At 42.4% G+C, this 72,089-nt stretch overlaps 1 protein-coding gene across 2 annotated transcripts; it reads right to left on the reverse strand.

Annotated features, from left to right (window-relative positions):
• Nucleotides 1-3,940: 3,940 nt before the first annotated feature.
• Nucleotides 3,941-59,105, reverse strand: LOC307123637 (integrin alpha-M-like). Of its 2 annotated transcripts, none has more exons than XM_079812253.1 (30): nt 58,944-59,105; nt 47,061-47,175; nt 43,209-43,303; nt 43,024-43,091; nt 29,169-29,283; nt 28,106-28,236; nt 27,442-27,584; nt 26,857-27,007; nt 26,258-26,396; nt 26,077-26,150; nt 23,629-23,752; nt 23,414-23,556; nt 22,910-23,056; nt 22,484-22,666; nt 22,187-22,281; nt 21,784-21,932; nt 21,538-21,704; nt 21,341-21,463; nt 15,223-15,290; nt 14,957-15,098; nt 14,333-14,431; nt 10,591-10,673; nt 10,356-10,436; nt 10,043-10,121; nt 9,852-9,956; nt 9,752-9,775; nt 4,945-5,052; nt 4,757-4,864; nt 4,571-4,681; nt 3,941-4,468 (listed from the first exon to the last, which is right to left on the reverse strand). In XM_079812253.1, exons 1-30 carry the CDS (start codon nt 59,017-59,019, stop codon nt 4,361-4,363), a joined length of 3,354 nt encoding a protein of 1,117 aa, XP_079668379.1. In that variant the 5' UTR covers nt 59,020-59,105; the 3' UTR covers nt 3,941-4,360. The 2 variants fall into 2 exon arrangements, with proteins under 2 accessions (XP_079668379.1, XP_079668378.1); XM_079812252.1 differs by having other exon boundaries at nt 22,187-22,317.
• Nucleotides 59,106-72,089: the final 12,984 nt, after the last annotated feature.

The following is a 72,089-nucleotide window of genomic DNA, read 5'->3' on the forward strand; positions in this document are numbered from 1 at the left end:
TTGTCAATGTGAATGTTAAAATCCCCAGCAATAGCAAAACAGTCAAACTCAGATGAGATTGCTGATAACAGCTCTGTAAAGTCATCAATAAAGGCCGGAGAATATTTCGGAGGCCTATAAATAATGATAAGCAGGATGCGTGGTGCACCTTTTAGCACAATGCCCAGATATTCTAGAGACAAATAGTCACCAAATGATACTTGCTTACATTGATAGACATCTTTAAATAGAGCTGCGACCCCCCCACCCCTTCTGACTGGTCTGCAGACACTCATAAAAGTAAAGTTAGGAGGGGCTGTTTCATTGAGGACTGTTGCACTGTAGCTGTCTTCTAGCCACGTTTCATTTAGCAGCAAAAAATCTAGGTTGTTTGTGGATATTAAGTCGTTGACTAGAAATGATTTGTTTTTAAGTGAACGGATGTTTAAGAGTGCTAACTTAACAGTATTAATTTTAATTTTTTCCCCCATAGTAATCTTAGTTTGACAATTAACAGGCAGCAGATTAGATGGGTTTGCCATTCGGCCTGAGAAAGCCTTGGACTTTCTATCACGTAACAGAACAGAAATAGAGAAAGATAAAGGCACACTGGATTCACGCATGTTTTGTAAACATTTGATAAGGTTGCTGTTGACTTTGCGAGGACCCAGAACACGTCACTGAGAGCTGGTATCAGTTGTTTTTGGTGCAGATGGAGGAGGGTGTGTGCCCTGGCGTTGTGACCGAAGAAATCTCACAGGAGGAGGGGAAGAGCGAGCTGGACCTACAGTCTTTGGTGGTTGTGGGGCTTGACGCCTTTTGGTTGATATCTGGGGGCTCGCAGTGATCGAGTGTGATTGTCTGTTTCCAGTATAAACAAAATCCATTTTCTCTGTGAAGCTCAGAGGCGGGGATGCTGTAGAGCGGAATAACATGTCTGGTGAGGGGGGCTGTTTCTCTGGTGTTACCGGAAACTGCAATATGTTATCGTCTGGTTCAAGGCGTGATATAGACATTTCTTCCAGCCTATTGCTTATACCACATATAAGTTGTAAAAGTTCACCAGTCTCACCCCTGATGGTCCCCATTTTTACCAGTGCCTCCACAGACTCCACAGTATGGGCTGAGATGTTACTGTTTAGTGGCTCGATCTGTGTCACTTGGAGCAGTTCTAATCCGTCACAGTGTGTCTGTGGTGAGCTCTGAGGGCGGGGTTCTGCTGGGAGTATGTCCATGAGAAGTGGTTGTTGTGGCTGCGTGGTGTTATCATTGTCCTTGTGGGGTGTATCAACCGCATGTCCATTCAGATGCTGAAATGAAGTCCTGTGATCGTCCATACTCTGTACTGGTGTGTGTGTGCCATCCAGGTTGAGTGGGTTAGCACACACAGCTGAAGGATGATGAAGGGAAAAATAAATATTGTCCTTTAGCACTCTTGCACCGAGTTTGTTTGGGTGGAGGCCATTTGATGTAAACAGTTGTCTCTGACTCCAGAAGAGATTAAAGTTGTCGATAAAGTTCACTCCCTTCATGTTGCAGGTTTTTTGCAGCCATGTATTAAGCCCAAGTAGCCGTGAGAACCTATTTGTTCCTCTTGCTGGAAGTGGTCCACTGATGAACGGCTGAACTTTCAGTTTCAAAAAGTTCATTAAAATCCCTCTTTAGAAGTTCTGACTCCTCTCTCTGAATATCGTTCTTTCCCATATGAATGATGAGTCGATTTGCAGTCTTGTGTTTCATCAGAATGTTCTTAAGTTCCCTGTTGACATCAGAAACTGTTGCTTGTGGAAGGCAGCATGTAGTTGTATCCCTGCTGCTAATGTTTCTGATTGTGGAGTCGCCCACTAACAGAGTCCTGGGCTCGGCTGCGCTCTGAGCTGAGGGCCGCTGTCTGCTCGACCTTGAGCGCCTGTTAGCATCAGTGTTAGCTGCGGGCTGATTCAATCTGTGTTCGGTCATATTCATCACATTTGGGGATTCCTCACCCACATTCATTAGCACTTCAAATCTGTTTTCAAGATGTATATTTGGTGGTAGAAAACTAGTGTTTGCAATCCTTGTGTCTGGGGTAGAGCATGCTACTGCGGCAATATGTGATGCTCGTGACAATCTGATGTCTCGAGTGCCTTTTGGTCTTGCTCCCTGTTTGTTCCATTGATTAGTGTTTTGATCAGTTACTTGTTTCTCTACATGTTGAGTAGCACTACATTTATGGGACTCACCGGCAGTGTGCAGAGGGCGATCATGATGAAGCTCTGCTGTGTGATTCGTCTGGTTGGATGGTTCCGCAAATAACTTTGTTTCAAGAACTGCAATCCTTTGTAAAAGTCTGTGGCAGTTTGTGCAGCAAGTAGATTCTAGAAGAGGCATTTTCTTATCCTTTTGAATGTAGGCAGCTGTGTTTTCCCTTCTCCGGAATGTAAGCTGAAGGCAGTGGGTGGCTGGTCGGTTGAAATATTCCGCTTTTTGTTTAGGAATTCAGTCACCAGAGTTTCTAATTTTATCATTGGAGTCAAGCTTTGTCGTTTGAGCAATGTGCTGATTTGCTGAAGTTGTAAAATATAGAAGCGATAGAGCAAAGCGCGGAGCAGTAAGCAAGAGCGTCCGAACAGTAGCGAAGCAGGAAGTAGTGAGGATGTTACAGCTTTAGACACTGATCTGGATGCGAATAGCTTAGTGAACTCTGTACATTCTTCGGTTCTGGCTGCAGGGCCCTCGCAGCAGGGAAACTGGGTGACAGTGAGACGGCATAGTCGCGGATATAAAAATCACTTTTCCGTTCCGGTTAGAACATCAAACAGGTTCTCCCCTCTCAGTGAAGCACCCACTGAGGATCCTGTTGAAAGTCACCTAGTCATTGGCAATTCTATTACACGGAATGTGAAAATAGAGACACCAGCCACCATAGTCACTTGTTTACCGGGAGCCAGAGCGCCTGACATAAAAGCAAATTTAAAAGTGCTGGCTAAAGCTAATCGTAAATTCTCTAAAATTATTATTCACATCGGAGATCACCAAAATTAACATTAAAGAGGTGTGTGAACTCGCTAGTACGATGTCAAATGCAGTTTATTGTTCTGGTCCGCTCCCCTTTAAAAGGAGTGATGAGATAGTTAGCAGACTATCATCACTCAATGGCTGGTTGTCTAAGTGGTGTCCGCAAAATAACATAGGGTTCATAGACAATTGGAAAAGCTTTTGGGTCAGACCTGACCTGTTGAAGAAGGATGGCATCCATCCCTCCTGGGGTGGTTCCGCTCTTCTCTCTAGTAATTTGGCCAATAGTCTTAGAGCTAAACCTTGACACAGAGTCCTGACCTCAACCCGATAGAACAACTTGGGATGAATTAGAGCGGAGACTGAGAGCCAGGCCTTCTCGTCCAACATCAGTGCCTGACCTCACAAATGTTCATGTTTTTGACCTCCCTAAAATCTGATTTATAGCTAGCAATTATTCAAAGAAGCACATGCCGTTATAATTTCTATAGTTAGTGGTGGGAAACTAAGAATACATGAGAGAGATGACTGAAGATAACCAAACTAAGAGTCCATGAAAATGAAACTAACTGAACATAATCATGAACCCACCCCGGGAAGGCATGGCCTTGCGCCGTAAAAATGGCTGAGAAAGTGGTTTCGGAGGTGGACGAGGGACTGGTGAGGGAGGAAGCCCCAGTTGAAGGTGTGGTGGTGATGGGTGATGGTGGCAAGAACCAGGGAGGTGAGGATGGGAAGAGTGGCCAGGGGGTATACCAGAGCACAGCCAGGATGAAGGCCCACAGTGGACTCGATGCAGGAACCATGGAACCATGATGGAGTCTTGTCTGACGACGACCAGCGAAGAAAAAGCTGTTGACAATAGAGCCCTAGGCACAGACGGAGAGCACATGGGACCTGGCGAAGCCACAATGGAGCCACAGCGATTATTGTAACATTCAAGATTAATAAACAAACTGTGATCAACATTATTGTCTTGGATTTTAATGGATATAACAAAATAATCAACAAACAAACTACAAATTTCCCCAAGTGAACCAAAGAAGTGACTAAGGAACCTGTTGAAGCTGGTAAAAGTCACTAAAATCACATTTAATAAACTCATTTATTTGTACTCTGATTGATTATTAATTTCTCTTTTTTTATATTAACATTCAAAATAACTAGACGCGGACCAGCTATTACAACACAAGCTGAAGATCATTAAAATAAACATACTGAACACACAATGAGCCTCAAGAAACCATTATCATACAACTGGAGCATTAAAGATCATTAACAAAGAAAGAATATTCAGATCCTTCCAAACAAACATCATTATTTTCAAGGTAAAGTGTGGTTTGTCCGTAAGTGTTTGGAGGTTCAGCTATAGGATTCATCTCTCTCACTCCGTTCTCACTGATTCCTCAGGAGAGTCTTCATGCGTGTTTTTCAACCGCAGTTCATCCTCTTGGAAAATATCTTTGGGACGCATCCGTTTAAAAAAATCCCACTACACACACACACACACACAAAACACACACATGCAGATTGGCTTGAGAATTTGAGATGTGAATGATGACATCAGGTGTGAGGCGATTTGATTGATTATTACCTTCAGCAGCTGGACCAATAAGATAATGAGCAGGATGACCCCGCCCCCTGCGACAGTTCCGACGATCAGCATTTTACTGGGTGGAACGACAAACTCCCCCCTCACTGCAATCTGAGAGGAACAGAGAGAAACTTTTCAAATGCTGATCATCTTTAAATGATGGATGAAGGAGTGAGATGTGGGTACCTGTGATTTCAGGCCGGTTGACGTCTGGTTGTAGCGGCTCCTGTTGTAGTGGAGCTCGGCACTGATGTCGAAGACAAAATCCTCTCTTAACTCGTAGAAGGAGTGTTTCTACAGCAGCAGAAACAGAGTCTGGTTTTAGAGTTATTCCATCTTAAACTCGTGTTTGTTTGTCTGTATACGTCACTCACGCTCTCGTATTCCTTCTGGAGAGCTACGAGTGCCGTCAGGATGAAGTGAACTTCTGAAGATTTCTGCAGATCAAACTGAGCACACTCAAACTTCCCGCAGTGACCGCCCTGAAACATCGACACAACACTGATCACCAATAAACCAGAGAATCAGATGAACTAAACAGAGATGAAATCCAACAGACTGAAGATGTTTACTGTGACTGCTCGTGGTCGGATCTTAAAGGGATCGCTCTCAAAAATGATCATTCTGACATTGTTTATTCAGCCTCATGTTGTTCGAAACCTGTATGGCTTTCTTTCTTCAGTGGAAAACAAAAGAAGATATTTTAAGAAATGTTGTTTGAACACCAATGTTTTTTCATAACATCTTTTTTTGTGTTCAACAGAAGAAAGAAGTCATAGAGATGAATATAGAATTTGACAATATGGCGGCCGATGCAGCAGCACGGCGCGCTGTGGGAGAGTTTATACAAGTTACACAAGAGTTTTCTCGAATTAAACCGGAGATTTACCGTACTGAAGACGAAAAAGTCATAGTCGAGGATGAGCTGCTGAACTTTATTGTGATCAAAATGCGAACACTAAGCCATGATGATATTATGTCGATAGTAACGAGCAGTTTCAGCTCCAAGCGGATTGAGTCTTCAAAGGCAGTTTTGTCAGAGCTCCTACCACACTACAAACGTTGGATCTCCCACAGGAGACAAAAGAAGGACACTAACAATATCAAAATGTGCCTGCAAGCGCTTAATGAGTGCGGTGAAGAGATCCCAGGATTTGTATCGCACTTTCTGGATGAATTACCGCCTGTCTCATTTAACACATTGATGTGTCTGCGCTCCTTGGGAAAATGCAGCAAATTAATGCTGACATTGACTACCTAAAAAAAACAATGGGGACTCAGGTAGCTGCTTGTGAAACATTGCGGGAGGTTTCTGTTAACTTTGACAGCCGGCTGAGTGCTGTGGAAGGGTACGGTGGCCCGGATGCTACTCTTTTGGGTGACTGCCCTCCTACTGTGGAGATACAACCGGGTCTTGCGTTCGGCACTACAGGTCTTCCTTCGACTGTGTTGGAGAAGCAGCTGGGCCCTGATCCTGCCTCCTGTACTCCTTCCGGGGTTAATGGATGGTTGACAGCAACGTATGGCGGGACCGACGACAGTCAAACAGCCCAGTCTGTATATCCAGCCCTGGGACGAATGCAGACCTCTCCATGGAGTATGGTGGTAAAGGATGGGCGCCGACGGAAGCAGGTACGACTGAAGCAGGTATCTGAAAACACTGCCCATCGAAGCCTTTCACCTCGTGCTGTAAAAGCTCCAGCGAGGCATGTGAGAAAGAAAACTGGCATAATTGGGACTGGTGTGGGTAGTAATATACTAGCTGTCAAAACAAAGATGGTAAAGATATTTGCTACAAAGTTTGATCTCAGTGTAGATGCCAATACTCTCAGTGAGTACTTAAAAACGAAGCTGGGTCGGGAAGTGACATGTAGAAAAATAGAGGCGACACAGAGTAGATTCAGCTCCTTCTGTGTCTCCGCTGAATGTAATGATGTGGCGGAGTTGTATGATCCACAGCTCTGGCCTGCTGGGTCTTTTGTCCGATGCTATTATGAGCCTCTTCGCCCTAGAGGAGAAGACAGAGGTTCATCTGGTCTTGAGGTTGGCCCCCGCTCTCGAGATGAGGGGCTGTTGCATGATAACGATGCTGGGGTGCTTGCTGCAGTAGTGGGCGATGATGGGATGAAGGCTGGCTGTCCCGCTGGGAGAGACTAAACTCTAAGCGGGTTGCGAGTAGGACATACTGCTACTGATAGATCAAAACGTCTGGTTGTGGACACAATGCTGGATGAGTGTGACATTCTGTGCCTGCAAGAAACCTGGCTGGCGAAACAAGATCTGGATAAGTTGAACACTATACATATGAATTTCCATGAGGCTGGAGAGTCCACTACCGACCTCAGTACAAGACTGGTTCGAGGTAGGATAGCTGGTGGTGTAGTTATATTGTGGAATATCAAATATAACTCAATGGTGAATGTGGTGCGCCTAAATGTTGACTGGGCCATAGGGCTAGAGTGTAATTTTAATGAAAGGAAATTTACTGTTTTAAATGTTTACACACCATTTGAATCGTATGAGCATGAGGATGAATTTTTGAACAGGTTAGCTTTTATTCAGTCATTTATTGAGGATAATAGCTCATCTTGTGTTTATGTTATGGGTGATTATAATGCTGACGTGTCAGATAGCAAATCTTTATTTGCAGCACACCTGCAGCAGTTTTGTAATGAGTCTAAATTAATTCTATCGAGTATAGCTCTGTTGCCTGACACAAGTTTTACTTATGTTAGTGAAGCGTGGAATACAACATCTTGGTTAGACCATATTGTGACCACAGCTGATGCTCATGCCTCATTGGTAAATGTGGAGATTTGCTATGAACTTGCCACCTCTGATCACATACCAATTGTAGCTCTGTTAGATGTTGAGAATGTCCTCCTGCTGTCCAGAAATAATAATGCTGCTTCTGTATGTAAACTGGACTGGTCAAAACTGAGTAACGAGGTGGTGGCTGAATATTCATTGCGAACAGAAAATCTTTTAAATAGTATTGCTTTGCCTCATGAGGCTTTAATATACACAGATATGAATTGTAAGGATGTGCAGCATGTTGAAAAAAATCTGTGCCATGTATGATTGTATTGTGAAATGTCTTAATGTTTCTAGTGAGCCCCTTTGTAAACGCAAATGTAAGGTACTTAACATTAGACCTGGGTGGAAAGAGTTTGTGGCTGAGAAGTATGCTGAAGCCAGAGAGGCATTTAGACTTTGGTCAGAGGCAAGTAAGCCTAGACATGAGGTGTTGCTAGATATGAAAAAATGGGCAAATGCTAAATTTAAGTATGCACTCCGTTTTATTAAGAAAAATGAAAATACAATGAGAGCAGACTCGCTAGCCAGAACGCTACAGAACAATAACCTTACTGACTTTTGGCAAGAGGTCAAAGTAATGAATACCAATAAGACATCATTACCGGCTGATATTGAAGGTATTAGTAGCCCAGAAAAAATAGCTGAGCTTTGGCGTGAGCACTATCGTGACCTGTTTAATTGTGTTAAAAGTAACCCAGTTAGACTCGATCATGAACATATTAATTTTTCAGTAGATATGATAGTTACTGCAATAGATATTCATGGTGCCATCAATATGTTGGAGAACAACAAAGCCTGCGGCATGGACTGCATTACTGCAGAACATCTAAAATATGCCAGCCATAAGCTCTGTCCTTTGCTCTCTGTGTGTTTTAATGGTTGTCTGGTTCATGGTGTGCTGCCTAATGCTATAATGTCTGTAATGTTACTGCCTGTGCTAAAAGACAAAGCTGGTAAGCTCAACAGTATTGACAATGATCGACCTATTGCATTAGCCAGTATCTTGTCTAAAGTACTGGAGAGAATTCTGTTAACAAAGCTTGAAATGTATGTCCTTACTATTGACGATCAATTTGGGTTCAAAAGAAAGCATGGAAATTACCTGTGTATCTATGCTCTTAAAGAGATTGTTTTTAGGTACACAAGCCTGAATACATCTATATTCTTGTGTTTCATTGGTGCGTCAAAGGCATTTGATAGAATAAACCATTAACGATTGTTTGTGAAATTACTAGATAGAGGTGCCCCTAAATTTTTAGTGAGAATTTTTGTGTTTTGGTATGCCCATCAAACGTTTCTGGTTAAATGGGACAATGTTGTATCTGCTCTATTTCATGTTAGCAATGGAGTGCGACAAGGAGGAATTATGTCTCCTATTTTATTCAATGTTTATATGGATGAATTATCAAACCAGTTAAATAGGTTAAAAACTGGTTGTCTTGTGGGCAATTCTATTGTTAATCATCTTATGTATGCAGACGACCTGGTCCTGCTCTGTCCATATAGTGCTGGGCTGCAGCAGATGCTGAAGGTGTGCTCTCAGTATGGCATTGACTATGATATAAACTATCGCTAAAAACGCTAAGAAAAGTCACATAATGATAGTTAGAAGTGATGAGGATAGGAAATCAACTTTTCCGATCTTTTATTTGTCAGATAGCCCTATTGACATGTGTAAGGAAGTTAAATATTTAGGTCATGTCATATCTAATGATTGGACGGAATGCAAAGATCTGTATCGTCAGCGATGTAAAATTTATTCTCAAGCTAATATGCTTATTAGGAGGTTTTCTATGTGCTCTGACTCTGGGAAGTGCTCTCTGTTTAGAACTTATATCACACCGCTGTATACTGCTCAATTGTGGTCTAACTATAAGAAAAAGAGTATGCAGAGGCTCAAGGTAGCATACAATAATGCAATGCGGTTGCTGCTTTGTGTCCCTAGGTGGCATAGTGCCAGTCATTTGTTTGTGTCTATTAGAGTGCCAACTTGGGAGGCACTCTTAAGACAACTGATGTTTAGTTTTATGTGTCGCCTGGACAAGTCAGTGAACCATATGATTGAAGCCCTAGTCAGTCCTTTGAAAAGCTGTTATAGATACACTTCTAGGTTAAGACGACATTGGTGCAATAGCCTGTATATCCTATTGCCTGTATAGCCTGTATATCCTAGGTATATTTTGTATCTCCTTTGTATCTCCTATTTTTGTACTGTATGATGTGTTATATGGACCTGTGTCTGCAATAAAGTTTATTATTATAGAGGTTTGAATGACATGAGAGTCAGTAAATGATGACAGAACGATCATGTTTTGGTGAGGGATCCCTTTAACCGCAGGTGTAAAAGGGCCTATGATCTCTTACCTCTGGTTTGCACTGCACTGAGTTCTGTAGAGAAGAACAGAAGATGTTAATGTTAACACATGCTGGGGTGATGGTATGAGCTGATGAACGAGTGACGCACCTCCTGCATGCTGAAGTTCAGATGGGTTAAAATCACATGTGTAGTTTGACAGGGCAGGCTGAGCTTGAGCGACACCGGCAGACCTTTAACACCCAGATTCTTCACCTGTGAACACAAACACACAGCAATCTGATCACGTCGAGCCCAAAAACTGCACAATGAAGCTCCAGATGTGTGTTTGACTCTCTGACCTTGTAGATGATGTTGAGAGGTTTTGGACCTCTGTCGTCCAGAGAGAAGTTTACATACGTCACAGAGTCTTCAGCCACTCTGACAAACACAATATCTCAATAACTTCTCTGTCAATCATATGATTCTCTGTCATTTTAATATAATGTTAACTGCTGATGATACAACTGGTAATAACACAGTTTGAGAAGAAGAATGAGTGAGAGGAAGACAGAACCTTCAGAAAGACACTTAGATGTTGAGTTTTCAGTAATTCAGAGATTAAGAACAGATAAAACCGAAAGAGAAGAAAATAAGTTTAATAAATGCGCTCACAGACTGATCGCCAGATCAACGGCGAACTGAACCGGGATGCTTTTCCTCACCACCGTATCGCTGATGTCTCCATTGTTATCACTGTGAACAAACATACAGAATTTACTCTTGAATGAACATGAAGTCAATATTCTTAACCTTTATGTCCTGGATCGTGAGCCCAATCTCTGCTGAACATTACTGATATGAAACAGCCCTGAAAGCAAACAAATCTGTCAAATTCAGCCTCATTCACCTGTTAGCTGTGATCATCATCTCCATCCTGTCGGCCCAGTCATAATCCCATTTTGCCACACGAAAAGTTGCCAGAAACTGAGTCTAAAAGACAGTAGAAATCACAGATGATGGTAGCATTGCGAAGAGAATGACCAAATAAATTAACCTCATCATCCCTCACATGTACTTGGCCTCTAGCTGGTAAAGAGAGAGTGGTCATTTTGGGGGTGAACTGTCCCTTTAAGAGAAGCGCGCAGACTGAAGAGTGGGCGTGTTCCTGTGAAACTGAAACAGTAGTTCCCTTTCGCTATGGGGAGCGTCACCAGTGTGACCGACGTCTGAAGCATGTGTCTAAACATGGCAATCTCGTTGGCCTACGACAGTGCATGACGTCGCTACTGGTGCGACTATGAGTATAACAGGGGGCTTGGAGTACACGTCATCAGCTTATTTCTCTTCAGGAGATGCTTGTTTGTATGCACATGTAAGACAGAAACGCCACAGGGGGTTGACTCCTCGAGTAAGCTGGACATGCTCATTTTGATGCATTTGAGAGACTACTGAAAGAGAAATTCTCACCTAAGGGATAGTAGCAGCAATTGCACAAGCATGTTCGGCTCTCGGGGGAGTTGAAGGCATAGAGACGCATTCATGCCAGCAGACTCCGTTCTCGCTTGCTTCTCGAGAGATAAGAATCTAACGTTTGAATGGAGCGTGTTAAGATCAGATCTGTAAAAGTTGATTTGAAGCTGTAAAAAGAGAAAGAAACTGCAAAGCTGAGTGGTGCAACAGTCTTCTCATCTTTGGATGCTGCCTCAAGCTTTTGGCAAATACCTTTACATTCAGAAAGCAGCAAATTGACCATGTTCATAACACATTTCGGAAGATCCTCCTTTAAATGTCTTCTTTTTGGCATCACCAATGCACCGGAAATATTCCAGCAAAAGATGGTATGAAGACACCGTGGAACAGCATGACCAACAGCTTACCAAGGTGTTGGAGAGAACTGAGTCTGCTGGGTTGATGTAGAACCTTGAAAAGTGTCTGCTGAGACAACAACAACGTCACTTCCTTGGTCACTTGATTGACAAATCAGGCGTGAGGCACAATCCTGGACAGGTCAAAGCAGTCTGTGATCTCTCACCTCCCACCTTGCCCAAGGGAGGGCAAACCACTACACAACTTTTTCAGATCAACAACCGTATTACTTGGGCCTATCCTCAGGAGGCAAAATTTCAGCACATAAAAGATATCCTTTCCACTTCTCCAGTTTTGGAGTCCTACCATGTGGCTCTACCTACCGCTGTTTCAGATGGCACTATAACTGTTACTGCAGCTGCATGATAGAGACTTGAAACTGGGATATTGCTCACGTTGTTTATCTGAGACTGAGAAGTTTGAAAAGTACCTGATTGGCCTTGAGAACTTTGAATTAGTGACAGATCACAAACCATTGGTGCCTCCAATGAAGGACTTATACTACTTATGAGGCTCTTGAGATTCAAACTGACTACAGAATATGCTCCAGTATATGCTCCGTATCATGAATCCCACTAGCATGCAAGGAAAATTACATCAACACACACTCAGATGTGGAGTGTTACATTGCAGCTGTTGCTGAATGCAAGCCTACCAAAACTCAAAGCCATTATGGCTGCTACAATGGCTGACAGCAAATTACAAATTGCACTGAAGTACACTATATTGCCAAAAGTTATAGTGTACTTCAGTGCAATCTGTTTTTACATGCACATCCCATTCTTAATCCGTAGGGTTTAATGTGGAGTTGGCCCACCCTTTGCAGCTATAACAGCTTCAACTCTTCTGGGAAGGCTTTCCACAAGGTTTAGGAGTGTGTTTATGGGAATTTTTTTCCATTCTTCTAGAAGCGCATTTGTGAGGTCAGGCCGTTCAAGTTCCGTTCTCCTGGTAACTGCCAAACCCAGACTCGTCCATGGGATTGTCAGACAGAGAAGCGTGATTGGTCACTCCAGAGAACACGTCTCCACTGCTCTAGAGTCCAGTGGCGGCGCGCTTTACCCCACTGCATCCCACGCTTTGCATTACACTTGGTGATGTAAGGCCTGGATGAGCTGCTCGGCCATGGAAACCCATTCCATGAAGCTCTACACACTGTTCTTGAGCTCATCTGAAGGCCACAGAAGTTTGGAGGTCTGGAGCTCTTGACTCTGCAGAAAGTTGGCGACTTCTGTGACCCTCAGCATGCGCTGACCCCGCTCTTTAACCCTCAGCATGCGCTGACCCTGCTCTGTGATTTCACTTCGTGGCTGAGTTGCTGTTGTTCCCAATCGCTTCCACTTTGTTATAATCCCACTAACAGTTGAGCGTGGAATATTTAGTAGTGAGGAAATGCCCCGAATGGACTTATTGCACAGGTGTCCACCGATCACGGTACCACTCTTGAGTTCTCTGAGCTCCTGAGAGCGGCCCATTCTCTCACTAATGTGTGTAAAAGCGTCTGCAGGCCTACTGCTTGATTTATATACCTGTGGCCATGAAGGGATTGAACACCTGAACTCAGTGATTTGGAGGGGCAGCACAATACTTTTATAGGCAATATAGTGTATATCCGATCAGGATGACCGAGTTATATAGACAAAGTTCCAGTGGTGGTTAGACAATTTTTAACTTCCATCAAAGAGATATCTAAGCACAACGCAATACTGACAAGAGGAAGCCATATGTTCATTCTAGGTGTCATGATAGCAAATATTCTAAACAGAACACATGATAGACATCGAGGTCTGACAAAGTGTAAGGAACGGGCCAACACATCTGTGAGGTGGCCAGGCATCTCTTCTGAAATCAAACAAAAGGTTCAGTCCTATCAGATATGCTTTGAGATGAGATATGCCCATCTCGCTATTGACATGTGTGAGCATAACAAGCACAGTTACCTTGTTGTGTCAGACTATTTCTTGAGAACCTTCACATGCCAATGACCACCACCTAAGAAGTAGTGTTAAAAATGGCTTTGCAAAAGAATTTGACTTTCTGCACATCACATCTAGTCCACATCATTTTGAAATGGAAAAAATCTTATTCTGGCTCTAATGAGCTACAGGGCAACACCTTTCATCACGACAGGTGATGCTCCCAACGCTTGGAACAAATCTCTGTAAGGAGAAACGATTCCTTGGAAAAGCAAAAGGAAGCTTTCTACTTTAATCACCACAAAACTAGACCCTTACAAACATTGAGGTCTGGTGATGCCGTGCTCACAAATTTGGCCCATTAAAAGACCTGGGGAACAGCTTCTGTGGTCACAGGTGAGAGTACAACAGTTAATCTATCGTCATTTAGACACATCAAGGGGCACAACTGTGGCATGACTGCCGTCACTTGCAGTTTATCCCAGTAACAGCTGGAATAAGCCAGTCTCCAGTTTAAAAAAAACAACCACATGAAAGGCAGTCTGACCCAACAGTAAATACTGGGATGACTTTGTCTGAATTTGTCTTGCCTTAAGGTATAGTTAATGGAGGAAAAGGATCAATGTAATGGTTAAATTACTTTAGGAAAAGATAATTATATTGTGATTATTCAGCATGATAGTTCATCATGCTGGATTATGGTTCACACTGGTTCACAGTTCCCAGTGACAAAAAAATGGCTGTGGTGCTCTGTTCAGACAAATGTGTTCTTTAGAAATCATTACAGAAGTGTTAATCCATATAACCCCAGTGGATAAATCATGTCTTCTAAAGCCAAACATCTGTGTGTGTGTGTGTGTGTCTTACTGTGGTGCCGCTGCGGTACACTGGTAGATTGATACTGCAGGTGGTTCTGTTCGTAGCACCGCTGTCACGATCACCACAGCTGCTTTGAGTCCGGCTGGGCTGTTTATTACACACACACACACACACACACACACATGCGCACACACACACGAACACACACACTCATTTATAAAATCCTTAAAACAACACTATGAGAATTTTAGACTTTCAGAGGTTTTTGCAGAAAATTATTTAACAAATATCTTTAAAACAGTGTGGAATTGGATTCCTTTTAGAATTTGAACTGGCCACATCTTACAGGAAGTTGAACAGGAATGACAGGAAAAGGAATTTACTGAAATAAATTCATAATGAGCAATGCATTCTGGGAAATGAAAATAAACAACAAAAAAATCTTCTATATTTGACAATTGAAAAACTTCTTTAAATCGATTTCAATCCAACATTCAAAGTCTGTCTTTGTAGTTAAAAATACATACCTTTTTTGAATCTCAGTTTTTTTAGACTACCTTACATTCAAATTTGTAATATAGCAATTTTGCTCCATAAGTAATCTGATCTGTTTTAAGGATGTTAATATATTTTACTTTAAGACTCCTTAGTTTGACGTGTGGACAGCGGTACCTTAACGGTATCAAATCTTGAGAGTGAGAGGCCTTCTGGGTAGTGCAGCACTATGTTGGTGTTGAACAAGTCGTCACCTGGGTTGGCCAGCGATACGAGGACAGTGAAATGAGCTTGATTCACCACCAATAATGTGTCGTTTCTGCAGAACAAACCGAACACACAATCTTCATTCTCATGTTTAATTCAAATCAAGAAGAGTGTAAATATTCAGAAGCATTTACAATCATATTTCACACTAATATAATTTATCGGTTGTTTCTCACGTAAAGCGGAAGTTCAGCTTCAGATCGGCCACACAGCTGTTTGAATTACAGTTCCTTTGAAACGGCACCTAGTCACATACAAAACAGAAACTTTTATAAAGCCTTTGAATGCAGCAGAAACTTTTTTACAGTAAAGCTGAAGGACCTTATATCTTTAAAGGCCCTAATATACTCACAGCGAAGTTGTTTTTAGTTTTGTATTTAGGAGTAAAAAGAAGTTTGAAATACCTTTGCAACAATATACTGTTAGCTATTACATCCACCAGCTAGAGTGCCCTTGATTTCCACCAGAGAGCACTCTTACGTCTTTGTTATCTCAGCATAGACTGTATTTATGCCTGATTACTTTCAGCTGTGTCTAGTTACCTTGTTAACTCTGCGTTTAGAAGACCTGTGTTTTCTGTCTTTCCTTGTAAAGTCTTGTAAGTGTTACACTGCATTTCTGAGTGCTCTCTCTCTGGTTTTCTCCTTGTCATGGTTTCTTCCATAAGCACTTAATCTCATCATTAAAAAATCTATCCCTGATTAGCAGGCTCATGGGCTGGAGCGGACTCTGGACAAGGATCATGTGTTGGAGCAGACTCTGGACAAGGCTCGTGTTGGAGCAGACTCTGGACAAGGCTCATGGGCTGGAGCGGACTCTGGACAAGGCTCATGGGTTGGAACAGACTCAGGACAAGGTTCATGGGCTAGAGTAGACTCTGGACAAGGCTCATGGTTTGGAGCAGACTCTGGACAAGGCTCATGGGTAGGGTTGGGCATCGTTTTGATTTGAACGATTCTGATTCCGATTCCGATTCTTAGTTTCGATTACGGTTCTTTTCGATTCTCGATTCCGATTCTTTGAGGGGTGGAGTCACAACATGTCACAGGCTCATTTCACAGAGGAAAATTGTATTTTGATTCAATAATGAGTTTTAGTTTTGGGACTTTCTCCGCTGGCATTTTCACTTGCTTTGCTGCAAAGGTGAATGGAGTTCCACACCGAGTCCCGGTTTAACAATAGCATTAACAGCAGTCATTAGGACTGCTACTAGCGTGGGCAATTTGCGTATAGCTACATTTATCTACGAGGGGGAAAAAATAATTTCAGTAACGTTGTTGTTCACCACAATTCTCAATTTGGTCAAGGGGTTTACACTACAATCACTTACCTGATTATGATGAGGTGGGATAATGTTAGTTCACCCTGAAATGAAAATAAAGCCATCTTTTACTCACCCAGCTGTTGTTCAAATGCGCGTGTTCCAGTGTGTGCGCACTCCAAGCCGCAGTAGCCTCGTGCAATATTGTCATGACAACCGGTAGGCCTACACAATATTCACTTAAGGAGGTTATATTATTAGTATTATTACTTATCATATACGTTATAGAAAAGACGAGAATCGCGTTTTTTTCTATTGAGCTTGATTTCTCAAAATGGTGCGCGCGTGTGTGTGTGTGTGTGTGTGTGTGTGTGTGCTTATCGTGGGTGCAATGACAACAGTGCGAGTTATTATAGTAGGCATGAGCGCCGGCGGCTGCTGACAGCTCATAGTGTAACTTACACAGAGGAGCGCGCTCAGAATAACGGCCGAGCTCAGTGTTTTGACTGAATAATACGGTTTCTTTCTCGCAAAACCTATAGTGTGCCCACTGAACACTTTCCATATGGCGCGCGTCTCCCTGTATCGTTGCGTGATACATTTGTTTACTTTTTGTAATGTTTTAGCTGATCGCCATTCACTGCCATAATAGGAAGGAGCGCGTGCAGGAACAGTATTTTAAATGTCAAAGGACATAGGGCACTGGGACAACATCAGGGTAAGTAAAAGAAGGCTTTATTTTCATTTCAGGGTGAACTATCCCGTTAATAACGTTGGTTAGCGCAGGGTTGCCCGAGGGACAGACCTGCGCAGCATTTCAAACACGCTACACTCGTTAATTTATAGCTACACCACATATTTGTAGTGCATCCTCCCGTGCAAGAAATAAGTTTGTCATGTGTTGCACTGTGCCGACCCAGGTTTTTTTTTTTTTTGTGAAATAAAGCCACACTTTTGAGCGCCACTTACCGTGCTCCATGGCTGCAACAGAACAAACGGGCGCGGCAAGCACTTCCGAAAACTTGCGCGTTTGGAACCGATGATCGGAATCGAAAACAAAATTTCTAAACGATTCCAATGGCATCGTTATTTTTTAAACGGTTCCAAGTTGGAACCGGTTCTCGATGCCCAACCCTACTCATGGGTTGGAGCGGACTCTGGACAAGGCTCATGGTTTGGAGCAGACTCTGGACAAGGCTCATGGGTTGGAGCAGACTCTGGCCAAGGCTCATGGGCTGGAGCGGACTCTGGACAAGGCTCATGGGTTGGAGGGGACTCTGGACAAGGTTCATGGGCCAGAGCGAACACTGGACAAGGCTCATGGGCTGGAGCTGACTCTGGACAAGGCTCATGGGTTGGAGCAGACTCTGGACAAGGCTCAGGGGTTGGAGTGGACTCTGGACAAGACTCATGGGTTAGAGCAGACTCTGGACAAGGCTCATGGATTGGAGTGGACTATGGACAAAGCTCATGGGCTGGAGCGGACTCTGGACAAGGCTCATGGGCTGGAGCTGAGTCTGGACAAGGCTCATGGGTTGGAGCAGACTCTGGACAAGGCTCATGGGCTGGAGTGGTCTCTGGATAAGGCTCATGGGTTGAACCGAACACTGGACAAGGCTCATGGGCTGGAGCTGACTCTAGAAAAGGCTCATGGGTTGGAGCAGACTCTGGACAAGGCTCATGGGTTGGAGCAGACTCTGGACAAGACTCATGGGCTGAAGCGGACTCTGGACAAGGCACATGGGTTGGAGCGGACTCTGGACAAGGCTCATGGGCTGGAGCGGACTCTGGACAAGGCTCATGGGTTGGAGCAGACTCTGGACAAGGCTCAGGGGTTGGAGTGGACTCTGGACAAGACTCATGGGTTAGAGCAGACTCTGGACAAGGCTCATGGATTGGAGTGGACTATGGACAAAGCTCATGGGCTGGAGCGGACTCTGGACAAGGCTCATGGGCTGGAGCTGAGTCTGGACAAGGCTCATGGGTTGGAGCGGACTCTGGACAAGGCTCATGGGCTGGAGTGGTCTCTGGATAAGGCTCATGGGTTGAACCGAACACTGGACAAGGCTCATGGGCTGGAGCTGACTCTGGACAAGGCTCATGGGCTGGAGCGGACTCTGGACAAGGCTCATGGGTTGGAGCAGACTCTGGACAAGGCTCATGGCTGGAGCGGACACTGGACAAGGCTCATGGGCTGGAGCAGACTCTGGACAAGGCTCATGGATTGGAGTGGACTATGGACAAAGCTCATGGGCTGGAGCGGACTCTGGACAAGGCTCATGGGCTGGAGCTGAGTCTGGACAAGGCTCATGGGTTGGAGCGGACTCTGGACAAGGCTCATGGATTGGAGTGGACTATGGACAAAGCTCATGGGCTGGAGCGGACTCTGGACAAGGCTCATGGGCTGGAGCTGAGTCTGGACAAGGCTCATGGGCTGGAGCGGACTCTGGACAAGGCTAATGGGCTGGAGTGGTCTCTGGATAAGGCTCATGGGTTGAACCGAACACTGGACAAGGCTCATGGGCTGGAGCTGACTCTGGACAAGGCTCATGGGCTGGAGCGGACTCTGGACAAGGCTCATGGGTTGGAGCAGACTCTGGACAAGGCTCATGGCTGGAGCGGACACTGGACAAGGCTCATGGGCTGGAGCTGACACTGGACAAGGCTCATGGGTTGTAGCAGACTCGGGACAAGGTTCATGGGCTAGAGTAGACTCTGGACAAGGCTCATGGTTTGGAGCAGACTCTGGACAAGGCTCATGGGTTAGAGCAGACTCTGGACAAGGCTCATGGATTGGAGTGGACTCTGGACAAGGCTCATGGGTTAGAGCAGACTCTGGACAAGGCTCATGGATTGGAGTGGACTATGGACAAAGCTCATGGGCTGGACCGGACTGTGGACAAGGCTCATGGGCTGGAGTGGACTCTGGACAAAGCTCATGGGCTGGAGCTGAATCTGGACAAGGCTCATGGGTTGGAGCGGACTATGAACAAAGCTCATGGGTTGGAGTGGAATATGGACAAAGCTCATGGGCTGGAGTGGACTCTGGACAAGGCTCATGGGTTGGAGTGGACACTGGACAAGACTCATGGGCTGGAGCTGAACCTGGACAAGGCTCATGGGCTGGAGCGGACTCTGGACAAGACTCATGGGCTGGAGCGGACTCTGGACAAGACTCATGGGCTGGAGGTGAATCTGGACAAGGCTCATGGGTTGGAGTGGACACTGGACAAGACTCATGGGCTGGAGCTGAATCTGGACAAGGCTCATGGGCTGGAGCGGACTCTGGACAAGACTCATGGGCTGGAGCTGAATCTGGACAAGGCTCATGGGCTGGAGCAGACTCTGGACAAGACTCATGGGCTGGAGCTGAATCTGGACAAGGCGCATGGGTTGGAGTGGACACTGGACAAGACTCATGGGCTGGAGCGGACTCTGGACAAGGCTCATGGATTGGAGCGGACTCTGCAGGTTTCCAGTGCCAGATGATGCAAAGCAGCCCCAGAGCATCACAGAGCCGCCACCATGCTCCACCAGAGTGTTCTTTTCAGCATATGCTACATTCTTTTTCCTCCAGACATACCGCTGATCCATAGGGACGAAAAGTTTCGTTTCATCGCTCCACAGAACAGAATCACAAAACTTATTTATATGATTTTGAGCAAATTGGAGCCAACTTTACTTGTGCTTTTGGGTCAGTAGTGGTGTATGTCTTGGAGTTCTGGAAGCTGAAACCTCAGTGACTGTTGCCACCAAGTCTTGCTGCAGGTCTTTTGCCAGTCACTTGAGGGTATTTCTGAATCTGCCTGCATTAATAGCTTCCTTTTTCTGCCCCATCCAGGTAGTGTAACCACTGTTCCTTTAACTTTTAACTTATGAACAATGCTGCCAAAGGTGTCTCTAGGAACATTTAGTGCCTTCGCCGTCTTTTTGTATCCTGTTCATTGTTGGGCGATGATATCTTCTCATAACATTTTGGACTTTTGTTTTGGACATTCTTTTGACATCTATATTTCTAACATGCAGTCAAACGTGACATTCAACAAACCTAGCCAGTTCAGGTATTTAATGTGTTCTAGCTCAAGCAAACCTGGTCCAACAAAAGAAGCCCTTGATTAGTTTCATCATGTGTGCTTGTGACAACACCTGTTTTGCAGATTTGTGCTGTTGTCAGGGATTCTATTCAGGGGTGTTAAATATTTTTATTTGATTGAATTTTGAGACTGCAGAAGTCATTAAAAGTTTCCTTTTCAGTTGAATTTGGGGAAGCCACTTGAGACATATGTTGTGTTGAGATTTTTTAATTACTTTTGTTTGATTTGTTCATTGCAAACAGCTAAAAGTATGTAAATGTTGCTAATAAACCTGATTTGCAATGTGGGTTGAATAATTTTGATTACAACTGTATATGTCATAAGATCTCATAAGGAGTAGTGGTGCAACCCTGGTGTCCTGGCCAAATTCCCTTATCCATCGCTTTCCAAGTCTGTTGTAGCGCTTTACACAATGCAGATTGTTTCAAAGCAGTTTTACAGTGATTAACAGGAAATTTTGCATTTTGGCTGTTGGCCTGCAGAGGTCAGTTCCATTGTAAAGATCAACAATTATTAAATTATTTCATTTTATTTATAAAGCAGTTCTGCAAAAATGATCATTGCCCAGCTCAGTTCAGTTCTCATAGAACAGTGTCAGTACAGTCAGATCAATAATATTGTTGCAAATTAAGTGTCCATTGAATTGGAATTGGAAAATTGAATAGCTTATGCTTTCATAAGACATTTACATTTGGCTTTTAAAAGGTGTCTTTATGCATGATTTCTCGTTGCATTTCAAATGTTATGACCAGCAGGTGTCGCCAGCATATGGTGATTGAAATGCTCTGAAACATTGAATCATTTTGCTAAACTATTGGTTAAAAATTCATGTTAACCAATAGCTTACCAAAATGATTCAATGTTTCAGAGCATTTTAATTTCTCTCATCAGTAGACCTAACAATCTGTTAAATTATAAATAGAGATGTCTGAAGCTCACCTCGACAAACTCCTCCGTCCTGCTGTAGATGTCAAGAATAGCCATGGAGTTTCCAGAAAACATCTCAGTTTGTGAGAAATTCATTCGTATCTTCAGAGGAGACTCAGTGTCTACAATGCAACGCTACAACAAACACAACATTTGCTGTTAAACCAAAGCTGCCACGATTGGCTGAAGCTGTGATAGACGAAACGTACCGGCATGAAGATGGGGAAGCTGAAAGAGTTGATCCCAGAATCCAGCAGGACGAACTGCTGGAGAGTCCTGGATGACGAATCCTTCTGATCGAAGAATCCTCGATTCATTCCTCTCATCACGTCCACATTCAGGTTCAGAGACACATTCAGGTTCTTCTGGAGAGATCCTGAGAGACATGAGAGGGTAAGACAGGGAGGCCATGCTCTTCATGTGACAGAGACTCTTTGAGATATCATTGACGTTACCACTGCTACTGGTCTGCTCGGTCACCGTGAAACACAAAGTGAGATTAAACGCATTAAACGCTTTGTCGCCCGGGCATTCAAAGTCGGTATGACTGATTTCATTGGGACTGAAGCTGAGCTGCGCAGATACAGACATCACAGGCCGAGCCCTGTGAAGAAAGAGAACAGAGTAAATAGCCAATGATACAGCGAGGCTAACTGGGCCTGGAAAAACTTGACCAACTCAAACTCATAGTTTGTTTGCTAAAATCATTGCATTTAATCTCCAAACTAAAGGTTCAATTAAAGACGGCCACTGAAGTGACTGTACTCAAACAGAGCCAGAGTTCATAAATGAGCCCTAGTGTTGAGACTGTAACAGAATCTTCACATTATTTTGTAAATGTGTTGTGAAATGTCCTACTTGAGCAGCACAATCCCTCCTTTTGCTCCGATCACGATATCAGTCAGATTATCACCGCTCATGTCCATCTGACCGGACAGAGACACGCCAAACTGCTGCAGACCGGGCAGAACCGACCGTGCTAAGATCCGCTAAACACAAACACACAGAGATCTACAGTGCCAAAGCGGTTCATCACTGTACACGTTGATCCTGCAGTGTCTGTTCATCTGTCAACATTCGGCCCGTCTGGGATTGGGGGTTAAACTGGGCACAAACACAGTGTTTGGGATTAAGGGAACTAAAGCAAACTCTCACCTGAGGAGGGTGTTTGAGGCTTATGCCATGTGTCCTGTCACCCAGGTAGATGTAGACGACTCCCTCCCCTCCGTTCTCAAGCGGCGCCCCGACCGCCACATCTGACAGGCTGTCTCCATTCAGGTCCTTTAGTGAAGCCAAAGATGCCCCAAATCTGCCGGTGTTTGACTCATTCAGCGTCTTCTGAAAATATTACAGAGAGAGAGAGAGAGAACAGAATCTAAATTTATCGGCACATGACCAGCAACAATACAATGTATTTCCATGACTTTCATGTGACAGAACGGCATCAGGAACCTATTACAGTGGCAATCCCAATGAGTAACTTAATGGTGATGACTAGCAATCTTCCAGTCACAGGCCCTGAACATTAAACACATGTGTTTCTGTACTTATTAATGGAGAAGGTTGTGAATCTGTCCATACCTCCTCTGATAAAGCGTAGATGTACAGCCTCCCTTCTGTCCTCGGCCAAGACTGGTAAAATAACGGAGCTCCGACCAGAAGGAAATCTGAGTCTCCATCCGAGTCCACATCCAACAGACTCAGAGACGCTCCAAAATACGATCCAATCTGATGACAAAATTAATCAAAACGAATGTAACTGCCTTCTAGCATATGCTCTATATAGTCTGTTCACTGAAAAAAAGAATAATGAAAACATGTTCTGCTTTACAATCGCAAAGGTCTATGGAGAAATTATCTTACTCTTTTTCTCAGTTGGATATGGCATTTCAAGGCCCATATTATAAGTGTAATGCTTGTTTGTTTGGGGTTTTTTGTGTAAAGCTAAACCTCATGAGAGTGTGTGTTTGGATGGTGTTTGCAGATTTATTCCATGTCTTATTGGGTGGACCGTAGGATTTGGGAAACCCTGCTCCCGCCAGTGGAGAGTGTTAACATCATGTCAGAGGGTTTTTCTTCACTAACTTGTTCTCCTGCTATATTCCTCGTCACCGTCCATGTGCTTTCATTCTTGGTGAAGAGGGTCACCAGTCCTGTGTGTTCGGCCCGCGGCGCCCCAGAGAACAGAAGAGAGACGCCGTCTCTCATTCCCAGAACAGCAGAGTAACCTGAACATCATCAGCATCATTAAAACATGCAGACACTTCACATCAGGCACAGAAGGAACAGCTTCAACATACCCATGTACGAGTCTTCACTGACAGCTGGATCCTTAATCTCAGTCTCTTTGAATCCAGATCCCGTCACTTCATACAGAGATCCACGCCAGTCATTAGATCCAACCGAGCCCACAATCACAGAGTCCTGTAACAAACACAGAGGTCAAGTCAAGTCAAGTCAACTTTATTTATATAGCGCTTTTAACAATGTAACAAAGTAGGTCTCAGCTTCAGTCTCAGCACATTGACATGTTACATACAATATTTTTAAATACAGCTCTTATGATCTGATTATATCTGTCCTGTTTTCATGCAGCACCGGCTGATACAGAGAGAATCAGTCACTGGATCTTACGATGTCTGTGAGGTTAGTAGCAATGAATCTTTGACAGATGTTCAGAGTTTTAATTGTGACATTTAGCAGCAAATAGACCAAACTGGTCTCTCCGAACTGGCTTTACTTCATTGACATATTTTCTAAATACAGCTCTTATGATCTGATTGGATACTTTACGCAATTTCCAGGAGTTTGTGTGTGCAGGTTTATATTTGCGACATTTGAGAGGTTAGTGGCATTGAGTCTTGAGTTGTCCAGATCTTGATGTCCAGAGTTTTTGTCTTTTATGTTTAGCAGCAAATAAACCAGATCAGTGCTGCTAAATCAAAAATTGCTCTGGATCAAATTGTGTGGTGATTGCATAAAGTAATCAAAAGTTACAGCATTTAAAACAAAAGTAGCCTTTTTGTTCAGTCCTTGACCCCCTGAAATTTTTTTGAAAACTGTTGTTTTCTGAGTGACATACACAAATTTAAAGACTCATAACTCCAAAACTATAGCAAGGAGAGTAAAATGGTAGGTATCATTTGTTAGAACACTTTTTATAGTTTTAAAAAATATAATAATATATTTTATAATATGATATAATAACATAATAATATAATAATTGTATTATATGTGGACAATATATTGCTGAGAAACTGCTGATAAAAGGCAATTTTTTAAAATATTTTTAAAATTATTTTACAAATATTTCTTATTTAACATTCAATAACTCAGGAAGGAAATAGGGCAGCAGAAAAAGTGATGTTCCCCTATATGTAGTCTGCATCTGGATAAAATTTTGTGGCGATATCATAAAGTAATCAAAAGTTACAGCATTTAGAACAAAGGTAGCCTTTTTGTTCAATCCTTGACATTTACAAAACTGTTGTTTTCTGAGTGAAATACACAAATTTAAAGATTCATAACTCAAACTATAGTAAGGAGAGTCAAAAAGTATGTATCATTTGTTAAAACACTTTTAATATTTTTAGAAAATATAAATTATTATTACATTTGGACAATCTAATGCTGAGAAACTGCTGATAAAAGACATTATATTATTACAATATTATTTATATTATAAGCTTAGAATCTCAGCTTTCCAAAGCATCTATCCTTTTTGATAAACTCATAACGAGCGCTGAGTTATTCCTCTAAACCGGAGTGTACCGCCCGTGGGCGCCCCCTAGCTGCCGTGAACATAAATAGCCATAATCTTCAAAACTGCACTGATCAACACAGCATCTGTGAGGAATATCTCGTGATTGATGCAATGGATTGCAATGTTGATTTTGATCATTTCAATCAGGAGCATCAACTGTAAGTACTGATGTGCCATTTTCAACGATCTGAGCATTTTTCATGAAGTTACAGGCATAAACGCGACTTTAAAGCTACTGTTTATTAGCATATGTGCGTATGTGTCAGGCTATAATGTGTTATCATTCCATGAGTAATAACTTCTGAATCGAGTGACGGATTATGGCGACCTTAGTCTCTTTTTAATCGTGAGATACTCATAAGGGCTACATTCATTGTAAAGTTTAGACTTTAAGCTTTCAAATTACACCTATTTTTTGTTAATCAATGCAGTAATTTTGAAAAATATGACAATTAATTTTTTCACAGCTAGGTGGCGCCCGCGGGCGATACATTCTGTTTTAGATGAATAACTCAGCACTCGTTTAGAGTATCTCAAAATGGATAGATGCAGAAGCGGAGATTCTAAGCTTTAAATTTATACCTATTTTATATTACATTCAGTGGTTGCTTAGTAACCCCCCTGCAATTTTTTTTCGCAGGGGATTAAAGATATTTAGTAAATGACCTGTAAATATATAAAAATTTATTATTATTACATTGAACAAAATTATAAACGCAACACTTTTCTTTGTAACCAACTTGAGTGGGAAAATGTTCACATACCAGACAGAGGCGCCCCAAATTTAGTGATTCAGATGGTGGACCTGCGCTTAGACATGATCAACGCTGATACATTCACTAACTAAACATTCCCACAATGCACCACAAAAACCCGGGTGCATTGTTGCCTATTGACAAGTTGACAAATCGGCAGCATTTTATGCAACCACACTATTCCTTATGAGAGATAATAATGTATCACTTGTGTATGTCATATTTCTGACCTTGTGGTAGAGGACACTGAATCCACTTTGTGATAACTCTTTCTGTCGGTCTTTGCTGTTTGTGTCCTTTGACCCTGAAACCACAGAGGGAAACTCTTCAAATCATCAGTGGATTCATCATTAGTTACTTTGATTTAAAACGTTATACTGTATGTCCATTTTCTTTACACTCGCATTTCACCTTCAATGTTGTAGATCTTTTTCTGCAGGTTGTCAAGAAGTGTATTGAGTCCACCGTAGTCTTGAATGTAGAAGGTGTTGTTCTCTTTGGGTTCTGAAGCCATCCTAGTGAGTGTGTCTAAGCTAACAAGTTTTCCCACCTGACAAACAAAAACACCCTTAAATCTGACTGTGCAAAAGCACTTTTAATAACCATGCGTATTGAAACACAGCTCAATATGTAAGACATCATTTACTGAACTCGGATGTTTGTTCTTGAAAAATGGGAACAAACTGAAAACGCACTACTAATCTGTGATGAATTAGTATTGAAGTACTTTAAAGCCAAAGTGTGTAATTTCTGCACTACTAGCAACAACAAATTGCACAAATAATGACTTTCCTAGTCTTGGTCAGTCAATCATATATTCCTGCCACAAACTCATGAGACTGGTTGAGTCAGAAGTTGACATGTCAGGCCGCTCAAACAAACCCATGATGTGAAGTTTCACTCTTCAGGAATTAAACTACCAGTGACTTACAGTGACTCTGAACATGACACACCACAAACTATCTGAACATACAATGTAAATGACAAGCTTGAGCTGTAAGGAAACTCACCGCAATGATGTAGCGGAGGATGTTTTGCTCATCACATTTGTTGAGGATTTTTTCTTTATCAATATCACTGGGGGTTCCATCTGTGATAATCACCAGGGCTTTCTGAGCGCTGAGATCGGCTCCAGACGACGTGTTATTCAGGAGATTCTCTCTGGTGATGTAATAAATCATAAATAATGATGAATATGACCAGCTTTCAGTCTCCACATCAGTGTGCTCCTGTAGTTTCTACACCAATCTGTTTTTAATGTATACTTTAAAGAACATCAAACTTCAGCAACGATGGGCCTCATTTATGAATCTTTTTCGTAAATATAGGAGTAAATTCTGAGTGATTTGCACGAAAAACAGACCTTCCAGAAAACTCTCCTCCAGATTTACACAGAACACAGTAAACATCAGATTTGATAGTTAAACTTGAGTATTTCAATGAATTCCTTGAGGCCGAATGTGTTTAACAGACCAGAACAAAAGAGCAAAACTACAGAAATAACCATATTTGATGTTCACTTGTTGATTTCTAGACTTTTTCTCTTTCAGTGTAAATTCAGTGAGCGTTCATAAACATATGAAGGTTTCACTCACAAGGTATGGCTGATTGCTCTGTGTGTGTTTGTGAGACTTTTCATTTGCGGCTCTTTCATGAGTTTGTGTTCAGCGGAGCCGTTCTGATAGTCGTTGAAGTCAAACACAGTTCTGGGGTCTGTTGAAAACTGGACAGCAGCAAACTGACACACACAAACACAAACAACAAACACACACGCCGATATCATCATTAGAAAACTATAGACCATTACATGTCAATAAAGTTGCCAGCCACTGCCAGCATTTTTGATCATTTCACAATATTTTCATGGCCCCTAGAGTATTTATTTGTATAAATATCTGAACATGCAATATGTCAAAAGAAAGAACAGAGCCTCTGCTTTTAAACAAACAAACAACATATTTTATTCTAGCTTCATGCATTCTTTTTCATCAACACTTGAATGTGGGTAACTTTCATAAAAAAGCAACATTTTGAGCAAAAATCATGTGTTTTTTTTTTTTCTTCAAAGACTACAACACACATAAGCAATTCTTGTATCACTTGTTTCTGCTTCTTCTTCGCCTGTGTTTTGATCAGGAGATTCTGTACTCTTTCATAAGATGTGTCATAGCGCCCCCTACCGTATAACAGTGAAAACACAGAAAGCCAGAAAAGTCCATCAATGGCAGGGAAAGAGTTAATAGTGATGGATTGATTTACCTTTATGGATGAGTTTGAAAGTTTTTTCATAACATCTAGGATGAATATTTTGTTCTTGTCAAACTCTTCTGTTTTCATACTGCTGGATCCATCAAAGAGAAACACCAGATTGACTTCTCTCTTCATGCATTCTGCAGAAATATAACAAGCATTTGTCAATAAATCAAAGTATTTAACATAAATCTTTAATCATGTCTTTAGTCTTTCACCGTGTTGTCAGTAAACGATAAACGATAACTATTTCTGCTTCTCTTGATTAGTTAAAAATAAACATTGCTTTTTTTATCTAACAAATTATAAAGCACTTACCAAAACCTTCCATTACCGTATTAATGGTAAGTATTGTTCAATTTACTCATATCAATACAAATCGTTGCCAATAAAAAAAAATTAAATTAATTTTCCATTGATGAAAGCAAGGCAAGTTAATTTGTATTGCACATTTAATACACAGTGGCAATTCAAAGTGCTTTACACAGAAATGGAATTAAAATATTCGTAAGTGAATTAAAAAAAAAATATATATATATATATATAGTATAACCCATATCTGGAGTGGAAGAAAATGGAGAGGCAGGTTTACTTTATTTGATTTATCGCTCTCCCGTCTCTCAACCTCTTCCATCCAGACAGTCTTAACAAAATAATACAAATAATAAAAAATAAAAAGTATATCTAAAAAAGTTTTAATAAGAATAAAATAAAGATAAAAACGATGAAGCTATCATAGTGTGTTAAATGAAGTCCATGTACCACCTATTAGGCCAAGTGTAGGCTGTTAGTAAAGAAGACGGGATACGTGAAATGCCCTTTATTACATGAACCCTTTTGATAATTATGTTTTTTTCAAACGATAATTATTGTGATTAATAATCGCGATTATCATTTCTGAGCAAAATAATCATGATTATCAGGTTAACCATTATCGTGCAGCCCTAACTCCAAATGACATGTTACTAACTAACAAACCAACACATGGATTAAACTTGTAAAGGCTGAAATAGTTAAACTGCATTAAGTGCTAAAAATGTTGGTATCAGCTGGATTCTGGTACTCGTCAGACCTTGGTAAGCGGCGGTAAAGTTTGAGACGGCCTGTAAACCGCTGTTGAACTGGTAGCAGACGCCGTTCAGATACGAGTTTCCATCACACTCATGAGGAAGATACGGACTGCAGCTCTGAGAAAGACACACAATCACATCTGAAACATCAGGAGGATCAAATCACAAAACATCTGATCTAGATGTTTCTATAAACTATTTTAAAAATCCAGTTCCCAATTTTGATTTACTAAAGGCCACATCTTAATATGAACATTAACAAATAAAGGAATGACTTGCCCAAAAAGTATCATTCTGTCATCATTTTGTCACGGTTCATCAATTCATTGTCTCCTTTTCTCTGTGTATGTTCTGTCATTCTATTCATTTTCTGTCTGTCTAATTTATAAAAAAAAAAAAAAAAAAACTGTCCTGTGTGTTCTGAGCTAGATTAACTGAGACTTGCTACAGCACTTGCATACTGTTGCCCTTGACTGTTCTAGTTGCTTCTTTTGCTCTCATTTGTAAGTCGCTTGGATAAAAGCGTCTGCTAAATGACTAAATGTAATGTAAATGTAATGTATGTGATGTTGTGTTGGAGGCGTGGTCACTGATTACGGTGCTCATCACCTCCACCTGCTGCACTTAATCACCAGGCTTTATATGCAGGTCTCTCACCCACACTCATTGTCAGATCGTTTCAGGCTTCCCTCGTGTGTGTTCGGCGGCTTGAGTTTCCTGCTCCCTCTGTGTGTGATCTCCGTTCCGGTTCTGCTGTGCCGTGTTGCCCGCTGCGTCCCTGCTTCGCTGCCTGTCTGGGATTGTCTGCCTGCTCTGATCTGCTTAGGACTGCTTGCCTACATCTGCCGCTCTGTTGGGATCTGCCTGACCTGTCTCCATTGCTTATTTTATGACTTTGTTATCAACGTTCTGTCTCAGTCATACTGAAATAAATGAGTATTTTCTGAATCGCTATTGGATCCTCCTATCTCTCATTCGCAGCCGTAACACATTACTCTCCCTTTGTCAGGGGTGGCTGTGTGATAATCTGTGTGATAATGCAACGAACGAGATGAGTGACGTAGAATGAATGAATAGAGATTTCACTGATAAACATACACCACGCAACTAACCTAATGTTAACACGAGACCATAAACTGAAGAAACCGAGGGCTTATATACAGTACATTGAGGATGATAATCATAGAACAGCCATGACCAGAAATTAAACAAGACAGAGAAACTAAATATGACATGACTCCCCCAACCCAAGACAGACCGCAGAGACGAGGCAGAGGAACTGGATGGATTTGACAGTAGGAGAGAGGAAGGCTGGACAGGACCATCCACAATGAAGGATGCTGGACGTCAAAGATGACTTTAAACTGGGCTTATCTAGCAATGACTTTGAAGACCTGGTACTGGATTTATCCAGCAATAACTGAGTCGACTTGGGGCCAGCAGTGACTGTAGCGTAGCAAACACCTCCTCATTCAGCTCATTATATAATCAATCCTCTATCACCCAGCTCATAGTACTAACCTCAGCCACGGAAGTGTAGATGGAGCACCAATTCATGCTGTCGAACTCTACTTATAGAGGGTATGCACGTGACGTCACCTTCAGCTGGAGTGACTGCGGTTACGCCACATTGAGTGGCAAAACGACTCAGACAGCATTGGTTTACAGCGTGAATGCTGCGAAAAACACACAAAACAAGGTCGGGGGAGGCTTGGCCACGGACCCCATGGACATCCCTGTGCCCCCCTCCGAATCGAGGGACATGAATTTGATAATAGCGTGTCATTTTTGCACTCAAACCACTGCCCAGTGCACTGGCACTTATTTACTGCTTCGGCTTATTACTTTTAGAGGGAAAAGCTGCCCAACACTGCTGATCTAGGATCTGTAATCCACTGTAAGAAATTGTAATAAAAGCATCTTATTAGCGAAAAAGATTTGGCAAAAGAGCCAGTGCGTTTCTGTATTTGCACCATAGACGATTTGCACTCGTCAAATGATTACATTTCCAACGTGTTTCCCCTTCAGTGAGTAATGTAGCCAATAACAGACATGTTTATTGATTTCTAAAAACGCAATGGCCAATCACAGGTGTTGAAGTTAGAATCCACTCACCGCTCGAGTTGTTTTCCAGTTCTGCACACGCGCTAATCCTCTCTAATAAAGTGTAGACATGTAACTAAGATTAATTGTGCCGTCAGCTTCACTGATTAATATAACGGAACTTTGTAATATCGCGTTCATTGAATGAGTGACAGCTTTTAGTGATAATAAAGGGAGCACTATTTGCGCGCTGTGTAGGCGATATAAAAAAATATGAATAGCCCTATAATAATAGTTTTCCATTCTTGACAAGCAGCCACATACACACTTTAATACATCGACCCATATCCGCATTTACATGCGGGATTCATTCTCAAAATTGTGATGACTGACAGTGATATTTATGTATCGAAATCAGGCGCATATAAATGTCAGGAAAACATGACCGGCTGAGGGGGCGTGTTCCGGTGGGAAAGGGACGTCGATGCATACCCTCTATACACCCTCAACGACCGGCTAACACACCTGGACAGAGTCTGTATTGGGCTCGGGATGAAAACAGCCTCTGGCGATCCTTCTGTCTCTGATTTCATGGAGGGCTCGGGCTCTGAGTCAGCGGTGGGCTCTGGCTCTTGCTCCGTTGCAGGCATGGCTTACGGCTGGCTGGGCTCTGGGTCCGGACTGGGGCTGGCGATGTCCTTATCGGCGAGGCAGATGGTAAAAGACGAGTCTCACTGCACCAGAACCCACTCCACATACTCTGTGAATATCCCTCGAGGACCATCCACGGGCAGGCATGCCTTTGACTGCTCATTATTCCCAGTGCAATAGAAAACACATAGCGAGCGGTCGGGACAGTGAGTGAGGAAAGCCAGATCGAGAAAGTCCCTCGTGTGATCCTCGAAGGGGCGATTTCCCTGCTCTAGCAGAAGCGGAGGACTGCAGGGATTTACAATATAAATGTAGCCGTTTAAATCTTTTCTGAGGTCTCGTGTACTAGATAAATGTTATGAATGTATCTTACTAGCCACAAACAAATGCCATTCGATTTGAATCTGTGGAATTCGGGTTTGAATGATTGTGCAGAGATTTGTACATGTTTGCGAATAAAAATGTTCTGTTCTGGATTCATAAATCATAAATTGCTCATTCAAAAAGTAATCTGTGCATTTGTGAATCAGGTGACACGCGTGCATTTATTGACGTCTTGTTCGAGTGGATCGCGTTTGGTTCATTTGGATTTTGAGACTTCATTTTCGCAGTTTACAGCATTTCAAGACCCACACACACACAAACTACCAACGAACAAGCCCAGTGCTATTCATTAATGTGTAAACGATTTAAAAAATTTGCAAATGTGCGTTTCTACACTGAAACAAATGCTTTTCATCTGGTGTCTGTAGAATTAAAATTTTCCTTAACATGAAGCATTTTGTACCAATAAAGTCATTTTTGTGAGTATAACTGTTCTATTTTGTAGTAAAGTGTCATAATTTCCACGTGCAAAAAGTAATCCGTGCATTTGTGGATCAGGTGACGCGCATGCATTCATTGACTCGTTTGTGAGTCGATCCTATTTGATTCATTTGGATTTTGAGACTTTCATTTCGCCGGTTTGGCCTTGCACGATCCACACACAGAGAGATGTGTAAGAAAACCTGCTGCCACTAGATGGCAGTATCTGCCAAAACAGACACCGGCACCGTGAGCGTTATTCTGCCTTATAAGACGCTTTGTGTCCTCGTTCTAAAGACGAGGAAAACGCTTAACAGTAGGCTAGCAAAGGTATTAATAACGCATACTTTGTATAAGCAAGCAGATTAAATCAGGTTATGAACACAACATTGTTCATCACAACATTTTTCTCCCATAGAAAACCATTATAAAATGCTTAATTTGCAATATAGCTGTGACAGAGGAGGCGTGGTTTAGCGAGGTCTGCACGGAGAGAGAGCCGGAGTGGCGATGAGTAGGTCAAGTTCAAATACTGAACACCTGTGTTTGATTACAGTGATTGGCATGGAGAGACAGTATAAAACCAGAGGGAAATCATTAATGGAGGAGAGAGAGACTGACTGGGAACTTGTGCGGACACTGGGAGCTGGAAAGCTGAGAGGAAACAAGTTATAGTTCTGAGTTATTTAGAGCGCTGTGAGCGCAACGTTTACTTTGTGTTGGACAAAGAGAGTTCTGAATAAAAGCACTAGTTCCAGTTACGCTTACCCTTAATTGTCTTCATCCTCCTTGCTATTTGAACTTTGTTACAATAGCATGTTCAATAAAGTGTATAGCCTACTCAGTTTTAATACCGTCTTAATGCATGAAGCCACATTAAGCGTTTTCTTTTATAATAGGCTTTATGGACAATCACTGCCGCTACTAAAGATTGCTTTTTAAATAATCTCCCTCATCAGTATCATCTGCTCAGCATCCCAGATAGTATAGAAGAACTCGATGTTGCAACAGAAACTATTGACTCTCTCTTTTGCAGTACTTTAGACACAGTTGCTCCTCTGCGCTTAAAGAAGATTAAAGAAAATAGTCCAACGCCGTGGTACAACGAGCACACCCGGGCCCTTAAAACAGCAGCCAGAAAAATGGAGCGCAGCTGGAAGAAAACAAAATTAGAGGTATTTCGTAATTCGTGGAAAGAGCACATGATCACATACAGAAAGGCTGTAAAAACTGCTAGATCTGCTTATTTCTCAACTCTCTTGGAAGAAAACAAACACAACCCAAGGTATTTATTCGATACAGTGGCTAAATTAACCAAAAATAAAGCTTCAACTTCTGATGATTGTAAACAGCACAGCAGTAATGACTTTATGAACTTCTTCACATGTAAGATTGATAATATTAGGAAAAAATTTTTAACCATGCAGCCGTCTAATACAGCATCACATCAGACAGAGCATTGTAGTGTCACTGAGGAAAAATTACACTCATTCACTGCTATAGGAGAAGAAGAATTGGCTAAACTCGTTAAATCATCAAAATCGACAACATGTATGCTCGACCCTATACCAACTAGGCTATTAAAAGAGATGCTACCAGAGGTCATAGATCCTCTTCTTAATATCATTAATTCATCTTTGTCATTAGGATATGTACCGAAAACTTTTAAGTTGGCAATTATTAAACCACTTATTAAAAAACCGCAACTTGATCCTACAGATTTAGTCAATTATAGACCAATCTCAAATCTACCCTTTCTGTCAAAAATACTTGAAAAGGCAGTGTCTTCACAATTATGTTCCTTTTTAGAAAGAAATGGTATCTGTGAGGATTTCCAGTCAGGATTTAGACCGTATCATAGCACTGAGACTGCTCTCGTCAGAGTTACAAATGATTTGCTCTTATCATCCGATCGTGGCTGTATCTCTCTATTAGTGTTACTCGATCTTAGCGCTGCATTTGATACTATCGACCACAACATTCTTTTGAATAGACTCGAAAATTATGTAGGTATTAGTGGAATTGCATTATCATGGTTTAAATCATACCTATGCGACCGTTATCAGTTTGTAGTAGTAAATGAAGAGATGTCACACCGATCGCAAGTTCAGTATGGAGTACCGCAAGGCTCAGTGCTAGGACCGCTACTCTTCACCCTGTACATGCTACCACTGGGAGATATCATTAGGAAGCATGGCGTTAGTTTTCATTGTTATGCTGACGATACTCAGCTCTATATTTCTTCACGCCCTAAAGAAACTTACCAATTCACAAGATTAACGGAATGCATAGCTGATATAAAACATTGGATGACTGGTAATTTCCTGCAACTCAATTCAGAAAAAACTGAATTTTTAATTATTGGACAAAAAAGCTCCACAAGTAGTAACCTAGAATACTGCCTAACACTTGATGGCTGTTCTGTCAAGTCCTCGTCGTCAGTGAGGAACCTGGGTGTGCTCTTTAATACCAATCTTTCGTTTGAAAGCCACGTTTCTAGCATCTGTAAAACTGCTTTCTACCATCTTAAAAATATATCTAAATTACGGCACATGCTCTCAATGCAAAATGCTGAACAGTTAGTTCATGCGTTCATGACCTCAAGGTTAGATTATTGTAATGCTCTACTGGGTGGTTGCCCTGCTCGCTTAATAAATAAACTCCAGCTGGTCCAAAACGCAGCAGCTCGAGTTCTTACTAGAACCAGGAAGTATGACCATATTAGCCCAGTTCTGTCAACACTGCACTGGCTGCCTATTAAACATCGCATAAATTTTAAAATCTTACTTATTACTTACAAAGCACTAAATGGTTTAGCTCCCCAATACTTGAGCGAGCTCTTAACATATTATACTCCATCACGTCTACTGCGGTCTCAAAATTCTGGCCAGTTGATCATACCGAGAATATCCAAATCAACTGCAGGCGGTCGATCGTTTTCCTATTTAGCACCTAAACTCTGGAACAGTCTTCCTAACATTGTTCGGGAAGCAGACACACTCTGTCAGTTTAAATCTAGACTAAAAACACATCTCTTTACTGTGGCATACACATAAAACACTTTTTCAATGAAATGATTGTTAGGCTGCATTAACTAGGTCAGCCGGAACCGGGAACACTTCCCATAACACCTGATGTACTCGTTACATCATCAGAAGAATGGCATCTACGCTAATGTTAGTCTCTCTGTTTTATCCCGAGGTTTACTGCAGTCAGCTGGATCCGGGCCGTATCCAGATCAGATGGTGGACCTGCGCCCAGAGAAGACCAACACAGGACCCCGAAGTGTCTGGGAGACCGTGATTAGACTCCCCCTGAAACTGCCTCATCGACACGGCATCTCAATAAACCCGTCTCCTGCGTGTTGCCTCCGATCATTCGAATATTGCACTTTAATAATTATTTAATCAACATCATCCTCAATAAACCCGTCTCCAGCATGTTGCCCCCGGTCCCTCGAATATTCTGATCTATTATGACCTCCGAGCTGTAAAACTGCCAGAATAATAATAATAATAATAATAATACGCTGTTTGTTAATTGGCCAGAGGAGAACTGGCACCCCGACTGAGCCTGGTTTCTCCCAAGGTTTATTTTTCTCCATTAGGTCACCTAATGGGGTTTTGGTTTCCTTGCCACTGTTGCCTCTGGCTTGGCGTGCTCAGTTGGGGACACTAAATTTTCAACTAAACATCGAAATACATCTAAATAATAAACTAAATTAACCATTTAAACTAAATTACTGATCAAATTATTAATCTAAAGCCCACACTGTCACTGTATGATACTTGAAATTTTTCCAGAATGGCTATACAGCTGAATAAAATTATGCTGCATTATTTTCCTGTTTAACACTGTAAAGCTGCTTTGAAACAATCTACATTGTTAAAAGCGCTATATAAATAAAGTTGACTTGACTTGACTTGACTTGACATGGGAGAAAACGCTTACTATGATAAGAGCCTATATGAATGCGACGCGCAAAGTAGGCTATCACGTGCAGGGCATTTCGTCCCCTGTTAAAAAGAAAACGCTTTTCTTTTTTTACTTAATGCAAGACAGTGACATTAAATATGAACTCAAAACGCGCAAAGTTTCACATTGTTTCCTCGGGAATATTCTAAAACGCATTATGAAGGCGTGCAAGACCAAACTCTTATTAATAAAGCATAGGCAAGCATGTGCAAAAAGGCAGCTCTGTAATTACGTTAAGCATTTTTCTGCACGCTTAACGTGCATGGCTTAATTACCAGTGGTATTAAAAGAACAAATTCTGTACTTCACTAATAAAGAATAGGCTAGCTATATAGCCTATATGTAGGCTACATAAAAACAGACGAGTCCAGAATAAAATTTTAGGCCTGCTTAAGCCTTTTCCTAGAAGCCCGTTGTAAAGAAAGCACTTAACCTGGCTTAATGTAGTAAGACATTAAAATACCAAACTCCGTATAGGCCTGCATACATTATTAATTTAGCAGATAAAAAGAAGCCTAGAATATGAGCGCAACTGGGGAGGTTCACGTTAAGCGTTTCTTCTTAACGGGCTCTAAGGGAGGAAATCCCCAGAACGCGTTGTGTTATATTCTAGGCTCTTGCCTGTAGCCTATGCTTTGCGGTTTCCTACTGTAGAGCCTATTTAAAAAAAAAACGCTTAACGTGGCTTAATGCAGTAAGATGGTGATGATAAAACTATACACCTAATTGAACATCCACTCGCTATATTGCATGTTAAGCATTGTATAATGGTTTTCTATTGGAGAATAATGTTGTGATGAACAAATGTTGTTGATAACCTGATTTAATCTGCTTGCCTATACAAAGTAGACTATGATTTTAATGTTAGCCTACTGTTAAGCGTTTTCTTTACAACGAGGAAACATTCGCGCTTTGAGTTCATATTTTTCTGCTTGTCTGTAGCCTACAAAATATGTTTTATAAATAAAGTGTGTAGTGAATTTGGTGTTTTAATATCACTTCCTTACGCCACTTTAAGCATAATATGGGTGAGAACTTTTTTACAGTCTATGGTGAGAACACTTGATTCCGGTGCCGGTGTCTGTTTTGGCAGATACTGCCATCTAGTGGCAGCAGGTTTTCTTACACATCTCTCTGTGTGTGGATCGTGCAAGGCCAAACCAGCGAAAAGAAAGTCTCAAAATCCAAATGAATCAAATAGGATCGACTCACAAACGAGTCAATGAATGCATGCGCGTAACCTGATCCACAAATGCATGGATTACTTTTTGCACGTGGAAATTATGACACTTTACTACAAAATAGAACAGTTATACTCACAAAAATGACTTTATTGGTACAAAATGCTTCATGTTAATGAAAATCTTAATTCTACAGACACCAGTTGAAAAGCATTTGTTTCAGTGTAGAAACGCACATTTGCTAATTTTTTAAATCGTTTACACATTAATGAATAGCACTGGGCTTGTTCGTTGGTAGTTTGTGTGTGTGTGGGTCTTGAAATGCTGTAAACTGCGAAAATGAAGTCTCAAAATCCAAATGAACCAAACGCGATCCACTCGAACAAGACGTCAATAAATGCACGCGTGTCACCTGATTCACAAATGCACAGATTACTTTTTGAATGAGCAATTTATGATTTATGAATGCAGAACAGAACATTTTTATTCGCAAACATGTACAAATCGCTGCACAATCATTCAAACCCGAATTCCACAGATTCAAATCGAATGGCATTTGTTTGTGGCTAGTAAGATACATTCATAACATTTATCTAGTATATGGATAATTGTGTGTACATTCATTAATCGTTTTGAGTCTAAGATCATCCGATACAACTAGGCCAATCCGATTGGCGTGCGTGATGATGTAACTGTGACGGCATACCCGGAAGTATAAAAGGGGATCCGGAACGTAATGTCGGCAGTAATTGCTCTGAAGCATGCGCTCCAGGCGTGCCGAGGTGTGGCGACGAGACGCAGTGCTCGTTCCCTTCTCAGGGAACATGTGTTATATACATAACCCGAGCAGTTCCCTTTCGAGGGAACTCTCACTGCGTCGGAACGACACTTTGGGGAACGAGTACCCACTAGGCCACACCGAGGGTAGCGCCTGCCCTAGTGTGAAGCCGGAGACCGGGCACAACTAGGACTGGAGCACCCTAGCACCAGGCATCGTAGGGAGATCCAGGCTATAGAACCTGATAAAGGTGTGTGGGGTAGCCCACCCGGCCGCCTCGCAGATATCCTGCAAGGGGACCCCAGAAAGAAGGGCCACCGAAGAGGCCATGCCTCTGGTGGAATGAGCCCTCACGGCCATAGGTGAAGGCAAACTGCGCACCTGGTAGGCCATGGTAATTGCCTGGACAATCCAATTACTGATTGTCTGAGTAGACGCAGGCAATCCCTTCTTGGGTGAGCCAAAACACACCAAAAGTTGTTGCGATCTCCTCCACTGTGCAGACCTCGCCAAATAAACGAGAGCCCTAACCGCGCAGAGTAGGTGAAGTCTCCCCTCTTCCGCCGTCACGTGAGGCAGAGGATGGAATGCCTGCAGAACCAATGACCTGACCACCCTTGATGGCACCTTAGGCACGTAGCCCGGCCTAGAGTGTAAGACGGCCTTTACCCCACCCGGGGCAAACTCCAGGCAGATTGGCGTTACCGCCAAGGCCTGGAGATCTCCCACTCTCCTGAGAGAGGTAATGGCGAGGAGAAAAGCCACCTTAAGGGTCAGGTTCTTTGGTTCAGCTGACTCCAATGGCTCAAAGGGGGCCTCAGCCAAGCCTTCGAGAACCACTGCCAGGTCCCAGGTTGGAACTCTGGAACGAGCCACAGGCCTCATCCTCCGAGCCCCACGGAGGAACTGTACAACCAGTTGGTGCCTACCCAGAGGCCCATCACCCATAGGAGTGTGGAAAGCCGCAATGGCAGCCACGTACACCTTGAGTGTGGACGGGATTAGACCCGCAGAGAAGCGATCTTGGAGGAACTCCAGCACTGAAGCCACTGGGCAGTTAACTGGGTCCACCTCACGCTCCCTGCACCAAGTGGAAAATACATTCCACTTGAGGCTGTACAGTCTCCTCGTAGACGGAGCCCTGGAACTGAGTAAGGTCTCTATCACCTCTGCCGATAGGCCAGCCTCTAGGTACCTGGTCACTTCAGGGGCCAGGCCCACAGGTTCCAAATCTCCGGGGGGGGGGTAAAATATCGTACCCGCCGCCTGAGATAGGAGATCCCTCCTCAGAGGAATCTCCCACGGCTGACCTGCTAGCAGAGCTATGATATCCGAGAACCAAACTCGAGTCGGCCAACGTGGTGCTACCAGAAGTAGACTGACCACCTGTCGCCTGACCCTCTCCAGGACTCCCGGGAGCAGAGCAATCGGGGGAAATGCGTACAGAATGACGGCCCTCCCAATGGCCCCTCGCAAAGCGGCCGTCCATGACCGCGCCCCAACCAGTGAGGGAGGCGTCTGTTGAAACGGATTTCCGGCAACAAGACGCTCCCAACACTGGTCCCTGGGACAGAAACCAAGGTTTCTTCCATATGACTAGGGAACGAAGGCATCTGCGCGTTACCCTGATCATACGGAAAGGATTCCCTCTGGGGGAAAACCCCTTGGTTTTCAGCCACCACTGGAGGGGTCTCATGTGCAGCAGGCCAAAAGGTATCACACGTTGGACGCTGCTGCCATGTGCCCCAGCACTTTTTGAAAGTGCTTTACAGTGATGCTGTGGCCTAGCCTTATTCCTGAGACCATCGCCAGTATGGTCTCGACTCGCGCGGGAGACAATTGTGCCCGCATCGTCGTCGAGTCCCATACAATCCCTAGGAACGTTGTCCTCTGGGATGGCGTCAACACGCTCTTTTTCGTGTTGAGTATCAGCCCCAAGCACCTTATGTGGGCCAGAACGACATCTCGATGCCGAATCGCCATCTCGTATGACTGGGCGAATATGAGCCAGTCGTCGATATAATTCAGCACACGGATGCCCTGAAGTCTCAGTGGAGCCAGAGCTGCATCCATGCACTTCGTGAACGTGCGTGGGGAGAGGGCTAGGCCGAAGGGAAGCACTCGATATTGGTACGCTTCGCCCCCGAAAGCGAACCTCAGATACTTCCTTTGACATGGGAGGATGGAGATACGGAAGTATGCGTCCTTCAGATCTATCGTGACAAACCAGTCCTCGGACTGGATCTGACTCACGATCATGGGAATAGTGAGCATTTTGAATCTGAAGCTCCTCAGAGACAGATTCAAATCCCTCAGATCTATAATCGGACGCAACCCTCCATCCTTTTTGGGAACTATAAAGTACCGGCTGTAGAACCCGGACCCCCTCTCCAGCGGAGGAACGCGCTCTATGGCTTCCTTCGCTAGCAAGGATTTTACTTCTAGTTCCATTACCCGAACCCGCTCGGGTACCACTGTGGTCCAGTTCAACCCCCTGAACCCTGGAGGAGGATGACCGAACTGCAGTCTGTAACCCTTTTCTACAGTACGCAGGACCCATGTAGAAATATTCGGAAGGCATTTCCATGCGCCGACATAATCTACTAAGGGAACCAGCCTCTCGAGGCTGGCGTCGGGTGTTACACGAGTCCCGTTCCCAACCCCCTGAAGCGGCTGACCATCAGGAAGTGGTTGGGAACGGTTCTCCGTGTGCGGACGCGCGAACTGCCCAGCCGCAGGTCTTTCCAGAGGCGGCTGGTGCAGCATGCGTTCGCGGGAAATCGATGTGGCCCAAGGTGTCATAGACGGCGGGATTACCACATCGATTTCCCCAGAGCGCCGCGGAGGAGGCAACTTCGGTTGCCCCCTCGCGGGGGGGACCGCTCTTGGAAGGCTCCCGGGGGAGGGGCTCTAGAGGCGACGCTCTCCTTCTGCACCTGCCGGTGCGAGGAGCTGGTGTATGGCTGAGGCTGCCCACTAGGGCCAGCCTTCCCAGGCTTTGAGCGGCGAGGGAGGTACTGGTGGAAGGCTGCCGACTGTTTCTTCGCCTCCTGGTGTTTGGAAACGATGGTGTTAACCGCGTCTCCAAACAGACCAGAAGGCGAGATTGGGGAGTCCAGGAGGAAGGTTTTATCCTTCTCCTTTATCCCCGACAGATTCAGCCAGAGATGTCTCTCCACTGTCACCATGGAAGACATGGAGCCCGCCAATAGCGCGGGCCGTCTCCCTGCTGACGCGGAGAGACAAATCTGCAGCCTTCCGGAGCTCCAGTACCTCGGTGTGCAGATCCGGGAAGAAAGGCAAGCCCCGGCGAGGTGTTTGGACCCGGTACGAGAGGAACCGGTCATTCAGCCTACTGGGTGGCTGAATTTCCAGAGCCTCTTGTGGCCAATCGATCTTTAATTTGGCCACAGCCCAAGTCAACACCTCGACCAGCTCCTCTTGGGCGGGTGGATGAAGCGATGAAACAATTCCTGCTTCACCACCCGCCTCGATGCCCACTTCCTCCGGCTCCTCGGAACCGGAGAGAATGAACATTGGACCTCCCACCCCGGGGGAAGAAGCCACAGAGCAGGATTCCACACAGGGAGGAAGATCCTCGGAACTGTCAGATGAAGATTGGGAAAGTGCCGCAGCAGTCCCGAACTCCCTCGAGAGCCGCTCGAGCATGCTGAACGCCCAGACAGTGCACACACAGCAGGTGTGTATCCGAGCCTGCCATATAGCGAGGGCAAGGATGCACACACTGCTTAAACTCTCTTATTTTTTCATCCATACTTTCACACACTTTTCACTCTGACAAAACAACAGTAAATAGACAGACAACATTGTAACACAGAGCGCTATGCTGAAGAGCAATAACTGCCGACATTACGTTCCGGATCCCCTTTTATACTTCCGGGTATGCCATCACAGTTACGTCATCACGCACGCCAATCGGATTGGCCTAGTTGTCATTCTGACTTCAGATTCGCTGATGCTAAGGGAGCATCCCCAAAGTGTCGTTCCGACGCAGTGCTCGTTCCCTCGAAAGGGAACGATTGGATAGGGAAAGCTCTGGCTTCATGTGAATGTGGCCTAAATATCTCTTATTACAAACCAGACTGACTTTATTTCTGTCATTTGTCTACAGTTCTTACTGAGAGTTAACAGAGGTTTGGATGTTGATAATTTATTGAAAGTGTCACCATTATGGAGATCAGTGTTTCACTCAGCTTTGCATAGTTTGCCAGTTTGACTCTTTGCTTTTTATGTCAGTTTGTGGTTTTTGTAACTGTATTTACCAATCAGTCTTTTGTAATAAGAGAGATTTAATGTCTTTTCAGTTGATTTCATCTAAAGATGTGGCTGTTTCTCTTTCCTCTAGTGTTCTGCTCATTATCATCAAACGCTGAAGTGACTGATGAAGGAAGCTGCTGAACTTACAGTCAAGCGTCCGACAGCAGCAGACGACACCGCAGCAGACATGCCGAAGAACCGGACGCTCTCTGAGCCTGTCAATCATCACCAGAGAGACCACAGTATGACCGGACAAACCCAAACCACAACACAGTTAGATGATGAACAATGATAGTCAGCAGAGAGTCCATGACAGAGAGTGTGTGTGATACCTGACCAGTGCAGCGGTCTGCAGGACTGAAGATCTGCGGTGCAACTGTACATTTCACCTCTTGAGTTTCCTTTTAATGGGGCTCCAACGAGGATCCTGCCCAAAACACACACACAATCAATCAGAAAAAAACCTAGCAACCATGTACAACACCCTAGCAACCAGTGTGTGTGTGTGTGTGTGTGTGTGTGTGTGTGTGTGTGTGTGTGTGTGTGTGTGTGTGTGTGTGTGTGTGTGTGTGTGTGTGTGTGTGTGTGTGTGTGTGTGTGTGTGTGTGTGTGTGTGTGTGCGTGTGTGTGTAGCGTTTTAGGGTTACATATATTATTAAATTAAATGTAGCTCAATAGGAAATTATGGGTATTAATATTTAGGGATTTGATGATTAATCATAACTGGTTATAATCGAATCATAAATCTCCAAAATTACCCAAAAAGGGGAATACCTAACCTAGGTATTCATGCAATATATATATATACATAGTTAACAACAATTTATTGCAATTAACTACGGATATAACTATATTAAACGGAATGATATATCTATATTAAATAATCACAGAATAACCTCTAATGAGTGGATTATTACTTCCTCTGGTCCGTTCCGTTTAACGAACGAGCAGTACAATCTTTATCAACTCTCACAAGGTCTTCTACCAAATTTTCGGGAAGTTTATCCCTTTGGCCACAAAGGACAATAAGGCCACAAAAGATGATATTAATTAAAGCATTCAAAGATACTTATGAGAGCTCATAGCTTGATCTGACATTAAAGGGACTTGTTTTGTGAGCGACAACAATGACAATCAAACGTGGATACAATGGCTTCAATAATTCATAGGCTACTACGATTACATACGACTAAATAAAGAATACATGTATATACAGAATAACGAAAAGTAAAGAAAGAGGATGAGAAGAAAGGAAGGGAAGAAGGGTATGATCGTGTCCGATCCGACACTTTCCCAAACGTAACCACTAGAGCCAGCAAGAATCATTATCACCTTAAACTGGGGTACAATGTTAAAACGCATCTAAATTTCGATAGAATTGATACTTGCATGGTTTCTTTGTGTTGTGTAAAGCAAGATGCGTGCGTTGGCATTTCTCAGAGTGTTCGTGCGCTGAAGCTCTCTCTCCGTTTGGTCCTTCCGAGGTTAGTCGGTCCGCAGGAGATTTAAAGGTGTTTAGAAGTGAGTGTCTTGGAAGGGAAAGTTCATCTCGTCCGAGCTGGGGAAGTTTCTCAAGCGCTGCCTGGATGGAGCGATGATGGAGCGCGTCGATCTTCAAAGGGAACAATCAGCTTGGCTGAGGCTTAGCTGTGTGTGTGTGTGTGTGTGTGTGTGTGTGTGTGTGTGTGTGTGTGTGTGTGTGTGTGTGTGTGTGTGTGTGTGTGTGTGTGTGTGTGTGTGTGTGTGTGTGTGTGTGTGTGTGTGTATGTGTGTTTCACTCACTGTTTCCTGTTTTCAAACTCAGACTGATAAACGCTGAAACTCAGACTGATAAACGGCGAAGCCCGCGAGCCGCGCAGACGTGCAGACGTGACGGGAGGAAAAGAAAGTTTTTCTCGTCGGAGTCCGTGCAAGTTGACTGAGCCAAGATATATGTTTGTGATACTGTCCTTAAAAGTCCATTAACCTATGCCCATCTTCCCTGAGATGACCAATCATTGGTGGGAATTTCAGGCGGGAGATAATTTCTTTGTTCGGACTTTATTACTCTATGGAATGTTCATGCGGGAGGCCAGAATTAGTAAAGTTTCACTCCAAAAGGACTAAACATACTAACGGTACATCTCATAATCATATACTTTGCACCATTGACTAAGACAAAGAAAGAGAAACCTTTAGACATCAAACATGCCTTGGTTTAAACGCATAAAAGCAGTGTATCTTCTATACAGAGCCATTTTGAGCATTTAAGATGACTTTTACATCACATGAGCATATACAATATAGGAAGCATGCATATACTTAAGAAATCATCATATATGTAATTTCTGGGATAGTTTAATTAAAGGCTAAATAAAGAGGAATGCTTGTGTATGTGTGTGTTAAGGTCATCCCCCGGCCATTCTCAACTTAGGGGTGAGTTAGGGGTCCTGGCTGATTAGGATCTGATTGAAGCTCTCACAGGACCATCATCGTATCCTCTGGTCACACTCTGGCCGGTCATAAATATATATCAAAGTCAAAGTTTATTTATATAGCACTTTTTAAAAACAACAGGTGTTTAACAAAGTGCTGTACACACATGTCCATTATCAATAATGCAATCAACCAACATGACTTAAAATAAAAGGAATAAAAAAACAACGACAATAAAACAATACTCTCACATAGCATCAAATACCAAACTGTAGTAGTGAGTTTTGAGATTCGATTTAAAAATAGCAAGGGTTTGAGCCTGTCTGATATGCAGGGGCAAACTATTCCAGAGCTTCGGTCCAGCTACTGCGAATGCTCTTTCACCTCTGCTTTTTAGTTTCACACGAGGGACAACCAACAGCAAATGGTCAGCAGACCTAAAATCACAATCCATAGTGAAACCTAGATTTTTAACATAAGGTTTCACTAGTGGATTCAACTCACCTAGATCAAAATTTTGTGAGGCATTAGTGCCACCGGGAGTAAAAAGCATAACCTCTGTTTTGTTTTCATTAAAACATAAAAAGTTCTGTGCCATCCAAGCCTTTATTTCCTCGAGACACTGGAGTAAAGGCGCTAAGGTGCAAGTGTCTTTTCCTTTCAAAGGCAGATAAATTTGGGTATCATCTGCATAGACATGAAACGAAACTCCAAATTTCCTAAAGATATGAGCCAGGGGCAGTAAATACAAGGTGAATAACATAGGCCCCAGAATGGAGCCCTGGGGGACCCCAGATGTGAGAGAAGCCGTAGCAGAGACACATTCTCCAAGGCGAACTGCAAAAGTTCTTTCGGACAAATACGACTTAAACCATGCCAACGCAGTACCCTCAACGCCAACACATTCTTCTAAACGAGAAATTAAAATCTTATGGTCTAAGGTATCAAATGCGGCTGAAAGGACCAATAATAATAAAATCGCACAATTCCCTGAGTCAGTGATAAGTAACAAGTCATTTGAAACCCTCAACAAAGCAGTTTCTGTACTATGCAAAGACTTAAAACCAGACTGAAACACTTTGTGGATACCATTTAAACAAAAATACATTCAACTGTTCAAATACAACCTTTTTGAGTAATTTAGACAAGAACGAAAGTTTAGAGATGGGTCTAAAATTAGAACGGACTGATGGATCCAGATTACTTTTCTTGATAACCGGTTCCACCACTGCATGTTTAAAAGATTTGGGTACAACTCCCGTAGCCAGGCTACTGTTAATAATAGCAAGAACCGAAGAGCCAATGGCATCAAATGCATCCTTTAAGAGTCGTGGAGGAACAATGTCAGTGTGACATGTAAATAATTTCATTTTGACCAGAGTCTCCCTCAATGAGACAAGGGACACTGGCTCAAACTGATTTAAGACAGCAGAGCGCTCGAAATTAATAGGTTGGAAAATCAGCGAAGATGATATATTCAATCTAATAGCATCATATATATATATATATATATATATATATATATATATATATATATATATATATATATATATATATATATATATATATATATTTATATATATACATACACTATATGTGTGTGTGTGTGTGTGTGTGTGTGTGTGTGTGTGTGTGTGTGTGTGTGTGTGTGTGTGTGTGTGTGTGTGTGTGTGTGTGTGTGTGTGTGTGTGTGTGTGTGTGTGTGTGTGTGTGTGTGTGTGTGTGTGTGTGTGTGTGTGTGTGTGTGTGTGTGTGTGTGATTCACTCACTGTTTCCTGTTTTCAAACTCAGACTGATGAACGCTGTAACCAAAGAAATCTTCAGCCGTGCCGTTGAATCTCAGTGGATGTTCAGTGTCGATATTGAAGGCCTCTGAAAGAGACGCTGGAGAAGCGAGAGAGACGTCAGGAGACCTTTGTGAGACTTCAGCCTCAGTCTTTATCAAGGCAAAAATTTTAGAATACGTGCTGTCAAATCGATTAATCGTGATTAATCGCATCTAACTTAAACATTTGTGTTTACATAATGTGTGAATATATTATTCAATTTATATATCATATATATGTCTGAGTGTATACACACACACACACACACACACACATATAGTGTATGTATATATATATATACAGTATATGCACACAAACACACACAGGCATACGAATATATATATATATATTATGTAAACACAAAATGTTATGTTAGATGAGATTAATCAATTTGACAGCACTAAAAAAACATAACTAACCAATATTGGCATACTTTCCCAGTTGATTGATGAAGTGTAAAATATTTTTTTTGTATTTCAAGTTTTTTTAAATGTTATGTTTAAATATACAAATGCCGCATTATCTAATTAAATATGCATTCATTTGCATAGATTTCCAAAATAGAGTTCGGATAAAAATTTGATAAAGCCAGATTCAAAATTCTTGTTTGATTTTGTTGACATATTAAATGTTTTTTACATAGGGATTTTGGATTTCTCTGTTTATTACTCCATAAATAAGAAAATCTGTAGACTTATAAAAAAAACTGCCATACTGGTGAGCTGACTTGTTTTCCTGTTTTATCAACAATTTCCTCGCTTCAGTCTCAATCCATATCTTTCAAGGCAAGGCAAGGCAAGGCAAGTTTATTTGTATAGCACATTCCATACACAATGGCAATTCAAAGTGCTTTACATTAGAAATAAGAATACCATGTGTAAGAATTAAAAATAAAAACAAGGATAATTAAAACAGTTGTAAAGAGAATTTAAAAGATAAAAATAAAATGGTGACAGATGCACAAGAAATAGAAATATACAGTTGTAAAAATAATAAAATTATGATATATATAGATAAAAAAACAATGAACAAAGGAAACTAAAACAGTTAATAAAAGAATAAAAAGATGATGCATAAATAAGATAAGGTGCAATCAGTCGGACGTACAGTGGCACAGCTCATTCAGTAAATGCACAGCTAAACAGATGTGTTTTGAGTCTGGATTTGAAAGTGGCTACTGTTGGAGCACATCTGATCTGTTCAGGAAGCTGGTTCCAGCTACGGCTGGCATAATAGCTAAAAGCAGACTCTCCTTGCTTTGAGTGAACCCTTGGTATTTCCAATTGACTTGATCCTGATGATCTGAGTGATCTGTTGGGTTTGTATTTAATCAGCATATCTGCAATGTATTGAGGTCCTAGGTCATTGAGTGATTTATATACCAGTAATAATACTTTAAAATCGATCCTAAATGTAACTGGAAGCCGGTGTAAAGACCTGAGGACTGGTGTGATATGGTCATATTTTCTGGTTCTGCTCAGCGTTCTGTATGAGCTGCAGCTGTCTAATGGTCTTTTTGGGAAGGCCGGTGAGAAGACCATTACAATAGTCCACCCTGCTGGTGATAAAAGCATGAACGAGTTTCTCTAAGTCTTGCCTGGAAACAAAGCATCTAATTCTTGATATATTTTTGAGATCATAGTAAGCTGATTTAGTTATTGCGTTGACATGACTACTGAAACTCAGGTCTGACTCCAATATCACACCAAGATTCCTGACCGGATTTTTTGTTTTTAGACCTTTAGCCTCAAGATATGCGTTCACCTTGAGAATTTCATCTTTGTTTCCTAATGTAGTAATTTCAGTTTTGTCTTTGTTTAACTGAAGAAAGTTTTGGCACATCCAACTGTTAACTTCATCAATGCATTTACATAGAGAGTCAATGGGGCTGTAGTCATTAGGTGATAGGGCTAAGTAGATCTGGGTGTCGTCAGCATAGCTGTGGTCAGCCATTTTGTTCTTTTTTATTATTTGGCTCTGTGGCAGCATATACAGGTTGAATAGGAGTGGTGCAAGAATTAACCCTTGTGGGACTCCGCATGTCATGGATGTCCACTCAGACTTATGGTCACCTATACTCACATAATAGCCTCTCCCTTGTAAGTATGACCTGAACCATTTGAGGACCATTCCAGAAAGCCAGACCCAGTTTTCCAGCCTGTCAAGAAGTATGTTGTGGTCAACAGTGTCGAATGCAGCACTGAGGTCGAATAGCACCAGCACTGATAATTTACCTGTATCAGTATTGAGGCGAATATCATTTATAATCTTTATGATTCAAGAGATTCAAGATTCAAGATTCAAGAGTTTTATTTGTCACATACACAGTTATATACACAATATACAACTGGCAGTGAAATGTAAACAGGTCCGCTCCATGGACAGTGCAAATAACAGTTACAAGAAATTAAAATAGAAATAGAATAAAATTAGAATAAAAAGTATTAACATAAGTAGAATTATAAATAAATCAAGTAAAAGATAAAAATAGGAAATAAGATAAAAATAAAAATATAAAAATTAAAATATAAAAATATAAAAAAATAAGTGGATATGATAAGTTAGATAAACTGTAGACTTAGAAATAAGTGGTTAACATAAATATATATATATGTATATATAAAGAAGTATAATGTGCAAGGTTTATTACAGGTTGTTACGCAGTAACAATAGGAAAGTAAAGTGCAGTGCAATGGCAGTATGTGGATGTTAATGTTTAAACTGGATGTTTATGCGTGTGCGGGGTGAAGTGAGTCACGTGACTGAGTTCAGGAGTCTGATGGCCTGGGGGAAGAAACTCCTCCTGAGTCTTTCAGTCTTTGCCATCAGGCTACGGAAGCGCTTACCAGATGGCAGCAGGGTGAAGTGAGAGTTTGCAGGGTGATTAATGTCTCTGATGATTTTGGTAGCTCTACCTCTGCAGCGTTTGGTGTAGATGTCCTGCAGAGACGGGAGAGCTGAGCCTGAGATGCGCTCGGATAAGCGCACCACTCTTTGCAGGGCTTTGCCATCATGACTGGTGCTGTTCCCGTACCACGCTGTGATGCACTGAGTCAGGACACTTTCTATCGCCCCTCGATAGAAAGTTTTCAGGATGGCTGGTGAAACCCTGAATTTCCTCAGCTGGCGCAGGTGGTACAGTCTTTGCCTGGCTTTTTTCACCTGTGTCTGGATGTGTGTAGTCCAGGTCAGATCCTCGGAGATGTTCACACCCAGGTATTTGAAGCTGCTCACTCTCTCTACCGGTGTCCCGCTGATCATGAGAGGGGAGTATGACCGATGCTGTCTCTTCCTGAAGTCCACAATCAGTTCTTTGGTCTTGTTAACATTCAGAGAGAGACAGTTGTCCTGGCACCATGATGTCAGTTGCTCCACTTCGTCCAAGTATGCCGTCTCATTGTTGTTGGAGATGAGACCCAGGACAACAGTATCATCAGCAAACTTGATGATCGAGGTGGAGCTGTGTGTGGACAAACAGTCATGGGTGTAGAGAGAGTAGAGCAGGGGACTCAGCACACAGCCCTGTGGAGCTCCAACACTCAGGGTGATGGAGGTGGAGGTGAACTGGCCTACTCTCACCGCCTGGGGTCTGCCAGTGAGGAAATCTTCAATCCAGAGGCAGAGAGAAGAATTCAGGCCTAGATCCAGGAGTTTGTGTGTTAGCTTAATGGGAACTATGGTGTTAAAGGCTGAGCTATAGTCAATAAATAGCAGCCTGACATAGTTCCCACTTTTGCTGTCGATGTGAGTGAGGCAGGAGTGAAGGACGTGAGAAATGGCATCTTCAGTCGATCTATTGGGACGATAGCGCTTTATGAGCGCTGTCTCTGTGCTGTGATGCGGTCGGAAACCAGATTGAAAATTGTCAAAGTATCCGTTTGAGCTCAAGAATTTGTTCAGCTGACTGAAAACAACTTTTTCAATGATCTTGCCTATGAAGGGGAGATTTGAGATTGGTCTGTAGTTGCTCAATATGGAGTTATCCAGATTTCTTTTTTTCAGGAGAGGCTTTACTACTGCGGTTTTAAGGGAGTTTGGAAAAGTCCCAGAAAGAAGTGAGGCGTTTACCACTTCTTGGAGATCTGCTTCTAAACAGTTAAACACACTTTTGAAAAAAGAAGTGGGGAGTGTGTCAAGGGCGCAGGTAAAACTTTGCTAAAATTTTACCAAAGGCAGTGAGTTTGAGTCCCAAATCTCCACTTCAGCAGCTTTACATACAGTTTATTCATATATTATCCACATTACTTATGAAATATTTTATTCCTAAAATCATGGTGAAAAACATATTTTTATGGGTTGGCTGTTGAATGTACACTGTACCTGCGAAATTTACGGTAAAATAACGGCAGCTGTCTCCCTAAACATACCAATTACAGAAAACCATCTGGATTTTTAAGTTTTCAAAAACAGCACTTAGTATGATTTAAGCAGTTTTCTTCATGGGGACCAAAACATGTCCCCACAATGTAGGGTTTACCAGGACCACACACACACACACATACACACACACACACACACATTTTGCACATGTGAAAGCATTCCAATAGCATGGCGAGACGCACTATAACTCTGGCGGTCTCTGGCACAGAGGACAGATTGGTGGCCTGACACATAATTAGATCCCGTCTCACTCCCTGACCTTCATCCGGCCCTTGAGCAGGTCTGTATGCAGACACACTCCAGCCTGACCTGCCACCGTGTACACCTTAATACCAAAGCTGAAGTTGTCCTACACTTCCTGGTGGGTAAAGATGATAGCTCGCGTGGCTCTTCCACCAATATTGACAAGTAGTTCGACACTTGGAGGCGGAAGACATAAGCACAAAAGGATTTATTCCACAATCTCTAACCCCGTCGTAAAGGATATGCTTTGCTAAGCAGGAACCATTCACAGAGTTTGCTCCGACAATATTGATATTTAATCTGGCCACAGGACGAGTGATAACCTCCACAAGCTCCTCATAAGAAGGGGCCGACTCCTCTGAGCGGCATAGTGTCAGCACAAGCCTTCACTTGGAGCGGAAGGAACCGCAGAGCGTGTGAGAAAGCACTGGATCTAGCAACTGAGGGCTGAGACAAGGCTGGGTTTTACCCCTTTTCCACCGAGGCAGTGCTGGTCACAAATCGGTTCTTTGTCTTTCCACACCCAAAGCACCAGCTCCGAACCAGAAAAAGTGGTTCTTAAGTAGCACCAAAACATTGCTGGTCTAGAAGTAAGAACCGCTTGGGCTGGGGCTGGGGGTGGGGTTACCGTGACGAACAAGACCAACACAAACTTGAGATCCGCCATTTTTAAAATAGCAGCTAATAGAGCTAATAGCGGCTCGATTGTAATCTCTGTCTATACAAATCACGGCGAGCTGCACGAATGCATTGGATTCGCTGTGTTTTGATGCCAATGTAGGATCGTAAAGCCATGAGCATCAATAGTAACACAATGCTCGCCATTGGGTTTTTTTATAATTAGTATTTTATTAAGTTTTTGATCATCACTATTACATTATAATCAACATTGTAGTCAACTTTACAATTGACATCTTAACATGTATCCCATAGTGATGATACATTTTAAATGTAAACAAATAAAAAGAATAAGCAAAAAGGAATAATAACAATCATATAAAAATACATAAAAAAGTAAAATAAATAACAGAAAACAAACAAAAAACAGAACAAATCAAATGTACATTTTTCAACAAGCACCACATTCTCATCTAGTAGCAATATATTGCATGTATTTTCCCCATTTCGCCACATATTTTTCTGCTCTGTCATTAATATTGAAAATTATTGAAATTTTGTCGTATGATGCCACTTTTGCCAATTCCGTGCTCCATTCCTTGAAAGAATGCTCACCTGGGTTCTTCCAGTTTCTCATTATTATTTGTTTTCATACCATTATACTAGTCTGAATAAAGTCTGCTGCTCCACAGTTCGATGTCATCTGTGGATCATTTAAAACATACAACCTCGGACAGAACTCCAGACCAGTCCGGGGAATGTTTACAATACGATCATGAATCTTTAGCCAAAAATTCTGAATCATGGGACATTCCCAGAGCAGATGAAAAAGAGACCCTTCTGAACTGCAACACTTCCAGCAGTCTGCATTAGAGATTGAGATTCAAGTTTATTGTCATTACACATGTACAAGTACAATGTAACGAAATGAAGTTTGGAGCAAGCCTCCGAGCCGCAGCTATTTAAAGCGCCGCCACATGCTCTCCAGAAATAAAGAAATGCAGATTGCTAAGCATACATGCAAACATTACATACATAGTACACACAGTACACGTGGTCACGTGATGGTATTTTTTGTTGGGAATAGTAAGGGAGATAGGAAGGAGGAAAGGGGAGGCAGACGGTTGGATGGGGGCAGGGATGGGGGTGAGGTGTGTATGATGCGAGTAAGAGTCTTGAAGCTTCCTGTGTTGTGTGAGAATGTTAGCCATAACTTAAGATGTTTTCAAAGTTCAGTTCTGTGGCTTGTCCTTGAAAGGAGATATGGCCGTGCACAGGGAACGAAAGCAAGATAGCAGGACCCAGCTGTCAAGCTGACCTCCCAACCGAGAGATAGGGACAGGCTGGACGTTGGGATGAGGGAAAATATCTTAATCCATTTAGCTGATCTTCGGTAATTTTCCAGGCCATAATCAATCAATCCGTTCTGATCCTCAGCGTCAGTGGCGAGCGTCCGGTTCATGAATGGACCTGGACATTTCATCCAATTTCATGGTCAGACCAGACATACTGCGTAGCAGTTCACTAGCCTGACCCCCGATGGAGCCCACTCTTCCCTGCGTCTCCGCAGTCCGGGCTGAGATGTTACGATACAGCTCCTCAATCTGTGTCACTCTTTGATCTAATACCTTCAGTCGGTCACACACATCCACAAAGCACTCTTTAATTTCCACAGACAGCGGCTGCGTGAATTTACTGGCAGCTGTCTTACCAATTTTCCGATAGGTCAGGGCAATCCCAAGGCCGAGAAATAGGAACCCCACTATCATAATGCCAATTATGAATAAATCTTCAATATCCTCCACGGACAGGACTTCCAGGCACAGGACTTGCCAGCTGTTCCAGGCGTCCCACATGTAGCCCTCGGGGAAGGTCCCGTCCGGGCAGGTGGGTTCTCCCGGAGTACCCTTCCTCAGTGAGAAAATCTTGTCAATCGCGCTGAGAGACCAGTTAATTAATTCCATTTCAGTATTTTCAGGAGTCCAGCAAGCAGGGAGTCAAGAAAAAAAGACAAAAAGATCAGCGCCAAAGCAGAGCGGGGAGCAGATAGAAGGCACGTCTGCTCTGTATGAGATCAGGAAGTGGAATTATCTCTCAGCTTCAGCCTAAACAGCCGAGTCTTTAAGAATCTTAAATTGGATGAATCTAATTTTAATGTCGCTTGAAACCCTCTTAATATTTTCACAGATACGATCCCACTCTTTATGTGTGACATCAATGTTCAAATTTGCCGACCAAGTTAACATTGTTGCATATGATATGGTAACTGTCTGTTGAAATAACATTGCATAAAAATTAGCAGCCTCATGCCCCAAACCCATTATTTTCGTAGTCTAATTGCCAATTGCTGCCAATGGCAGCAATTAGCAGGTGACGCATTTGAAGATACTTCCAGAAATTATTTCTGGACAAATTGTATTCACCAGCTAACCTTTCAAATGACTTTATATTATCCCTCGCATACAGGTTTGCAAGTGTAATAATTCCTTTTTCTACCCAATCTTTCATTGAAGAGAATGTTTATTAATACGTAAGGTTGGATTGTTCCAAATACAAGATTCAGAATTAAGATAGACATTAATATTAAAAGCTTTAGAAAACTTCTTCAACACATTACAGAGGTTGGATATGGTAGGGTGAGATTTTAATTTGGAGGGTATATTGCTAGATAAAGCATTTATAGGGGAAAGTGGTGAGAATAATCTCTGTTCAATCTCGAACCAGGGAGGAGCTCTCTCAGGTGGCAGTGTCCACTGAGCTATATGTCTCAAGCAGAAGGCATAATGATACAGGGCTAGTTTAGGGAGGCCCATGCCACCCTTATTGATTGGTACCTGTAGCCTTTCAAATTTTATCCTTGCACGTTTACCATGCATGCAACGCTCGCCATTGTTGATGGAAGGCTTATTGGAGATGCTCCGGTGCTGTGCAGACCGATCATCGTATGACATCCGAGTACAGCGAGAGCAGACGACTCCTTATGCTTTTGATTCACTCATGCTGTGTTTTGATATCATACGTTGATCATCTGCACAGCGCTGATGCATCTCGAACCAGCCTGATGTGTGTGTGTTTCCCGCTGCCTCGCTAGCATTGCTCTGAAAGATGAGACGTATACAGTGACGTAAGACTGGCTCTGTGGCGCCTCTCTAGCCCGTGGAAAGGCAAACCGGTTCTAAGAAGGCTCCTCAGTCGAACCAACTCTGAACTGGCCCTAGCACTGGCTCTGAACTAGCACTGGTTCATTCTGGTGGAAAAAGGGTATTTATCAGATGTTTCAAGTGGACCAAAAATATCCCAAAAATTACTGCTATTACTATCTTTGTGGGGACATTAGGTCCTCAACGTAAGAAATACCAGGTACACACACACAGACACACCCCATCACCTCAAAATTAAAAGAAAACTGAAATTAACACAGTAGACTCATATTATTAAGTATATTTAATTTTGTACATGCGTCAGAAGTGCTGAAAGTTTACGTCTGATGTGGGTTTCAGAATTAGGTGTGGCAAAATGGCTCAATAGCGCCACCTACAAAATTGTAATTATGCGCCGTTCGAGCTACATTTCACATCCAAGAATGAAATTCGGTAGACACATGTAACAGCCCAACACCTACAAAAAACACTCTGGGTGCAAAATATGAAAACCAACAGAGATTCCAAACTCCTCCTAGAGATTTAATCAGAACAACATCATATTTGGTCAGTCTAATCTAAAGGCCTTAGTGATGTTAAATTGTGAAGATCTTGAGTTTTCCCTGAAGTAAGGTGACGCATTGCTGCCACAAACATAGGGGCAGTCGTGGCCTATTGGTTAGAGTAGGGGTCTCCAAACTCAGTCCTGGAGGGCCACTGTCCTGCAGAGTTTAGCTCCAACCCCAAATAAACACACCTGAACCATCTAATCAGTGTCTTACAAGGCCCTAGTAACAAATTAATTACCTGGTTCAGGTGTGTTTAATTGGGGGTTGGAGCTAAACTCTGCAGGACAGTGGCCCTCCAGGACCGAGTTTGGAGACCCCTGGGTTAGAGACTCGGACTTGTAACCTGAAGGTTGCGGGTTTGAGTCTCAGGTCCGGCAGGAATTGTCGGTGGGGGAGTGAATAACCAGCGCTCTCCTCCACCTTCAATACCACGACTGAGGTGAGACCCTTGAGCAAGGCACCGAACTCCTAACTGCTCCCCGCAGCAATATGGCTCATATTTCTCAATATGAAACATATTTTTCTCGTTAAAACGACATGTATTTTCTCCTAATAGGACATGTTTTGTATAGTGATGTGTGTATAAATGTCTGTATCACATTAGAGAATTCATATAGCCCATGTGCCTTTGTCACACTTCCATGTTTGAAAAGCAGAAGCAAGCTCAGCATAAAATAGGCTCTTCCGCTGCCTGTATCAGTGGCAGTGTCCATAGCACAAAAGTGTTGTAATTTATTGATGTAGTCTACAGTTCATAACAGATAGCCATGGTTAAGATGCCATGGACTGCTCATGATTAGCTTCAGTGGCGTAACTTTAACCTAGTAGGCTAAATAACGGACCCCGGTGCAGCCACACAAATCATAACTATCTGTAATAGGCCTACTGTAATTAAGACATATATTCCAAAAAATTATAAAAAACAGAAAGACGCTATAGTTTCAGCCTTAGGCTACTCGAAGGCCGCGGAAACATGGCCAGTGGGTTTGTTACGCACGTCAATTCATTCCCGGCGTTCCTGGTTTGCTTCTTATTTATTAAATTAATGGGCAATTAGTTGATGAAACCAAAAATTCACGAAATTCACTTTAAAGAAAGACTTACTATTAAACAAAACTCAATAAAAATCATGTCTGACTCCATGTCCTTGTCCACTCCATGTCTCCAGACATATTGCGCGTCTTTGCCTATATCTTAGGCTACTCATGCAGACGTGCCTGCGCATTTTTTCCTTTCAAACTTTTCAAGTTTTTTTTTACCACTTCGTTATTTTGGTTTGTAATTTCGTTTGTTGGAAATATTAACTAAATTTAGAAATGCTTTTGAAATTAAAAACTTTGCGTTTAATAAACAAAATTATTTTTTGATTAGCGTTTGGAGTGGAATGCATGCAAAGTGGAGTGCATGAAAAATAATCTGTTCCCTGAATCCAGAGCCTTTGTTGTTATTGTGAGTTTACACAAATAAAAGTAGACCTTTTATAGTTTATAATTATGTCTTGAACTTCTCTGTTTGGCTAAAAATGACGGACTATTGTGAGTTGTTTCCTGTCATAAAGAAAAAAATGTGCGGGCGCTTTCGTCGGACAGGGGGTTAAAGAAAACGTAGCCTATTTAGTTTCATAGTTAGGCTATATGTGAAAATATAAGCCTATTATATTTTTTTTTTTTTAAATGTCATATGTTGATTATGGAAAGTGAGCACCATGAGTACGGCGCGCAATATGTCTGGAGACATGGAGTGGGTTCAGACATGATTTTGTTTTATAGAAAGTCTTTCTTTAAAGTGAATTTCGTGAATTTTTGGTTTCGTCAACTCATTTCCTGTTTATTTGATAAATAAGAAGCAAACCAGGAACGCCGGGAATGAATTGACGTGCGTAACGAACCCACTGGCCATGTTTCCGCAGCCTTTGAGTAGCCTAAGGCTGAAACTATAGCGTCTTTCTGTTTTTAAATTTTTTTTTTAATACATGTCTTAATAAGAGTAGGCCTATTACAGATAGTTATGATATGTGTGGCTGCACCGGGGTCCGTTATTTAGCCTACTAGGTTAAAGTTACGCCACTGAGGCTAATCATGAGCAGTCCATGGCATCTTACCCATGGCTATCTGTTATGAACTGTAGACTACATCAATAAATTACAACACTTTCGTGTTATGGGCACTCCCATGGATACAGGCAGCGGAAGAGCCTATTTTATGCTGAGCTTGCTTCTGCTTTTCAAACATGGAAGTGTGACGAAGGCACATGGGCTATATGAATTCTCTAATGTGATACAGACATTTATACACACATCACTAAACAAAACATGTCCTATTAGGAGAAAATACATGTCGTTTTAACAAGAAAAATATGTTGTTTTAATGACATAACATCTCGTTATTACGACATAATTGAGTGGAAAAAATAATATGTATGTGGCAGCAATGCGTCACCGTACCGAAGGGTGTGTCCGTGGTGGCCTCACAAAGTCTGATGTTTCGCCGTGACACAGGAAGCTGCTTTAACTAAGGCATACAATGTCCGATACGCCCCAAACTTCACATGTTTGATAATAGTCCTGGCCTGAAGACATCTACATGGCAATATTCAGTTATAGTCATAGGAAATGTGGCACATCAAAATTACTTTGCTGTATTTCTCCTATATTTATCAGCTTGATTATCAAATAAGCTTATCAAAGCATGTCGCCCACTATTCATCGTTTTCCTGAGGCCACCGGGTGGCGGTGGCCCCGGGTGCGAGGGCCCTTTCATCACTGCTTGCAGCTTTCATTTCATATAATGTTCATTCATAGTAATTACTGACTGAAGGAAACCTAACAAAATGATGATGTACTTTCTTATAATTTGTATCTTGAGGGCATCTCTTACCCCACATGAACAGAATCCAGCCGCGCGTCTCCATCCTGCTGCTGCTCGTCTGTGTGACACACATCTTCCTGTTCATTTCTTCATGACAAACTCATTTCCTCATTAACACTGTGTTTCTCACCCTCGCAGGGCGTGTGTGTGTGTGTGTGTGCGTGTGTGTGTGTGTGTGTGTGTGTGTGTGTGTGTTGTCCTGACTCGTGATGGTTCTCCGGCAGTCGAGATAGAATCGCATCGGATGGTGTTGACTGAATGAATGTCCTCTTTCGCTGTAACTTTAACTATGGTGTTATTTAGACATTCACATGCATCAACAATGGTGACATGCTTCAGGCCAGCACACAAAACTCAATCACATGAATCAATTCTGCAGCTGAATTATTTTACTATTTAGATATTTTTGATTGTCCCCATTGTTGAGGTTTGTATGATGAGTGTGGATGTTGCCAACCATCATCCCATATTTACAGGGGGGGGGGGCACAAAATAGTTAATTTTATGCTCAAAATCGCACATTGTAAACTAATTCAAAATACACTAATACACTATGCCACTGCAAACATCTCATAATCTGATCATTATTCCAGCACACTAACACATGTTCTCTTCCAACAGGAACGTTTAGTCAACCAGAGCACAATGCCATAAAAACACTAACTCCAGATGGATTTACAGGAACGCCATTATTTCATGTGTCAGGTCTGCCCTTATACAATAACAGTATATTGTATTGATCATAGATTCTGTTTCGCACTGCAGTTTCTTCTACATTTTCTTTTTTGGGGGGGGTTTAGTACTCTCTGAAACATGGCCTGTGGCAGCATACAGACAAAAACACAGACTGAAGGTGGATGATCTTCCAAACACACTGGCTGTAGTCTCATGTGTCCTGAACTTTCCATCATCCACAGTCTACATGTTCTGCAGTGAGGAGCTACTGGACAAGCGGGGCATAAGAAGGGGCTGTGGTGGATGTCCAACCCGGCCCACATCCAAGTGTGATGTCAAAGACGCCAATGCCGCCCTGCATGTGATTTTTAAGATTGTATTGGTCTCATCAATCACAGTAGAGACTGCCTTTACACCAAACTCTTTTCCCTAAAACTACCCGTCACTGTAACCAAGGAAATTAGCTGCAGGGCGGGATTTCTGCCGTCACACTTGGATGTGGGCAGAGTTGGATATCCACCGCAGGCTGCAGCGAGCCCTACTTGATTCCCTCTCACAGGTGCTTTTGACCTGAGCTGGTCACGGCCCTCCAGACCTCCAGATGGAGCCCTCAAGCTCAAACCGGTGCGCCCATTAGGGAAGGTCACCAGGGTACACGAGCTGCACAACAGACGCGGGGCGGGACGCAGTTCGTGTACGCTGCGCACCGCCCCCTAGATAATTTTTTAGGGGGAGGAGGTCCCGGGCCCCGCAGCGGGGGCCCGCAGACCTAAACCTGCGGATTTGCAGCAGCAGCGCTCAGTGTCTAACATTACATCTGGAGCCCTACATGAAAGCAGCAATCATGCGGGTACCCGGGTAAATTTAAATAAATGTATATTAATATTGCATCACATAATGCTCGGGGATTGCGCGTTGGTCATAGTGAAGCAGACAAATCACGTCGCTTTGTGGTGGATAAACTATTGGAGACCTGTGATGTACTGTGTGTTCAAGAGACTTTTCTACCTAAGCAGGAATTGGAAAGATTGAACACTCTTCATAAAGATTTCTACAGGGCAGGTTGAATCTACCACTGACATGGGCACTGAAATAGTTTGTGGCAGAATATCTGGCGGTGTTGCCCTTTTATGGCACAAAAAGTTTGATCAGCTAGTTAACGTGGTCAGATTGGATGTTGACTGGGCTATAGGAATTGAGTTCAGTTGTGGTGGAAAAAAGTTCATCATTCTGAACATCTATACATCCTATGAGTGTTCCAAAAATGAAGATGAATATCTCAACAGGTTGGCTTGTGTTATGTCTTTTATTCAGGATAATGCATCTACATGCTTTTTTATTGTGGGTGACATGAATGCAGATGTTTCTGATGGTGGCTCTGTATTTGGCAATCATTTAATACAGTTCTGCTCTGATAATGGTTTGATTCTCTCCATAAAATTGCAGTTACCTGATAATAGCTATACTGATGTCACAGGTCGGGGGTACGGTGGCACCGCGCCGACCGACCTCCCCGTTAACCCCTTGGCAGTGCCCTTCCGAGGAGCTACCCCACAGCCCAGAGACGACAGACGATAGAGTAACAATTTAAAAGACTTTATTATTTAAAAGATTCTATAGTTAGAAGCTGCTCCGAAGGTGGACAGATGGTAAGTATCTGGACGCCCAGGTCAAGTCCGTTGGTGGGCGAGTATGGCACTGGGAGCTCAACGGGGGTGCTATTTACCGTTGTTCTCTATCTCACAGGAGCGGGATTCTGCCAGCCAAGTAGACACTACTACCGGAGGCGGGAATTCTTCCGGGGATGGGCCGGAACCGGCAAGGGAAGGACAGGAAAGTGGCAGCACTAATTCCCCAGCAACAGTTGGATGCAAGTGAATACACTGACGTTGGGCGTCTGTTCCACAGGATCGGCCTGGACCACGGCCGGGAAGGATCGTCGACTCGGGCAGAAATGGCACTACAAGAAGCTCGGGACAGCGTCAATGTGGGTAAGTAGCTTTATCCTCTATTTTTCGGCTTTTATGTTTCAGGATGAATGCAACAGCATGAAGGGAAGAAACATTCAGTATGTTCAGTGTGACTTCAAAGGAGTGTACTCACAAAGGGCGTTCGGCTGTGGTGGCTCCGCATAGGAGGCAGTACTTTAGGCTGCGGTGGCTCAGCATAGAAGACCGTGCTTTAGATGGTGGTGGCTCAGTATAGCTTTCAGTGCAACAGCATGAAGCGAAGGGACATTCAGAATGTTCAGTGTGACTTCAAAGAAGAGTACTCACAATGGGCGTTCGGCTGCGGTGGCTCAGCATAGAAGACAACACTTTGAACTGTAGTGGCTCAGCTTATAGGTATCAATGCAACAGCATGAAGAGAGGAGACATTCAGAATGTTCAGGATAACTTCAAAGAAGAGTACTCACAATGGGCGTTCGGCTGTGGCGGCTCAGCATAGAAGGCAGTACTTTAGGTGGTGGTGGCTCAGTATAGAAGACAACACTTTAGACTGTAGTGGCTCAGCGTAGAAGACGGCGCTTTAGATGGTGGTGGCTCAGTATAGAAGACAACACTTTAGACCGTAGTGGCTCAGCATATAGGTATCAATGCAACAGCATGAAGAGAAGGGACATTCAGAATGTTCAGTGTGACTTCAAAGAAGAGTACTCACAATGGGCGTTCGGCTGTGGCGGCTCAGCATAGAAAGCAGTACTTTAGGTGGTGGTGGCTCAGTATAGAAGACAACACTTTAGATGGTGGTGGCTCAGTATAGAAGACAACACTTTAGACCGTAGTGGCTCAGCATATAGGTATCAATGCAACAGCATGAAGAGAAGGGACATTCAGAATGTTCAGTATAACTTCAAGAGAGAGTACTCACAATGGGCGTTCGGCTGTGGCGGCTCAGCATAGAAGGCAGTACTTTAGGTGGTGGTGGCTCAGTATAGAAGACAACACTTTAGACTGTAGTGGCTCAGCATAGAAGACGGCGCTTTAGATGGTGGTGGCTCAGTATAGAAGACAACACTTTAGACTGTAGTGGCTCAGCATAGAAGACGGCGCTTTAGATGGTGGTGGCTCAGTATAGAAGACAACACTTTAGACTGTAGTGGCTCAACATATAGGTATCAATGCAACAGCATGAAGAGAAGGGACATTCAGAATGTTCAGTATAACTTCAAGAGAGAGTACTCACAATGGGCGTTCGGCTGTGGTGGCTCAGTATAGAAGACAGTACTTTAGGTGGTGGTGGCTCAGTATAGAAGACAACACTTTAGACTGTAGTGGCTCAGCATAGGAGACGGCGCTTTAGATGGTGGTGGCTCAGTATAGAAGACAACACTTTAGGCTGCAGTGGCTCAGCATAGAAGACGGCGCTTTAGATGGTGGTGGCTCAGTATAGAAGACAACACTTTAGACTGTAGTGGCTCAGCATATAGGTATCAATGCAACAGCATGAAGAGAAGGGACATTCAGAATGTTCAGCATAACTTCAAGAGAGCGTACTCACAATAGGTGTTCGGCTGTGGTTGCGTTCAACTTAGACGCTTGGATCCTCCACCCATCGAAACGTTATTGTTGCAGTTCTTTTCCTCGCTGCAGCACTGTACTCCACCCCACACGTGCAATCACCGCAATCTCACTCTCATTAATCGTGCAAAGTTCAGCAGACACCGCAATATCACTCCAATTCCCCCAAAACTGGAACACTGCTCAAATCCAGCGAGATATTTCCATGCCGGTCGATGGCGGACATCTAGTGAAACAACACAGCTTTATTCCTGGTAGCAGTCAACGATGCTCCTCTACTGTCGCCTTGTTTCTCACAACACCAAGTGGAAAACTTATCTCCCCAGTGGTAGCTCCGATGTGTACTCCTTTCCTCTTTAACTCCACGACTGATAACTCGTCACCACATGCACGGATTCCCTGGAAGAAGCTGGCCAGATCCCTGAGCACGCCCTCTCGACACTGTACTTGTCGATTCTTCCCAAGCAGAGCTCACGCCACAAATTATCCACGCCACAGCTTACATGACCACACGTCTGCAGAACGCTGCTTTTATCTCCCTCCTCCCACATATCACCCGCGCCTTTGTTCACTCACACAGGTGCGGCCAATCTCTCATCATCAACATGAGCTGTCTCGAGCTCATGCGCACTAGCCACCGGAACCGGACTCGGGGTTTCCGGAAAGACGTCCGGGGGGAAAGGGGCACAGCCAAAGAAACGTTCCGGGTCTTAGTCACTCCGTGACACTTACATGTCCATGAGGATTAATTATGAATTTGCCACTACCGACCATGTGCCTTTTTCTTTTTTAATAAATTTGGGCAATTTACCTACTCTACTGTCTGTGAACAACGATATGTGTGTAGGGAAATTAGACTGGTCAAAATTGACTGCGGAGGATCTTAACGTATACTGTGTTCAGACTGACAAATTGCTGAGTAATATCGACTTACCAATAGATGCAGCTGCTTGCTGTGATATTAACTGTAAGAACCTGCAACATGGTATTGAGTTGTGCTCCTTGTATGATAATATTGTTGAGTCCCTTCTTGCCTCAAGCAGGCCTCTGTACAAGACCAAGAGGTTTAAAGCCAAGCCAGGGTGGAATGAATATGTTGAAGAGCTTCATGCTGAGGCTAGAAGGGCTTTCAAAGCTTGGGTTGAGTCAGGCAGACACAAATATGGCCCCTTATTTGAATGTAAGAAACGGGCAAATGCAAATTTTAAATACGCCTTGCGTTTTATTAAGAGGAACGAAAACACAATGAGATCGGACTCACTTGCTAGGAAACTGCAAAATAATAATCCAACTGATTTCTGAAAGAAATCAAAAGAATGAATAATTGTAAAACATCCTTGCCAACGAATATTGATGGTGTAACCAATTCAGAGGAAATTACTCGGTTGTGGCAAAAACATTACTACGAGCTGTTCAACTGTGTTAAAAGTAACTCCTTTGTAGTGGGCAACATTGACAAAAATGAAGATGTGACTGTCTCTCCAAAAGAAGTTTATGATGCAGTTATGAGGTTAAAAGATAATAAAGCATATGGTATGGATAAGATATCTGCTGAACATTTAAGACTTGCAAGTAGAAAACTCTGTCCTATGCTTGCTATTTGTTTTACTGGGTTTTTAGTTCATGGTATTTTGCCTGATTCTATCTTATCCGTTATTTTAGTGCCTATTATTAAAGACAAAGCAGGCAAAATAAATAGTATGGACAATTACAGGCCTATAGCACTGGCCAGTGTTTTGTCCAAGGTCATTGAGAGGACATTACTGAATAAATTGGAACAGTTTGTCCTGACCTTTGACAACCAGTTTGGTTTTAAACCGAAACATGGCACAGACATATGTATTTTTGCTCTAAAGGAGATTTTAGAATTGTATAACAGGCGCAATTCCACAATTTTCATGTGTTTTATTGATGTCTCTAAAGCCTTTGATCGTGTAAATCATGAAAAAATATTCTATAAGTTACACAACAGAGGAGTTCCCAAATTTCTGGTAAGAATTCTGGCTTTCTGGTATGCTCATCAGTCAATGTATGTAAAATGGGGTAACTTTGTGTCTATACCATTCAATGTATGTAATGGAGTTAGACAAGGAAGTATTTTGTCTCCCTTTCTTTTTAATGTTTATATGGATGATCTATCAAAGGTAAACGAATGTGGAACTGGGTGTATGGTTGGTAATATGATTATCAACCATTTGATGTATGCGGATGATTTGGTCATTTTTAGTCAAGTCAAGTCAAGTCAAGTCAACTTTATTTATATAGCGCTTTTAACAATGTAGATTGTTTCAAAGCAGCTTTACAGTGTTAAACAGGAAAATAATGCAGCATAATTTTATTCAGCTGTATAGCCATTCTGGAAAAATTTCAAGTATCATACAGTGACAGTGTGGGCTTTAGATCAATAATTTGATCAGTAATTTAGTTTAAATGGTTAATTTAGTTTATTATTTAGATGTATTTCGATGTTTAGTTGAAAAATTTAGTGTCCCCAACTGAGCACGCCAAGCCAGAGGCAACAGTGGCAAGGAAACCAAAACCCCATCAGGTGACCTAATGGAGAAAAATAAACCTTGGGAGAAACCAGGCTCAGTCGGGGTGCCAGTTCTCCTCTGGACAATTAACAAACAGCGTATTATTATTATTATTCTGGCAGTTTTACAGCTCGGAGGTCATAATAGATCAGAATATTCGAGGGACCGGGGGCAACATGCTGGAGACGGGTTTATTGAGGATGATGTTGATTAAATAATTATTAAAGTGCAATATTCGAATGATCGGAGGCAACACACTGGAGACGGGTTTAGTGAGGATGACATATCGATTTAAGTATTATTTAATTGTAATATTCGAACAATCTGAGTCAACACGCCGGAGACGGGTTTATTGAGATGCCGTGTCGATGAGGCAGTTGCAGGGGGAGTCTAATCACGGTCTCTGCGGACACTTCAGGGTCCTGTGTTGGTCTTCTCTGGGCGCAGGTCCACCATCTGAACTGGATACGGCCCGGATCCGGCTGACTGCAGTAAACCTCGGGATAAAACAGAGAGACTATCATTAGCGTAGATGCCATTCTTCTGATGATGTCACGAGTACATCAGGTGTTATGGGAAGTGTTCCCGGTTCCGGCTGACCTAGTTAATGCAGCCTAACAATCATTTCATTGAAAAAGTGTTTTATGTGTATGCCACAGTAAAGAGATGTGTTTTTAGTCTAGATTTAAACTGACAGAGTGTGTCTGCTTCCCGAACAATGTTAGGAAGACTGTTCCAGAGTTTAGGTGTTAAATAGGAAAACGATCGACCGCCTGCAGTTGATTTGGATATTCTCGGTATGATCAACTGGCCAGAGTTTAGAGAGCGCAGTAGACGTGATGGAGTATAATATGTTAAGAGCTCGCTCAAATATTGGGGAGCTAAACCAATTAGTGCTTTGTAAGTAATAAGTAAGATTTTAAAATGTATGCGATGTTTAATAGGCAGCCAGTGCAGTGTTGACAGAACTGGGCTAATATGGTCATACTTCCTGGTTCTAGTAAGAACTCGAGCTGCTGCGTTTTGGACCAGCTGGAGTTTATTTATTAAGCGAGCAGGGCAACCACCCAGTAGAGCATTACAATAATCTAACCTTGAGGTCATGAACGCATGAACTAACTGTTCAGCATTTTGCATTGAGAGCATGTGCCGTAATTTAGATATATTTTTAAGATGGTAGAAAGCAGTTTTACAGATGCTAGAAACGTGGCTTTCAAACGAAAGATTGGTATCAAAGAGCACACCCAGGTTCCTCACTGACGACGAGGACTTGACAGAACAGCCATCAAGTGTTAGACAGTATTCTAGGTTACTACTTGTGGAGCTTTTTTGTCCAATAATTAAAAATTCAGTTTTTTCTGAATTGAGTTGCAGAAAATTACCAGTCATCCAATGTTTTATATCAGCTATGCATTCCGTTAATCTTGTGAATTGGTAAGTTTCTTCAGGGCGTGAAGAAATATAGAGCTGAGTATCGTCAGCATAACAATGAAAACTAACGCCATGCTTCCTAATGATATCTCCCAGTGGTAGCATGTACAGGGTGAAGAGTAGCGGTCCTAGCACTGAGCCTTGTGGTACTCCATACTGAACTTGCGATCGGTGTGACATCTCTTCATTTACTACTACAAACTGATAACGTTTGCATAGGTATGATTTAAACCATGATAATGCAATTCCACTAATACCTACATAATTTTCGAGTCTATTCAAACGAATGTTGTGGTCGATAGTATCAAATGCAGCGCTAAGATCAAGTAACACTAATAGAGAGATACAGCCACGATCGGATGATAAGAGTAAATCATTTGTAACTCTGATGAGAGCAGTCTCAGTGCTATGATACGGTCTAAATCCTGACTGGAAACCTCACAGATACCATTTCTTTCTAAAAAGGAACATAATTGTGAAGACACTGCCTTTTCAAGTATTTTTGACAGAAAGGGTAGATTTGAGATTGGTCTATAATTGACTAAATCTGTAGGATCATGTTGCGGTTTTTTAATAAGTGGTTTAATAATAGCCAACTTAAAAGTTTTCGGTACATATCCTAATGACAAAGATGAATTAATGATATTAAGAAGAGGATCTATGACCTCTGGTAGCATCTCTTTTTATAGCCAAGTCGGTATAGGGTCGAGCATACATGTTGTCGATTTTGATGATTTAACAAGTTTAGCCAATTCTTCTTCTCCTATAGCAGTGAATGAGTGTAATTTTTCCTCAGTGACACTACAATGCTACGTCTGATGTGATACTGTAGTAGACGGCTGCATGGTTAAAACATTTTTCCTAATATTATCAATCTTACATGTGAAGAAGTTCATAAAGTTATTACTGCTGTGCTGTTTACAATCATCAGAAGTTGAAGCTTTATTTTTGGTTAATTTAGCCACTGTATCGAATAAATACCTTGGGTTGTGTTTGTTTTCTTCCAAGAGAGTCGAGAAATAAGCAGATCTAGCAGTTTTTACGGCCTTTCTGTATGTGATCATGTGCTCTTTCCACGAATTACGAAATACCTCTAATTTTGTTTTCTTCCAGCTGCGCTCCATTTTTCTGGCTGCTGTTTTAAGGGCCCGAGTGTGCTCGTTGTACCACGGCGTTGGACTATTTTCTTTAATCTTCTTTAAGCGCCGGGGAGCAACTGTGTCTAAAGTACTGGAAAAGAGAGAGTCAATAGTTTCTGTTGCAACATCGAGTTCTTCTATACTATCTGAGATGCTGAGCAGATGATACTGATGAGGGAGATTATTTAAAAAGCAATCTTTAGTAGCGGCAGTGATTGTCCTGCCGTATTTGAAGCGAGGGGGCGGCTTTGCAGCCTTAGCTAAATTAAGTATACATGATACTAAGTAATGATCTGAGATGTCATCGCTCTGCTGCAGAATTTCAACGGTATCAACATTTATTCCATGTGACAATATTAGGTCTAAAGTATGATTATGGCGATGATTGGCTCCTGACACGTGTTGCCTAACTCCAATAGAGTTTAGTGTGTCTTTAAATGCTAATCCCAATACGTCTTTTCCGTTGTCTACATTGATATTAAAATCACCGACAATTAGTACTTTATCTACGGCCAGTACTAACTCTGATAGAAAATCAGCAAATTCTTTGATAAAGTCTGTATTATGCCCTGGTGGCCTGTATACAGTAGCTAACACAAATGTTGAACGGGTTTTATCATAAAGCACCAAAACTTCAGAGGAATTATATTTGAAACTAGACTTCTGAGTAATACTGAAGATATTATTATAAATTACAGCACAAAACAAAACAATTCCCTTCAAGCAGTTATCTACTATCTGTGATCCAAATGGTCAATATGTGATAGTCTCTGGTCTAATTTCTTCAGTACATATTACGCTTTTGAACATATATGGATATATGGACCGAATTATGATGACCCATCCTTCTTCCACAAAGTTTTCAACCTCTTGCCATAGACTGTGAAAAAATATGGACGTAGTGTCCGTGACGTCTCCCATAGGATTCTGATGAGCCGTTCTGAAGCGCAAAGTATGGACGAGATGGCCGTTGCCATGACGCGATGACTAACAGACAGCAGATAAATGGCTATCCAGCTGTCACTCGAAGTGGCCACGCCCTTAATTATGCAGAACTTTAATGCTTTGTATAATGTAAATGAATGAGTTATAAAAAAAATCACCCCCCTTTTAGGGCAAAATTAGCCGTATAGACCAAAACCACAATTTGTACCAGACTGTAAACATGTTTTATTCTGCTGTAAAGTTGGCCATTTTAACATGGGGCTCAATGAGATTCTGCTCCTTCTGGAGCCTGTCCCTAGCGGCCAGTCAATGAATTGCAGTTTAAGGCACTTCCGTATTGGCTTCAAGAGAAACTGCGGGAGGTTGCTGTTTGCCTCTTGCCTAATCTGTCAAACACACACCTTATAGTTGGCGGTGACTTCAACTGGTTTTGGACCCCACCCTAGACAGGACCCCTGTGTCACATGCCTGTCCTGTCTCGTGTGCACTTGTGGTGTTTTGTTATTTTGTGCATGTGCTCTGTCTATGTCTTGATCCCACCCCCCTTGTTATCTTGTTATTGGTTTCATTTGTCCCACCTGTGTTCCCTCGTTCCCTGCTTGATTGGTCCCCTTTAAATAGTTCCTTTGTCAATTCAACTTTATTTATATAGCGCTTTTAACAATGTAGATTGTGAAGGAATTGAAAATAATCAAAGATATTTGATATTTGAAATCCAACAAAGAGATTTGCTTTACTGTTGTCACCCCCACCATTTGCTTATCAGAAGGGCGACCTGGAAGACAATAGAGAGGCCTGTAGGCCACATGTGGGTCACACCTTGCGGGGGAAGTTTGGTTTGAGTGTCAGGTTTGAGTTTGATTTGATTGGTCAGTTTGAAAAGAATACATTTGGTTTCAGTCACATGGTCAAGGAATAGATAAAAGCAGATGGAACTATTGCTCTTTCTCTTCTCTCTTCCCCTGGCTCTTGAAGTCATCTGGGTTTCTCTTCTCTCTCTCTCTCTCTCTTTCTCTCTCTTTCTCTCTCTCTCTCTCTCTTTCTCTCTCTCTCAGGTAACATTGTATTCATGCTGTGTACGATTAATGGTATAAGTTTATCATCTCATTCATCCATTTTGAAACTATTTTAAGTGTAACCATAACCAGATTTTGTCATTAAATCCTTTTTATTACAAATACTGTGCTAACTAGTTTTGATTTAGTATTGACTTTGAAGTGCTCCCTATTGCAATACAATATAGTCACATTATAGCAACGCTCTCCCACATATTTTGCTATTGTAACTGCGCTTATCTCCGTCGTTGGTATGAGTTGCAGTGGGTGGAAATAGACGAGAAATGTACAGTTTTCTTCCATCTTTCTGATAACGTTTTTTAGTCTAATGGCAACCCTGTAGATTGAACCATCTACAGAAGTCCACTCTTACAATTGTTTCAAAGCAGCTTTACAGTGTTAAACAGGAAAATAATGCAGCATAATTCCAATCAGCTGTATAGCCATTCTGGAAACATTTCAAGTATCATACAGTGACAGTGTGGGCGTTAGATCAATAATTCGATCAGTAATTTAGTTTAAATGGATAATTTAGTTTAAATTTTTCAACTAAACATCGAAATAAATCTAAATAACAATGTCCCCCAACTGAGCACGCCAAGCCAGAGGCAACAGTGGCAAGGAAACCAAAACCCCATTAGGTGACCTAATGGAGAAAAATAAACCTTGGGAGAAACCAGGCTTTGTGTGTTCAGTCTTTGTCGTATCGTTGCCATGTTATGTCTACGTCTCCCGTTTCCCCTGTGATTTCTGTTTTAGTAGGTTTTCAGTTTGTTTTGTTATTTCTAGTTTATGTTGCCCCCTCGTGGGTTTTTGTGTTGTATTTATGTTTATTTTTTATAAATAAATCCTTATTTCTGCACTTGAGTCCTCGCACCAGTTTCTGCTTGTTTGGACGTGACACCCTGCCCGCTCTGTGGGTCACTTGCCTAATTCCACTACCACCCTGAATTTATTAATAAACTCACTTGACTTGGTTGATGTCTGGAGATTAGAGCATCCAAATAACAGACAATATAGCTTTTTCTCCCACGTCTATAACTCATACTCATTGCGAAAGTGTACCTCTGGCAACGTTTTTGCAAACCCCAAAATACGTACCAATATGTACATATCACTGCAGTTTCAAAGTGAAATGTCCTGGGTGGCGCCAAAAGCTTCGTTTTTTTCCGGAACAGATGAGCGTCAATCTGACGTTTTGTGACATTGTTTTTTTAACGTACACCTACACTAAACCCTAAACCTAACCGATAGTGTTAACAAAAGCAAATGTGACAAAAATACAATAGTAACCATGTATTTTTAGCTTGTGTGAACTCATCTTTGAGCTCTTTTATCATGACATATCTTTCACGGGATTCGTACCTGAGCTTTCATTATTACAAGTACAAATCTGTACCAGCTGAGCTACTGAGTAAGCTTGTTATATAAAAAAAGCAGAGCATATAGAGCAGGTTAAGTGACGCAAACTCCAAAATGTATTAATTTACATAGTACAAAAAAAACGATAAAAAGTGCTTGCTGTTTTACTGCCTCTAGTGTTCATTTCACTTTGAAACTTCAGAGATATGTACATATTGGTACGTATTTTGGAGGTTTGCAAAAACGTTGCCAGAGGTACATTTTCGCAATGAGACCAGGTTGGATTTTTTCCTGGTTGACTTCAAGGTTGCCTCATGTGTAACTTCTATGAAACATCATAATAGGATAATTTCAGACCATTCTGCTGTGACCATTTCTCTTGACCTCTTTGAAATCAAACCTGATTATAGTGGGCGATTCAATCCTACATTACTTCTTGATCCTCGCTTTTCCCAACGTGTCAGCGAATGGCTAGATGAGTATCTTTTGTTTA

This window comes from Gobio gobio (genome assembly GCF_949357685.1).
Source record: "Gobio gobio genome assembly, chromosome: 3".
Classification (NCBI taxonomy): Eukaryota; Metazoa; Chordata; class Actinopteri; order Cypriniformes; family Gobionidae; genus Gobio; species Gobio gobio.

Excerpts from the sequence above, each read along its gene's own strand:
- LOC307123637 (XM_079812252.1), bottom strand. The coding sequence starts at position 59,019 with ATGAACAGGAAGATGTGTGTCACACAGACGAGCAGCAGCAGGATGGAG. Across the intron at positions 22,318-22,483 it reads GCCTCAAACACCCTCCTCAG|CGGATCTTAGCACGGTCGGT; the intron begins GTGAGAGTTTGC and ends GTTTGTGTTTAG. Across the intron at positions 4,469-4,570 it reads TATTGGTCCAGCTGCTGAAG|TGGGATTTTTTTAAACGGAT; the intron begins GTAATAATCAAT and ends GTGTGTGTGTAG.